The 58,445-nt window shown below is 50.2% G+C and overlaps 7 protein-coding genes across 10 annotated transcripts; 3 read left to right on the top strand and 4 right to left on the bottom strand.

The window, feature by feature from the left end:
• Nucleotides 1-249: 249 nt before the first annotated feature.
• Nucleotides 250-4,231, bottom strand: KLF1 (Kruppel like factor 1). 2 transcript variants are annotated; one of them, XM_045853289.1, is made up of 3 exons: nucleotides 4,037-4,231; nucleotides 2,608-3,433; nucleotides 250-930 (listed from the first exon to the last, which is right to left on the bottom strand). In XM_045853289.1, exons 1-3 carry the CDS (start codon nucleotides 4,121-4,123, stop codon nucleotides 755-757), a joined length of 1,089 nt encoding a protein of 362 aa, XP_045709245.1. In that variant the 5' UTR covers nucleotides 4,124-4,231; the 3' UTR covers nucleotides 250-754. The 2 variants fall into 2 exon arrangements, 1 of the variants encoding a protein (XP_045709245.1); XR_006787462.1 differs by lacking the exons at nucleotides 2,608-3,433; nucleotides 4,037-4,231 and adding an exon at nucleotides 2,030-2,168 and having other exon boundaries at nucleotides 796-930.
• Nucleotides 4,232-8,887: 4,656 nt separating this feature from the next.
• On the top strand, nucleotides 8,888-15,276 carry GCDH (glutaryl-CoA dehydrogenase). The gene is made up of 11 exons (XM_045853415.1): nucleotides 8,888-9,144; nucleotides 9,234-9,269; nucleotides 9,550-9,693; nucleotides 9,836-9,898; nucleotides 10,167-10,337; nucleotides 11,229-11,358; nucleotides 11,439-11,655; nucleotides 12,143-12,246; nucleotides 12,543-12,668; nucleotides 12,990-13,150; nucleotides 14,674-15,276. Exons 1-11 carry the CDS (start codon nucleotides 9,054-9,056, stop codon nucleotides 14,745-14,747), a joined length of 1,317 nt encoding a protein of 438 aa, XP_045709371.1. The 5' UTR covers nucleotides 8,888-9,053; the 3' UTR covers nucleotides 14,748-15,276.
• On the bottom strand, nucleotides 13,921-29,023 carry SYCE2 (synaptonemal complex central element protein 2). Of its 2 annotated transcripts, XM_045853416.1 has the most exons (5): nucleotides 28,919-29,023; nucleotides 28,228-28,343; nucleotides 17,204-17,414; nucleotides 15,725-15,913; nucleotides 13,921-14,589 (listed from the first exon to the last, which is right to left on the bottom strand). In XM_045853416.1, the coding sequence occupies exons 1-5, from the start codon at nucleotides 28,931-28,933 to the stop codon at nucleotides 14,545-14,547; spliced, it is 576 nt and encodes a 191-aa protein (XP_045709372.1). In that variant the 5' UTR covers nucleotides 28,934-29,023; the 3' UTR covers nucleotides 13,921-14,544. The 2 variants fall into 2 exon arrangements, with proteins under 2 accessions (XP_045709372.1, XP_045709373.1); XM_045853417.1 differs by lacking the exon at nucleotides 15,725-15,913 and having other exon boundaries at nucleotides 28,919-28,985.
• A 3,300-nt stretch (nucleotides 29,024-32,323) lies between these two features.
• FARSA (phenylalanyl-tRNA synthetase subunit alpha) lies at nucleotides 32,324-39,776 on the bottom strand. Its single transcript, XM_045852860.1, has 13 exons — nucleotides 39,568-39,776; nucleotides 37,514-37,651; nucleotides 37,326-37,424; nucleotides 37,119-37,237; nucleotides 35,719-35,811; nucleotides 35,510-35,638; nucleotides 35,320-35,435; nucleotides 33,974-34,058; nucleotides 33,784-33,883; nucleotides 33,522-33,690; nucleotides 33,364-33,441; nucleotides 33,101-33,215; nucleotides 32,324-32,717 (listed from the first exon to the last, which is right to left on the bottom strand). Exons 1-13 carry the CDS (start codon nucleotides 39,712-39,714, stop codon nucleotides 32,579-32,581), a joined length of 1,527 nt encoding a protein of 508 aa, XP_045708816.1. The 5' UTR covers nucleotides 39,715-39,776; the 3' UTR covers nucleotides 32,324-32,578.
• An 18-nt stretch (nucleotides 39,777-39,794) lies between these two features.
• CALR (calreticulin) lies at nucleotides 39,795-47,218 on the top strand. 2 transcript variants are annotated; one of them, XM_045852862.1, is made up of 10 exons: nucleotides 39,795-39,910; nucleotides 43,235-43,383; nucleotides 43,763-43,864; nucleotides 44,050-44,253; nucleotides 44,813-44,907; nucleotides 44,997-45,206; nucleotides 45,289-45,402; nucleotides 45,488-45,631; nucleotides 46,262-46,354; nucleotides 46,444-47,218. In XM_045852862.1, exons 2-10 carry the CDS (start codon nucleotides 43,293-43,295, stop codon nucleotides 46,645-46,647), a joined length of 1,257 nt encoding a protein of 418 aa, XP_045708818.1. In that variant the 5' UTR covers nucleotides 39,795-39,910; nucleotides 43,235-43,292; the 3' UTR covers nucleotides 46,648-47,218. The 2 variants fall into 2 exon arrangements, with proteins under 2 accessions (XP_045708818.1, XP_045708817.1); XM_045852861.1 differs by lacking the exon at nucleotides 39,795-39,910 and adding an exon at nucleotides 42,745-42,769.
• A 1,556-nt stretch (nucleotides 47,219-48,774) lies between these two features.
• RAD23A (RAD23 homolog A, nucleotide excision repair protein) lies at nucleotides 48,775-54,826 on the top strand. The gene is made up of 9 exons (XM_045853348.1): nucleotides 48,775-48,946; nucleotides 50,703-50,864; nucleotides 51,033-51,214; nucleotides 51,354-51,409; nucleotides 51,554-51,681; nucleotides 51,932-52,010; nucleotides 52,109-52,242; nucleotides 53,818-53,982; nucleotides 54,062-54,826. The coding sequence occupies exons 1-9, from the start codon at nucleotides 48,875-48,877 to the stop codon at nucleotides 54,173-54,175; spliced, it is 1,092 nt and encodes a 363-aa protein (XP_045709304.1). The 5' UTR covers nucleotides 48,775-48,874; the 3' UTR covers nucleotides 54,176-54,826.
• A 467-nt stretch (nucleotides 54,827-55,293) lies between these two features.
• GADD45GIP1 (GADD45G interacting protein 1) lies at nucleotides 55,294-57,721 on the bottom strand. The gene is made up of 2 exons (XM_045853349.1): nucleotides 57,344-57,721; nucleotides 55,294-55,646 (listed from the first exon to the last, which is right to left on the bottom strand). The coding sequence occupies exons 1-2, from the start codon at nucleotides 57,691-57,693 to the stop codon at nucleotides 55,328-55,330; spliced, it is 669 nt and encodes a 222-aa protein (XP_045709305.1). The 5' UTR covers nucleotides 57,694-57,721; the 3' UTR covers nucleotides 55,294-55,327.
• Nucleotides 57,722-58,445: the final 724 nt, after the last annotated feature.

The following is a 58,445-nucleotide window of genomic DNA, read 5'->3' as shown; positions in this document are numbered from 1 at the left end:
TCTGAGGCCGGGATGAGGGCTCTTAAATGGAGGGAGAGGATACCTGTGAATGTCCCTGAAGTTCAAGGTAGAAGGCAAGGGGTGTGTAGCCTGATTTTGGAGTAAGGGAGGAGAGGCAGGAAGGCCTGTAGTACCCGAGGGGGGCTCAATGAAGTTTAGGAGATGAGTGTGAGGGTATATGCCACCCACCCTTCAAATCACCTCTGTTACAGCTTCCTCCCATCTTTCAGCACCCAAAACTCACAAAAGTCATGCCACAGTTGAAGCTTTATCCAGGAGGGGCATTGTTATTATTACAGGACCCATAACCATTCACAGCCACTGTGCGGAGCTTCAGAAGTTTCCGTGTGAAGTCCCCCTTGTCTCTGAGAAGCCCCACCGCATAACCCCTTCCCGCTGTCCAGGGCCACCTGTGAGCTGGTCTGAGGGTCCAGCTTTCTAAGGGCGTGTCCCTGTCCGAAGTATCTGAGTGTCCAGCTGAGTCCATTTATTGGGAGGTCTGTCTCGCTGGGTCTGCATGACCCTAAGGAAGTCTCTGTGTGGCTCCCTGTGGCTGGGGACATGGGGGAGCTTCCGGCGGAGGCTCCCCCAGGTCTGTCTGTGGGCCAGCCCTTGATCTTTCAGGAGGTCTATGGGGCGGCGTGTCCGGGAGAGGGTCTGTCCGAGGGAAAATCGCCCTGTGTGGACCCTCTGTTGTTCCGTCCCCAGTCCCTGAGAAGGTCCAAATGGCAGGGGCAGGGGGCGTGGGGGTGGCTCAAAGGTGACGCTTCATGTGCAAGGCCAGGTGATCGGAGCGTGAAAAAGCGCGCGGACAGAGCTGGCAGCGGAAGGGGCGCTGTCCTGTGTGTTTCCGGTAGTGGCGGGTCAGCTCGTCCGAGCGCGCGAACCGCCAGCCGCAGCCGTCCCACGTACAGGCGTAAGGCTTCTCCCCTGGGAGGCGAGGAAACTGTGAGTGCCATTGTCCGCCCCACCCCCCTCCCAGGCCGCCTCTGCAGCCGTCGCACTCCCTTGCTCAGCTTTGACCGGTACTAGGGTGAGGCAAGCGAGGCACCTCAAGTGCGAAATTTAAGGAGGCACTCTCTCTCGGGGGAGTGCACCCAGGTCCCGCCCTATGCGGCCCCGACCCTTCCTGTTCTGTACTTGGCATTTGACGCCATACTTGTTTTCATTTTCTGGGCCCAACTCACATCCCCTACACCACTGGTCCAGGCTCCGTGCACTGGTACCATGCCCCTGCATCCTAAAGGAGTCCGACCTTTGTCCCTTGGCCCTGTCCCCTATGGTTCAGCCCCGCCTTTGCTCCAGGGGGCCCTCCAGCTGCTGCCCAACCCTGCCCCTCGCCTTGATCCTTACAGCCCCCAAGTCCACCTGTTGTCCCAGGCCCTGCCTGCTGTGACTACACTCTCCTCCTGCTACACCTGGCCTCACCCTCATGCAGACCCTTAAAGCAGCGATTTTCAACCCGCGTACTACAAGAATGTTTAAAACATGCAATTCCCCTATTTTAGTTAGGGGCACTGACTTCTTTTCCCTTAGATTGTCAAATACAAAAGAAAAAAAGAAAAAAATAACAACGGCCAAGACAGCAATAGCCGTTTGGGATGAATGCCCTGTCTTGAGCCATAAATATGTAGGTCATACAATGGAGTTGCTTCTTTTTGGTGGCATAGTAAGTTTGTGTCTGACTGGTTAATTCTTGGTACCAGAAATCCTTAAAAGTATGGGCATCTGATTTTTTAAAGTCATTTAGAAGCAAAAAGGGTAGGTTATTATTATTATTGTGTAAACCAATCCAAATTATACATATTTTGTCAGATCCGCAAAAATACATATTTTGGGGTGTGCTGCAGAATTTTAATTTGTGTGCCATGAGATGAAAAAGCTTGAAAATCGCTGCTCTTAATCATAGGCCTCAGTCGTCCTCCTCCCCAGCTCCATTCCACGGCCCCGCCTCGGTCTTCCTCTCCTTGAGACCCTGGAGTCTCCTTGAGACTCCTTGAGAATCGCTTTTCAGGCTATTTCCCCTTACCCTCCTGGAACCGACTCTGCATCTGGGCACATGAAACTGGTTCTGTCCTCATATCTTCCCTCCTGAGTTCCAGACGTGGCCCTTACAGTCTGGCTCTGCCTCTATGCAAACAACCTACTCTGTATATTCCTGGCTCGGGTCCCCGGGCCCCTAACTCCTCCCTGCTTGCAGCAAACCGGAACCCTGTGTCTTTGGCCAGGTCCCTGGCTTGCCTAGCTTGGCCCCTCCCGGCAGTCCCTCCTCTAGACCCGCCCCCTATGCCGCTTGCCAGGCTTTCTGCTACTCAGCCCAGGCCCAGATCTTACCCATCAGAATTTCCAGTTCTTCGTTGCCCCCACTTGCCTCCTACATCGCTACCTGTTCCCTAGCCCCTGCCTCTGGGTCCAGGTCCGCTCCCAGGTGTCTCTGTCCCGCCCCTTGCTCTGATACTCTGCTTTAGCCCCACCCTTTTGTCATTACGGGTCCGCCCCCGGGGCCGGGCCTTCGCTTCTAGCCCCTCCCCTCGCTCTCGTTTCTTGCTCCCCGGCCACTCTCTCCTCCTGAGGTCCCGCCTCCGAGCCTGAGCCTCGCTGCCGCACCTGTGTGCGTCCGTAGATGCGCCTTCAGGTGTGAGCTCTTGGTGTAGCTCTTGCCGCAGCCCGGGTGCGTGCACGTGTGCGCCGCCTGCCTCCTTCTGGCCCACGAGCGCCGGCTGCGCTTGGATGGCGCTATCTCCGCGGTCTCTCTTGAATCTCCTGTGGTTACCCCGAGTCCTGCACCCGCTGTTCCAGGTCCCAGACAATCCAGGAAGGAGTGGGGAGCGGCGGAGCTGGACGCAGGCGCTGGGAGCCCGCGGAAGAGCTGGAAGTGACCTTGGTACTGCTGGGCCGGGTACAGCGCTGGGTACCCGGACAGCAGCCCATAGGGGGAGCCAGGCGCCGCAGGCACTGAAAGCCCGGTTCGCGGAAAGTAGCTGCCGGAGGAGCTCACACCCGGCCCTGGGTACACGGGCTGCAGCGGCAGCGCCTTGGGCTCAGGGGCCGGGACCAGGGCTGGGCTCACGAAGGAGTCAGGGGCTGGGGCTCTTGGGGCCGGGCGCGCCCAGCCTGGGTGCTCCTCGGGACTTAAGAGCCCAGCCACCAGCCCCGGGCCACCCCCGTGCGCGCCCAGGGTCTCGGGCTGCGGTGGGAATTGTGTCCCAGCACCCTCGCCGGGTGCCAGAGAGCAGGTCTGAAGCATGCCGCCCGGCTCTGGGCCCGGCAGGTTGGTGAAGAAGAGATCCAGGTCCCAGGCAGTGGCCACGTCCCTATCATCGTCTTCTTTCTCCGCAGGTGCGTCCTCCAACTTTGGCCTCACATGGAGGAGCGGCCGAGTGGGGTCCGGGGGACCCGGGCCCAAGCCCTGCACCTCCTCAAAGCGCCACCACTGCGGGAGAGAGCCGGCAGCGTGAGGCTGCAGTGGTCGCCAGGGTACCCTGCACAGGGGCCCCTGAAAGGGGTCTTTTTGCTTGTCTGTGATGTCTGTCCCAGTCCCTTACACTGCCCTCTGTCCCCCCACCTCCCCTCCACAACTTCAGAGACAGAAGTCGATAGGGTCTGGCTGGCAACAGAAGATAAGACTTACATTATCTGGAGCTGAACTCAGGCATGGGGGACGGGGTGGCAAAGTCAAGAATGGAAGGCAGAGGGTGTGGGTGGGCAGCCTTGCCTCAATTTCCCCCCAGAACCTCCAACTCCTCCCCAGTCCTCCAACAAGATTAATTCTTGGGAGTCCCCTAGAAACCTTTGTTCTTCCTCCTGATACATTCCTGGGGTTGTCTCACTGAGCCCAGACCCCCCATGGTGTTCAGCTTTGAGCCTCGGTTTTCTGTGACAGAAATGGGCCTTTAGACCACGTTCAGACCCCTGGACCAGGCTGAGGATCCCCAGGTCTGGCCAGGTCTTTGGATTCCTGGGCAGATGCGGACCCTAAGCTCTGTGACTGCAGCCACAGACCCCAGCCAGCTACCTAGACCCTGCCTGGCCTCACCTTGAGGAAGTCTTCCGGTGTGTCTGGAAAAGGGCCTAGGGCGGTCAGCGTACTGATGGACGGCAAGGTGGTGTCAGCTGTGGCCATGGCTGGCTGGTGCCCACCCAAGGGCCTCAGGCCTCCTCTCCCTCTGTGGCCTCGTGGGTTCTGAGGCTCCAGTGGCCCCGTGGAGGGCTCCTCTTTGTCCTCAGCTGATTGGCTGCAGCCCCTGATAAGGGTCAGGCAAGGGGGGGGAGGGGGGTCACCATTTCTGGGGAACAGACCTTGCCTTGGCCTGTTTGGGGCAGAGCCTTGAAGACTGACCCTGTATCCAAAGTTCAGTCAATTGTTTGGGGGCTGGGGGTTCAGTGGTTTGGGGGTTCAGGTGTTGGATAAAGTGAAGCACTGGCTTCCCATAGAAGGAGAGATTTGGGGGCCTTCTCTAAATTATCCACCTGAAGAAGGGGTGACAGAATGGGGATTCTGAGAAGGGGCTTCTAGATCTCCCTCTCCCTCAACTGGGGCCCTTACCCCCCCAAAACAGAAACAACCCCCCCACCCCACCCCCCAAAACAGAAACAACCATGCTCATGGCGGGACTTGGCACAAGCTCCCTGCCAGGCCAAGCATTATCAGACACCCCAGACGTTAGAGGCTGCTATCAGGTGGGGGCCCAGAGCAGCTAAAGCTCTGTCTCTGGTGAGTGGCAGGGCTAGAAGTTGGGGCTTCACTTTAGCTTGGCTTGAAATTACCAGGGTTATGAACTCTCAGGGACTGACCCAAGTGGCAGGAAGGACCCTTGCTAATCAGCCTCCAGTGTCTACCATGGACCCCCCAGGGGTCACTGCAGAGAGTGGGGCTTTATGGAGGCTGAGGCCAGTTGCCACTGCAGCTGGGTCTGGGGAGAAGTTGGCCCCCTCACCTGGATGGAGTGGAACCATTGGATAGGACCAGAGGAAGTACCCGACCTGCAGGAGACCCACACTAGTGCTCCCTGGGCCTTGCTGCTGCCTGACTCCTGCCCCACATGGGGGCGGGATCCAAGTTGCTGCACCAGGGACCTCCACTGTGGTGCCCTGAGAGCTCAGGGTGGGGGCAACATGGACCCACATCACAGACATATAGTTCACACATACACATATACAATATGCAACTGCACAGTGACACACGTTCCTGGTCACCTCAGTCACACTGACCATGCCACCCCTGCACATAGAGTTGTGTCTGTGCATCACATAAACCATGCAGTCAGGAAGACACACCCATGTCCTATTTGGTTACACAATGTTGTAGTCACACAATCCCTTAGACATAGAACCCACAATCACACAGGTGCTGACACAATCATACACAGTTACCCAGTCACACACAATCATATAGCCACACTGACATGATTCAGCTACAACTAAACAGATACATGGGGATTCCTGGATATGTTGTCACAAAACTATAGAAGATGTAGTCACATAATCCTGCCAATCACATGCAGCTTCAGACACAAAGGAATAAAACCCAGCTGCACACAACCACTCACAAACACATGGTGATGTAGTCACGCACATAGCTAACACCAAACACAGACACAATCACGCACAGTGCCATATAAAATCTACACCATTTTGTAGTCCCTCCACCTGTCACTGTCACCGTAGGTTCCGTAATTATTTAGTCACCCAATTGCACAGATACCAATGTCCAACTATAGGGGGTGCACTCATACAAACAGACCACACCAACGTGGAAAATTAAACACCCTGATAGGGAAAGACACACAATCTTGCCCAGACACAGACACAATAAAAATTAGTATGCCAGAAATGAATCGCAAAAAACACAAAATTATCATTTACTACATGAGGGGTGTGGGCAAAAAGGAATGTAAAAAACAAAGATTATATTAAAAAAAGATAAAAGCTCTTCACACCAACTAGGATGATGATAAGGGGGGAAAATAGAATGTGACAATTGTTGGCAAGGATGTGGAGAAATTGGAACCCTAGTATACTGCTGGTTGGAATATAAAATGGTGTAGCTACTGTGGAAAACAGTTTGATGATCCTTCAAAAAGTTAAACTTAGAATATATGACCCAGCAGTCCCACTCCTAGGTACATGCTCAAAATCTGAAAACAGGGACTCAAACAAATACTTGTGCACCAATGTTTACAACAGCATTACGCACAATTGCCAAAAGGTAGAAACAACCCAAATGTCCATTCTCAGATGAGTGGATAAATAAAATGTGGTCAATTCATACAAAGGATATATTATTCAGCCACAAAAGGGATGAAGTTATAATTCATGTTACAATGTGGATGAACCTTCAAAACAAGTGAAAGAAGCCAGTCACAAAAGGCAAAAGTTACATATTACATGATTCTATTTATATGAAATACCTAGTATAGGAAAATCTATATATAGAGAAAGACTAGTGATTACCAGGGGCTGGGGGAGAGGGGAATGGGGAGTGACTGCTGATGGGTACAAGGTCTCCTTTTAGAATGATGGAAATGTTCTGGAACTAGATGGAGGTGGTGTTTGCACAACATTTTGATGGTGCCCAATGCCACTGAGCTGTACACTTTAAATGGCTCATTTCATGTTATGTGAGTTTTACTTCAATAAAACAAAATGGGCCTTGGCTGGTGTAGCTCAGTGGATTGAGCACCGGCTTGTCAATCAAAGGGTTGCTGGTTCATTTCCCAGTCAGGGCACATGCCTGGGTTGCAGGCCAAGTCTCTGGTAGGAGGTGCACAAGGGGCAACCACATATTGATGTTTCCCTCTCTCTTTTTCCCTCCCCCTTTGACTAAAAATACATAAATAAAATCTTTTAAAAAATGGCTGGAATTAAAGTGGTTTTCTGGTGAGGCAAGCAAAGTCTCTTTTAGGGTGAGATCTCTTTGGTTTAGGACAAAGCACTAAACAGGCATATTTGGCTCTGAAAGATGAGGCAAGAGAGTAGGTCCAGAGAGAAAGAGGCATTTGGCTAGGAGGTAAGGCCTCTTACCTGATGTGGCCAGTAGGAATTATCGACTGAAGGACAGCAAGGCCAGAGCCTATATTTGGGTTGCTCCCTGGGCATAGAGAAATCTAGCACTTACAACAGCTCCAGGGCAGGGAGTTTTGGAGGAAAGAAAGAAGTAGAAAGAGAGAGGTCCTGGCTCCTGGAAGAGAGAGATAAAGAATAAGAGCTATGCAGAATCCCAAATGTTTCAGGATGGTGATGGACTGCCTGCTGTGTGAGGAAGAAGATTCAAATAATTTTATTTTTATATTAAGGACATTAAGGGCCCAGAAAATGGGAGAGTCCAGGGACACCCAGACCCCAGGCACCCAGGGATTTGCAGGCCTGTGTAACATTCAGACACAATCCCACAGTTACTCCCATCACACTCAGAGGCAGAGCATGCAACACACTACACTACCCAGAGTGTCTCTGTGGGAAGAAGTAGTCCTAGGTGGGCAAGGGCTTGGCCTGGGGACTGGGAGGCCTGGACCCCAGTCCGGGCCCCCACTCTGCACCTGGCCTACTGTAACCAGATCGGTTTTGTTTTCTGCACCTTACTTTCTCCAAATGGCAACAGGCAGGACCCAAGATACAGATATGGTCAAGCATGTTGCACCCAGATAAATGCAAATTACACAAATGTTTTTCTTTCTTTACCCTCATCCGAGAACATTTTTCTCATTGCTTGTCGAGAGAGGAAGTGGGGCAGAGAGAGAGAAAGATGTGAGAAACATTGATTGGTTGTCTTCTCATGCATGCCCCAACTGGGGATCAAACCCATAATCTGGGTATGTGCTCTGATAGGGATTCGAACCTGAGACCTTTTGGTCTACAGGACAATGTTCCAACCAACTGAGCCACACCATCCAGGGGCACAAATGTTCTTAAAAGTGACCCAGCTAAGTAAGCCACTCTCAAGCACATGTCAAGTCAGGTACATAATTAAAACTGCTCACAGAGCAAAAGACATTGACACATATATACACAATCACAGACATGACATGTATTTAGGCATACCACAATGATAATAGACACGCCTAGAGAGATAACCACCAAGGCAGTCATACAGTAACACACAAACACACAATCACACAAAATACCATTATACAGGCTTACAGTTACCCAGACAAGAAACTACAGAAACATTCGGCCGCATAGACATGACACAGAGACAGTTACACAACCACCCACAGTCAACAGTTCCAAACATCACAGGCGTAGTGTCCCACTCACATACAGATACACAGTCACTCAGGCACAATAGCACAGATAGATGCACAGAATCACATAGGACCAGGAATCACCAATTCACACTCAGTCACATGCCGCTACACGTGCTTCTTGAGCCAGGCTAGCAGACAGGTTGGATTGACATGGCCCACCAGAGCCCACCTCCTTCTCCTCAAACACACAGCACTCCATTAGAGGAGACTTCCAGGTCTGGACTTATTTTTCTCCTGCCTCAGTTTTCTCATTTAACTCCAGAATCCCTTCGCACACGCCTCCTGCAACTGACCAACCAAAAGTGGGCCGAGCCCCCTTCTAGGGCCAATCAGAGCAGGAATACAGACCTCCCTCCCTCCCTCCCTCCCTCCCTCCCTCCCTCCCTCTCTCCCTCTCTCCCTCCTCCCCCCCGCCCCGCCCCCCCCGCCCCCCCCGCCCCCCCTCCACCGCCCCGCTCCCGATTTTCCCTGTTCTGCTCCTTTAAGGGCTAACATTTCTCCGCCCAGGTCCTGCAGCTTCCTCCCGCAAGCCTGCCATCGCCCTTTTAAAATGCAAACCCGCGAAGGAGCCGGGTTTAGGATGAACCAATGAGAGGCCTTGTTTGGCCCCCGCCCCTCCCACCCCGGCCAGAGGTCAAAAGCCTGTGTGTCGCGTCGCACGGTGGCTTGCAAGGGAAGCAGGAAGGCACCTGGAGGGAACCGGTGTGAGGGGAGCGAAGGGCTTGGGCTGCATGCGGGTAGGAGCCGCTCCACTCTGAGGCCCCAGCTCCTCCAGGTCGGCCTCGGTTGCTGTGTTCGCCCGCCCACATGGCCCTGAGAGGCGTCTCCTCGCGGCTGCTAAGTCGCGGACTTCCCCTGCTCTTCCTGCGCACTTGGGGCTCCGCAGCGGCGGTGACTGGTCAGTGCTGGGGCGGGGGTAGGGTGAGGAGGGTGGAAGTGGAGCCTCGGGGACTTTTCCTTGGTGATTTTCTCTTCCTGTGTTTGCAGAGAAGGGCGGGAAGACACAGAACCGACCCGCCAAATGTAAGGACCCCTCGTCACGCGTGCGTCTGAGGCCCTTGGCCTACTGTCTGCCGGCCCCGGGTGGGCTCTCTCTCATAGTCCGAGGGATGCCGGGGGAGGGAACAGGGCCGGAGGCGCTAAGTCAGCAGTAACTTTCCGGGAGAAAGGCCTCCTTGCCAGTCCTGTTTGCAGCCACATCAGCCTCGAGCCAGATGTGGGTGGAGGATTCTGGGAGAGGAGGGCGCGGTGGGCTGAGGGAGGTGTGGGCCGCGCTGAGTTGAGCCCCTGCTCCTTGTCCCAGCCTTGCGTCCCGAGTTTGACTGGAGGGATCCGCTGGTACTGGAGGAGCAGCTGACCGCTGATGAGATCCTCATCAGGGACACTTTTCGCACCTACTGCCAGGAGCGCCTCATGCCCCGCATCCTGCTGGCCAATCGCAACGAAGGTGCCCAGGCGGGCTAGTGGGTACCCTCCACCATACACACCACCTCTGGCTGCTTTAGTCAGGCCTCTGGACCTCTCTGTCCCTGGGGTGGGGGCTCCAGTGGGCTAGGACTGGGCCTGAACTTGGGCATCTGTCTTTGCAGTTTTTCACCGGGAGATCATCTCGGAGATGGGGGAGCTTGGTGTTCTGGGCCCCACTATCAAAGGTAGGGACACGTTTATATCCACTCTCTGCAGCCCCAGCTGTGTGCTTCATCTCTCTGAGCCTGGGTTTCCAGTCTGTAAAGTGAGACTGTTATCCCCCTGTCCAATTATAGGAATGAAATGAATAAACCCTTAAGCTAGGGTTAGCTTGGTGCCCCCTCCTTGGGCAGCCCCTGTGTATCTCTGTCTCTTGGGCCTCAGGAGTCACTGGTCTGCTGGGCAGGTTTTGTCCTCCTTTGCTCTAGCTCCCCACCCCCACTCCTCCACCAGGGTATGGCTGTGCTGGAGTCTCATCTGTGGCTTATGGGCTCCTGGCCCGGGAGCTGGAGCGGGTGGACAGTGGCTACAGGTCAGCGATGAGTGTCCAGTCTTCTCTTGTCATGCACCCCATCTATGCATATGGCAGCGAGGAGCAGAAGCAGAAGTACCTGCCCCGGCTGGGTGAGCAACTACCAGTGAAGCCTGGTGGAAGATAGTCACAGTGGTGTGGAACTCAGGAATGGGGCTGTCCCCTGAGCCTCCCTTCTGTCCCTCACTTCAAGGATAGCACCAATGGCTACCTGGACCCCCTGTCAGAGTCTGGTCTTCATCCCCTCCAAGCTCACTCTCAACTCTCTCTGGCCCTTTCTTTCTTTTTTTAAGATTTTATTTATTTATTTTTAGAGAGAGAGAGGAAGGGAGGGAGAAAGAGAGGGAGAGAAACATCAATGTGTGGTTGTATCTTACGTGCCCTGTACTGGGGACCTAGCCAACCGAAGCATGTGCCCTGACTGGGAATGGAACTAGTGACCCTTTGGTTCATAGGCCGGCACTCAGTCCACTGAGCCACACCAGCCAGGGCGTCTCTGGCTCTTTCTCAACACCATCACCTCCCCATCTCCCTCTTGATTTGCTTTCGTCTCCTCCATCCCAACCCAGAGTTTAAAGCCTTAACTTCCTGGTTGGGTCCGAGAAGCCTCTGGTGACCTTTCAACCTCATCTATGGTCACTCTCTTGACTGCTCTGCTCTAGTCAGACTCAGCTACTTGGAATTCTCTAGACGTACCACTAGGCCTTTGTACATCCTTTCCCACTGCCAGGACTGCTCTTCCCTACAACTCCCTCTTGTTTAGCTTTTACTGTCCTTCAAGGCAGTTTAGGTGACTCCTGTGGGTCTCCTTCCCCATCATGGCATTGTGACTATGGGGAGGAGGCATTGTCCCTTCACCACCTGCAAGTGCTGTGAGGGCAGGGCCAGATCTGCCTTGGCCTGGCTCAGTGGAGAAGTGACATTTTCATTTGAGGGTATAAATGAGTGACAGGTAGACTCATGACTCTGTCTCATGCTTGCAGCCAAAGGGGAGCTCCTGGGCTGCTTCGGGCTCACAGAGCCCAACCATGGGAGTGACCCTGGCAGCATGGAGACCAGAGCCCGCCATAACCCATCCAGCAGGAGCTACACTCTCAATGGGGCCAAAACTTGGTGAGGAGCCTGGTTACCTCAGATGGGTGGGCAGGGGTAGAGGGCTGTAGCTAGACCCTCACTGCCTGTCCCACCCCCAGGATCACCAACTCGCCTGTGGCCGACCTATTTGTAGTGTGGGCTCGGTGTGAAGATAACTGCATTCGGGGTTTCCTGCTGGAGAAGGGGATGCGGGGCCTCTCAGCCCCCAAGATTGAGGGCAAGTTCTCCCTGCGGGCCTCAGCCACTGGCATGATTATCATGGATGGTGTGGAGGTACCAGAGGAGAACGTGCTGCCCAATGCCTCTGGGCTGGCGGTGAGCAGAAGCCACTTTGGGAACTGGTGCTGGGTCATATGCTGCTTCACCTTTCTTGGGCAGGCTGTGTGCTGGGGACCCAGCTGGGACAAGACAGACAAGGTCCCTGTGCACTGTCCCTTTCTGGTGACTATCACTCATACTGGCTCTGCCCAGGACTCATGGGACTGAACCACCTTAATCGTTTGGTGCCCATACCTCTTCCTGCCTTATGTCAGCCCCTAGATCTGTCTGCCAATCCAGATCCCCGGCCGGGAGGAACTGTATGCAAACCAAGAGTGAGCAGGCACTGAGCCTGCCTTGCATGAGTTTTGGTGCCAGGTCCATGTGTGAGGCCATTTCAGTGGCCTCCCTGAGTTCCCCCTTTTATACTGACTCTGCATCTGGGTGTCTGAGGAGGAGGTGTCCCCCTACTGCAGAGCTGGTTCTGCACAGACCCTCTCAGCTCCTTCTGGATGGGGCTAAGGCCCTCCTCTCAATCCTACAGGGTCCCTTTGGCTGCCTAAACAATGCCCGGTATGGCATCTGCTGGGGTGCTCTTGGAGCTGCTGAGTTCTGTTTTCACATGGCCCGGCAGTACACTCTAGACAGGTGAGTGGAGGCTGCCTTGAGAGCCCCTGGGGGCACGGTAGGGCTCAGGTTCCACCCTTTAACCAATAGGTGACTCCCAAGATCCCACCCACCAGACTTAAGCTCCCTGCTCTGTGAAATGGCCAGGGAAGTCCTTCTGAGCAGTAATGGGCTGGATCAATGACAGGCCAGGGTGTGCTATGCAGGGGTTGAGGCAGCCTGGAAAGGCTTCCTGGGCCCATGGAGCCCTGGGAGAGGACTGGGGGTTGGGCCCCCTCACACACATACTTTAACTTATCCTCACTGTACCTGCCTAGGATGCAGTTTGGTGTCCCATTGGCCAGGAACCAGCTGATCCAGAAGAAGCTGGCGGACATGCTGACTGAGATCACGCTGGGCCTTCATGCCTGCCTGCAACTTGGACGCTTAAAGGATCAAGACAAGTAGGGGCCACTTGTAGGGGGAGGCAGAGGAGAACAGCTGTAGCAGAAGGACCCTGTGCTTCTGGGCATAATGGTTGCTGGCCCTGAGAAGAAAGGTCCTTTCTGCCTTGTGGCCCTTGGGGTCCCAGTCCCTTTTCTTTCTCTTGGCCTCAGTGGGCCAGGACCCATCCTGCTAGTCCCTCATTTTGAACCTGGGTATCTGCTGCTTTGGCTGTAACATGGGAAATCTTCCCCCTGGCTGGTTTGCCTAGGGTGCAGGGGTGCCTGGAGCAGGGTCAGTTCTTTGTAATCAACACTTGATACACATCTGTGCTGCTTCAGGGTCACCCCAGAAATGGTCTCCCTGCTGAAGAGGAATAACTGTGGGAAGGCTCTGGACATCGCCCGCCAGGCCCGAGACATGCTGGGGGGAAATGGGATTTCTGATGAGTATCATGTGATCCGACATGCTATGAACCTGGAGTCCGTGAACACCTATGAAGGTGGGGGCTGGGTCCTTCAGGGGATGGGGATGGTGGTTACAGTGGCCTCGCTGTCTGGAGAAGTAGGGCAGGGAGGAGGGTGGGGACAGCAGACTTGAGTCCTACTCCCAGCTGTTGCCACTGACAGCACAGCCAGAGGCAGGTCCCACCCTGCATCCCTCATCTGGAGTAGCTCACACTGGGGCCTACAGTGAGGTGCTCTGTGGCCTTTCCTTCATGATGCTAGGGAGAGGGATGTTCCCAAGGCTGCTGCTGGCTTCATCAGCAAGCCCCAGAGTGGGGCATGATGCCCAGTGAGCTGGCGATGCCATACAGGCCACCCCATGTGGAGAAAAAAAAAGAAAAAAATCATTTGCAGACTGCGGTGTTTGCAGCTGGCAACTGGCTGTGATGCAAATGGGGCCCAGAATCCATGGCCTTGTGGGAAAATAGATGTGGAAAAAGTGGGACTGAGTCCTTTGGAGTTCTAGGAGTTCCCTAGGCAGACGGTGAAATAGCTGCTGTGTGCTGTTCTGGATGGGACATTCCAGAAGCTACAAGAGGGGAGAGGTAGGAGGAATCCTACAGGTGTGGGAATGACCTCAAGGGTAAGAGGAGGGGGCCTTCAGATGGTTTTATGGAGAAGGAAGGGGTCAGGTATGCACTTTAGAAAGTCAACAGCCCTGGCTGGTGTGGCTCAGTGGACTGAGTGCCGGCCTGTGAACCAAAGGGTTGCTAGTTCCAGTCCCAGTCAGAGCACATGCCTGGGTTGCAGGTGAGGTCCCTAGTAGGGGGCGTGTGAGAGGCAACCACACATTGACGTTTCCCTCCTCTCCTTCACTTCCCCTTTCTCTAAAAATAAATAAATAAAATCTTTTTTAAAAAGTAAGTAAATAATTATTTTGCTCTATATAAGGGAGGCAGTAATCTCTGCCTTATGCCCCTGGAAGCTGGGGAAGAGCAAGTGAGAGCACTGAGGAACATAAAGTGTTGCCCAGACTCAAAGGCGTGGGGTGTGGGTGACAGCTTCAGGACAGGGTGGCTCAGGTGTACAAGCCAGTAAGAGGTGTTTGCCTACCCATCCCTCCTGTCGATGAGAAAGGGCCTGATGTGTTTCCAGAGCCCATCAGAGCTCTCCACCACTGTGGGAAGGAAGCTTGGCTCGGTTGAAAATCAAACATTTAATGAACTGTGCAGCACTGGGGTGGGATAAATTTGCCACATGTTGGGGACACCAAAGCTGGACCCATGATGGTGGCTGGACTTGCTGCCTTTGGGTATGGCCCAAGTTTGTTTGTTTTTGCTAAGATGCAATACAGAACTGTGAAAAACAATTTTCTCAGTGTGGCCAGAACAGTGGCCTCTGAGCCTTCTCTTGGTGGCTGTCACTAAGAGGTGACTGTCTCAGAAAGCTGTCAGCATTCACCATCTTTATGGGTATGTTCTTCCAAAGTAGTAGCCTGAGGAGAGACATGAAGATAAACTTTAAAGGGAAGTTGTGAGCTGTTAAGACTCCAAACTGACTTTGCATTTCTCTTGTCCAGGTACTCATGACATTCACGCTCTGATCCTCGGAAGGGCAATTACAGGGATCCAGGCATTCACGGCCAGCAAGTGAACACACTTCCCCCGGGGGGCTGGATGGTGCTAAACCCCTTCCCAGGGAGCTGCGCTGCTCTGAGCTTACTCAGGGAGGTGGCAGATGAAGCCAAATTTTATGGTGGGAGGTGAGACACTGATTTTTAAATTTCAAAATTTCTCTTTTGAAGTCACTAAAATGTACTCCTTTGGTTTGCGGCCCACACTCAATCCATTGAGCTACGCCAGCCAGGGCTAAAATGTACTCCTTAAAAAGAAGATGGGACTCTGTACCAGTTCCTCAATCTACTTTTAACCATGAATGGGAACAGACTCCACTTACCTTGGAACCGAAGCTTCTCTTCATGGGGAGCACGGAGAGGAAAGAGAGTAACACAGAAGCAACCTCTGTGAGACCTGACCTGGTGTCTGACCGAACCACCCCAGCTTGAGTTCCCTGTGTGCCCTCTGACCCTCCCATCTGGGGGATAAGTGCCTTATGCTGGACTTGGCGGCAGAATGAAGCGGGGAAAGAGGATTAAATAAAGAGTCTGCATGTCTGACCTTCAGTGTTGTGCCACATTTACTTATGACCACTTGGGTAGTCCTTTCAGTCACAGGGAAAACAACACATGTAGGGACTATGAGGTGCTCAGATGTGGTGAAGATTCCTCCCTCTCCCTGCAGTGATCTAGCCCATGTCTGTGTCTTTGACTCTGCTGTAATAAGTAAACCTGGTTAGGCATTGCCTAGGGCTGTGGGCAGAGGGGACTTTGTCCTTTATGTCACCACAGAGCTGGCCACACAGAAAATAACAATGGGCTGGATTCTCAGCTCCAATATACCGTGTTACAGGGGAGCATAGAGCCACAAGCGAGATGGCGGGAGCACCCGGGGCTTTGTGGTGATAGTGGCCCCTGCGGGGCACTAACACCCTTGGTTTCTGTTGACATTTACTTTCATCTTAGCTCCCACAACTCTCCTCACACAGTGCCCCCTGTGTGGGTTCAGTCATACCTCTGGCTGGACACATAGGTCTTTATACACAGTCTCCACAGTGTGGCACACTTGTTTGAGCTCTGTTTCCAAATGGCTGATCTTTGCCATTTTCTGAGTGAACTCTTGGAGCTTTTCCTGAATAATCTTGTTGTGGTGATTATAAAGCTGATACATCCTCTCCTCTAGTTTCTCTGTCAGGTCCGAAACCTTTTAAACAATAAAACATATTCTTGGAAAATCAAACTAGAGGCATCACAAGACATGTTTTAAGTGGCTCCCTAAGATTTCTGCAGTTTATCATACAAAAATGGTAAAAACAACTCCAATGACTGGGAGTGAAATTGCCTACACTAAAAAAATTTTTTTAAGCCAAGATCGAAAAATTATGTATACATTATATGCTCCACCAGGTTAGGAAGTAAGTGCATAACAGAGACTAGAAGAAAACATGCAACAAAGTAGCCTCTGGGTGGTGGGATCATAGGAATGTTTTTTACATTTTTTTCTGCTGTGTTATACTTTACTTGATTTTCTATGCTGTGTGTACTGGTAGGGATGGGAGGGAGGGAAAAAGGGAGGGGGGGAAGTCAGCCTGTTTTCAAGAGACGTCCCACTCATGGGATCCCTTGTGCATTCTGAAGAAGCATCAGGGACAATCATTAATACCAGACACAAACATAACATCAGGCTTTGTTAGACATAAGCCCCAGTCATGTCAAGGGACCCCTAATCTCCCAGCATAAACCATTCAACTTCTGGAGGACAAATGGCTGTGTTAATGTGGACTATGCTTCAACCCCCTACTCCCATAGCCATTAGTCCTGGTGTGTAATTAGGAGGCTGGGCTGTGGGTACAGATGGGCCTTGGTCCCTCATTCTGGCTCTCTCATTCAGGCAAATTATTTTTTTAAGATTTTATTTATTTATTTTTAGAGAGGGGAAGGGAGGGAGAAAGAGAGGGAGAGAAACATTCCTGTGTAGTTGCCTCTTGTGTGCCCCCTACTGGGGACCTGGCCCACAACCCAAGCATATGCCCTAGACTGGGAATCGAATTGGCAACCCTTTGGTTTGCAGGCGGGCACTCAATCAACTGAGCCACACTAGCCAGGGCTGTCAAATTATTAGTTTTTAATTGATTTTTAGGTAGAGAGAGAAACATTGATTTTCCTCCCACTTATTTATGTAGTCATTGGTGCTTCTTTTGTTGCCCTGACTGGAGACTGAACCCACAACCTTGGCTATTGGGATGATGCTCTAACAATTTGGGCTAACTGGCCAGGGCAAATTATTTCCAAACCTTACTTTTCCCATCTGTAAAATGGGTCCATTCTTTGCAGTACTGTTGGAAAGGTGAAATGAGGTACTATATGCAAATTGCCATGCTAGGAACATAACGGATGCTCAACAGTGGTTCATTGCCTATGCCCTTCACCTTTAACGTAAGGCCTTTCCCCACCCAACCACTGAGGCTTTCCAATGTGTATGCAGAAATGTCACCTTGATCTTGAGGCTGTCCCTGAAGTTGGTCATGAGTGCATGGTCCTTCTGCCTGCTCTCGTTAATATTTTCGATCAGCTCCTGGGCCCTCTTCTTCAGGATCTCGATGCTCGAGTCCAGAGAGGAAAAGTAGGGTCCTGACTTCCCTTCCAGCATCACCAGCTGGTGACTGGCACTGGAGGTGGCAACAGAGGAGCTAGAATCCTGACTTCTGAAAGTATAGGAAAACAAGGTCAGCACCAAACTTTCCCCAGAGTGGCTGATCTGAATTAGCTCAATGGTAGGAAGAGAACCAGTGTTGTATGTCTCCCATGGGTAATGCTTGGTTATTTCATGCACACACCTGCCCTGAGAGGCAGGGACAGCATCCCTATTTTATAACTGAGAAAACACACCCAAAGGCACACATCAAATCCACCCAAGTTTCCAGAACAAGGAAATATGCCTGATTCTGAAGCACATAGTCATTTTATGACATCAATTTGCTGCTTTGAAATGAGCATTATATTTATAAATAATTCTATTTATAAATAGTATACATGCTTTCTTAGATGGCTCTTCCTGTCACCAACCTGCTGCATCCTCTTCTAAACATTTTGGGAGATGTCCACAGCCTGTAGTCCACCTTCGTCTAGTGTACCTGCACGACTTTGCTCTCACTAGATGAGGCAGCCCGTCAAGAGTTAATTATATTAAAAGTTTTTTTTTAAAATCCTCTCCTGAGGATGTATTTATTGATTTTAGAGAGAGAGGATGGGAGAGCAAGAAAGAAACATTGATGTGAGAGAGAAACATCAATCATTTGCCTCCCAAATGCCCCCCGACCAGGGATCAAACTTGCAACCTAGGTATGTGCCCAGACCAGGAATTGAAGCCACGACTTTTGGTGTAGGGGAAAATGCTCCAACCAAGCCATCCAGGCAGGGCAAAGGATTTTTTACATGCGCAAAAAAAGAGTAAATGTTTGTCCCATACTGTACACATGACTATGATAATATAATTCAATTAAGGATGTTAGCCAGTGAAATGGTAAAAAAGTGACAGCTGTCTAATACAGCTAAATTAAATGAATAAAACTAGTAAGTCTAATTAAAAAAAAACTATTAAAATGGGTGGAGGAGACCATTTTAGATTGGTGCAAAGATCATAAAAATCTAGAAGGACACTGTGTAAAGATAATTTTGTCATGACCTGTAAGTTTCCACTTAAAAAAAAAAGATCTATATTCAGAGAGAGGGGAAGGGAGGTAGAAGGACTAGGAGAGAAATATTGCTCTGTTGCCTCTCACATGCCCCAACTGGGAACCTGGCCCACAGCCCAGGCATGAGCCTTGACCAGGAATTGAACTGGTGACCTTTTAGTTCATAAGCCAGTGCTTACTTCACTATGCCACACCAGCCAGGGTTTACTCTTCTTTAAAAACAAAACTAGGGCCCTGGCTGGTGTAGCTCAGTGGATTGAGCGCGGGCTGCGAACCAAAGTATCACAGGTTCGATTCCCAGTCAGGGCACATGCCTGGGTTGCAGGCCATGGCCCCTAGCAACCGCACATTGATGTTCTTCTCGCTCTCTCTCCCTCCCTTACCTTTCTAAAAATAAGTAAATAAAATCTTAAAAAAAAGAAATACAAACACTTAAAAAAAAAACAACCTAGGAACTGCAGGTAATGCATTATTAATGAGTATTAAAAAGTTGCAATCTGACTGGCAGACTTATTGCTGTTTTTCTTATAGTTTTTTTAAAGGTTTTATTTATTTTTTTTAAGAGAGGGGAAGAGAAGGAGAAAGAAAGGGAGAGAAACATCAATGTGTGGTTGCCTCTCATGCCCCGCTTGCTGGGGGCCTGGCCTGCAACCCAGGCATGTGCCCTAAACTGGGAATCAAACTGCTACCCTTTGGTTCCCAGGCCCATGCTCAATCCACCGAGCCACACCAGCCAGGGATGCTGTTTTAAATTAAGGTAAAATGTTTAAGGCTAGCTTTCTTTCTTTTTTTTATCTGTCAGCACTTTCAGTCTGCCGGGCACCATATCACTGCACCCTGACAATCAGGCATTGGGGCCTGTCTGCTCATCATCTTTACCTGATAGCTGAGGACACAGGCTCAGTCTGGTCACTTCCTCAGGGTCACCAGCCAGTCTGTGGCAGAACTGGGTGTGGCACACAGGTTGCCTGTCTCACAGCCTGTGTTCTGCTTCCTCTTGGGCCTTCCATTTCTCTCTTGCCCTCTGAAGTCCTTCCAACTCTGAGACTAGAAGTGCCAGCCACCACAGCAGTCCCTGAACACACCAGTTCACACATAACTATAAAGGCAATGACTGGAAGCCAGTCAGTCATTGCTTACTTAGAAAACCACATCTTGATTTCCTGATGCTTTCTTCACAATACTATTTTTCTTGGCTTTTTCTAAGTTTTTCCTTTTGGCTGAGAACAGAAGTATAGTTAAACCCCAGTAAATCCCAGTAAAAGAGAGGTTGGGTGGACAGAGTCACATGCATCTACACAAAAGTTCTCAGGCCCAAGGATACCTCTGTGTCCTGGTCCTCGTGTATTCCTTGCCAGATTGCTTCTTGCCTCTGTGTCTTTGCACCTGCTCTCTGACTCGACCCACGAGACCTAGCCAGACCACTAACTCCTTTGAGAAGCTGTCCAGGACCTCTATGCCTACCACTGCATGAGCTTGTCTGCTCATGCCCCTATCTTCCCAGAGGGCTGGGTCCCATTTATCTCTGCATTCCTAGCATCCAGCACACAGTAAGTCTTCCACTGTTTGTTGAATGAATAAAGGACACTTTCTTCTGTCACATCTGGTCCTCCTTCCTCTGGCTTCCCACACAGCAGGTAAGTTCACCAGCCTCCAGGACAAGATGCTATGTCCACTGCATTTTAAGATGGGAAGGTGTCTCCAGCTGAGGCAGATATTTCTACAGCAAACATTTACATCAGCTAGAAAAACAACACACCAATTAAAGGCTCTGTGAGCATTCTTGTCTTGTTTGCTAAGGAATTTATGACCTCTGAGCATGCATTTACTCTTCTCCCTTAAGGGGAGGTGAGGCAGGACAGGAGTGCAGACCTGTGAGTGACACAATGCATTTTAACATTCAGACTTTTGTAATATCTGGACGTATGTGGAGAACACAGAGTGCTTCTAAAAGGATAGACGTACTTTGCACCATGGTGAGGGAGCTGGGGGCACAGGTGCAGAAACCCCTGGCTTTTCACTTCCCTGAGACCTCAAGCACTAACTGCCCTCCTGTTCTAAACCCAAGGCTCTATCACTTCACTCTCTGGCTGGTGGCCTCAACCCGTCTTTCCTTCAATTCTGTGTCACACCCACCCACTGAAACCCTACTCTGGCTATCTACAACCAAGTGCTGCCTCTTTTCTTATACTCAGGAACCTGAGTGACACTGGAGAAAAGCACAACCCACTAAACGGTCACTACAGAGTCCTGCTCTCCAGTCTCAGGGGGGCCTCAGAGCTACAGAGTATCCTCTCTGTGCTCTGGTCATTGCTCCCATCAGCCATCCCAAAACATCATTCTCCCATTCCTGACCCCACACTTGCCTCCCTCCCACTGAGCAATACAGAACCTTGTGGGCCAATAACCCCCTCCACTGTCCCCATAAATGTATTCACACTGCCCTTCCTCTTTCCAAACTCCCAACAGGGTGGGAGGGTGAGGTATTCTGGGCTCCCAAATCCATTCCCTGTACCTCACTCTCTTGTATATTTGACCTCTCCCTTTGGTTGGCCGCCCTCTACCGCCGCCCCCCCCACCCCCCCCAGGGTATGTTCATCTTACATTTAAAAAACACAACACACCACTCACACACACCTCCCCTTCTCTCAGCATCAGTCCCCTTCTGACAGTCACTTCCCTCTATTCCCCATCACCACCAAGATTCCCGAAAGAGATGCCGACACTTTCTGAGCACATTTTCCCACCTCCCGCTTGCTTCCTAGCCCATTGCAATCAGTTCTAAAATGAAGCAGCAACCGCCAAGGTCCCTGGTGACACCTGGCAAACACCTCCCTTGACTAAAGGCAGCAGCTGGTGCTGTTGACCACCCTCCCTGCCATTCCTGACACTCGGTATCCCTAGGCTCTGTCCTTGGTCTCACTCTCTTCCCTTTACACCTTTGTGCACACCCTTGCTCCACAGCCAGCCCCATATATCTTCCCCGCTGACCTCTCTTGCCAACCCCTCAACACTCCACCCCTCCTCTAATAATGCACAACCTGTCATTCTCCAAAGGCCCACTTGTAGCCAGGAATGTGCCAGTATTCCCTTTCCCTGAGTCCTGCCTCTTCTAGAAACTCTTCTCTGGCTAGGTTATATGCGCACAGCACCTACAGTGTCACTGCCTGAACTCAGCCTTCTTCTGGCCTTCAGAAGGACCCAGCCAGGCTTCATTCATCTTCATAAACCCATACCTACTCATCATGGTAGGAGTAATAAAGGTGTGTCCAATAAAATGAATGACTAGAAGGGGCTTTCATTACCATCCACACCTCCATGTCTCCCTTACTTATAGTCCCCAGCCCACACCTCTTTCCTAAGCTCCCAATGATGACGTACCAACTACCTCCCAGCCCTCTCCACTTGGCTGACCCAGAAGCAAGCATCTCAAACTCCTCCACATTTGCATACCAAAATAATTTTCCTTCCTTTACCAAAGCCACCTGGTTCCCAAGCTTCTTCCAGTCCTTCCATATCCTGTCATGAAACCCTCTCATTTCCACCTCCTTAACCTCTCTCCAATCTATCATTTTTACATCTAATCATTTGCAACCCTGTACCTGTCATTTCTCACCTGGGCCCCAGCGACCTTAGAACTGAAACCTGAGCCCTGTCTGGTGTGGTTCAGTGGATTGAGCACAGGCCTGCAAACCCAAAGGGTCTCTGGTCGGATTACGCGTCAGGGCACGTGCCTGGGTTGTGGGCCAGGTTCCCAGTTGGGGGTGTGCAATGTAGCTCTCACACATCAATGTTTCTCTCCCTCTTTCTCCCTCTCTTCCCCTCTCTCTAAAAATAAATTAAAAAAAGAAAAAAAAAGAACTACAACTTGATGTCCCACCCACTCCTGCTCCCACAGCCTATAAAAGCCCTCCCCCCAGCCACAGGAGCAAATCTAAATTTCCCAGCACAGCACCCAAGGCCTTCCTGGGCCCTGGGCCTCTTTTTCTTTCTGCCCTTCACTCCCAGCAATTTGGAACTTTCTACAATTTCACCAAATCTATCAGCCTTTGCCTGAAATGACTTTCCCTTTCTGCCAACTTTACAAGGTAACATTCAGAGCTTCTACTCATGCACCCACACAGCATCTTTGCTTCTGGATCACAACACTCCCCGTCTGTTCAGAAAGGTTACTTCCAGGGTGCTTTGCAGGCTGGGTGTGGGGGGATTGCTGAATACCTAAATGAATGAACTACAGTATGAGAGGAGCCTGGTGTAACATTCCTGTGGGAAAGTCTCCTTGTACCTACAGTTGTCGACTCAGCAGTGTAAGAATCCTGAAATTAAAATCAATGATAACACCAGGTGCTTCTTTTTATGGAATTGCTCACAACCTGCCTAAGCTGCTAATGGCTCAAAGTCCCTGCAATGATGAGGCTGAAACCAGTCTTCAAGGTGCTATGCAAACGTGAAAAATCACTTGAATTCGACTCATTCAAATGTCACTGTGAGACAAAAGCCTGCATCAGATGTCTGCAAAAAGCCTCTTTTTTCCAACCTCTCCTTTGGGATTCACTCCTCTCCATTTCATTTTTCTTAATACTCAGCAGCGGCATATTAATCAGAATGTTAATGAATCAGAGTCTTTCCTGGGCCCGCATTCACCAATTAACTTTCATAAACAAAATGCATGGTGCCCTCTCCATTGGCTTCCCCCTTCCCAGGCCTGCCTCTGTTGCCTAACCCTGGACAGAAGCCAGGGAATGGAAGTGGGCCCAACACAGCAGGGATGGTGGTGAGGAATTGAAGTGGGGGCTGTGAACACACCTCCATGCTCATGCATTATGGCCTGTCCTTCTAAGGAGTCCCTCATTCAGCTGGGAGGATGATGATAGTTCCTGAGCAGGGCCCAGTCTGGTAGGGGGCACTGGAATAGTACAGGAAAACAGGTCTAAGACACAGGCGGCAAACACAAGCCTGCAGGCCAAATCTGGCCCGGCACCTTGTTTCTACCCAGAGGCAGCACTGAGCTCCTTGCCCCTAGTTGAGGAGTAGTTACATTTATGCAGTCCTAAAATTACATTTGGCCCTTTGAAGGCAACCGTGAGGCTGATGTGGACCCCAGTGAAAATCAGTTTGACACCCCTGGTCTAAGAGAAGAGACCATCTGTTCATTTCAAGTAAACCTTGATTGGCTGGCATGTGAGCCAGAGCTGCCCGCTGGTTGCATGTTCCTTGATGGCCTTTAACAGACATATACAAGTAAACAATCCACCAGTTACTTATGACCACAAGTGGCAATCCCAGGAGGGGAGGTCACCTAATCAAATATTCAAGGAGGAACACAACAGAATCTCTGGAGCTTAGGCAAAATGAGGTTTTGCTGAAATATAGCCAGGAAGAGGGAAGGTCTAAATAGAAGCCGCTGAGCTTGTTCCTCATCCCCTGCTTTTGTTTCCTGAAATATGTTTACATTTCAATCATGTTGCCAAGTGTCTGCTGCTGGACCTATTAAATGACTTGCACTGGTTCTCATACATCTATTTTTCTACCCAAAGCTCCTATGGAACACCTTAAAGTCTCACAATGCTTTGCAATTACCTGTGTCTCTTCACCACTTAGATCAGGTCTAAACATGTTATTTGCAGGAAGACGTTATCAAACAAACGGCTGCAGTCATTTCCTTCTTTTTCCTTGTCTCCATGTGACAGCACACACCTAGAAGCCATCCTACCCTGTAGCCAGCTTTACAACCTGCAATCTGGGAGGTGGGGGAAGCTAGCTTCAGACCTGGAGTCCTCAGAGTCCTGTCCTGAGCCTGGACTCCTCTCACTCTCTCCCTGGGTGATGAGCTCATGCACCCCACAGCTGCCACTAAAACAGTGAGTCCCACAGTGCCATCTCCTGCCCCTGGCCCTCCTGAGTTGTGGGTCAGAAAGTCTAAGTGTATCTGGACACATTCATGTGCATGTCCCTGGCCACCTCAAACTCAGCAAGGGCAAATGAAACTTGTGTTTTTGCCTGTGTCAGTGAAACCTCCACCTACTGGAAACTACCCCAAGCCAGAGAGCGGGGAGCCAGTGGTGTGCTGGTAAGCATTTAGCAACTGGTTCTCTGGGTGGGCAGAGGGGAGAATAAAGCCCTGATTTGTAGTGTTTGACAATTTCCATGGTACAAAAACTCTCACTATAGCCAATTTCAAGCTACCAATATGAAGTTGCTAAATGCCAGGTTGGGAAGAGATGAATGGAACTGATCTTGTCAGCTGGTAGGAACCAGCTCCAGCACACTACAACATACCAGGATCCAGGTATCTCTGCTGCCAATCACTTCACCTGACATGCCAGTCTTCCCACTGTTTTCTGAGCACGCAAGTGGGGAAACATCCTGGGCTCATCCCCTTCCTCATGCCCTCACAAAAGACCCTGCCCCCCCGAGCTTCTCTCCATCTGCTCTGCTACATGCCACCCCCACAGGAGCCTCCCACCTGATCTCCTCACATCCCCTCACATCCTTGCCCAACCATCCTCCACAAAGCTGCCCATGTTTATAACAGGAACCTGAGCATGTTCTTCTCTGCCCCAGAAATCTGTATCTTAGATATCTACCCAAGAGAAATGAAAACTTATGTATATGCCAAAACGTGTTCATGGACGTTCACAGCAGCATTATTCACAAGAGCCAAAGAGCGGAAATAATCCAAATGTCCATCAACCAATGAATGAATGAATAGATAAAATGTAGTAGATCCACAATACAGAATGTTATTCAGCCTGACATGCTGGCCTCCTCACTGTTTTATGAGCATACTCAGCTTATTTCTACCTCAGGGACTAAGTACTCTGCTAGCATGTTTGGGCCCCCAGATGCTTCCTGACTGGCTGCTTCTCATGTGACCTCCTTATATGTCTTCTCCAACTACTCTTAATTTCCTATCACTTTAGTCACTCCTTACTCTGCTTTGTTTCTTCAAAACACTTACCACCAGCTGAAATCACATTCTTTTTTAAAAATAATCTATTTCTCTTTTAGAAAGCCAGCTTGCCAATAGACTCAGAATAGCCAACACAATATTGGAGAACAAAGTCAAAGGACTGATGCTTCATATAGATTTACCACACAGCTACAATGATCCAGATAGTGTGGTACTGGTGAAAGAATAAACTATAAATCAATGGAACAGAATACAGAGCCTACACATATATAGTAACTTGATTTTTGCAAAGAAGCAAATAAAATTCAATGGATAAAGGAGAGTCTTTGTAATAAATGGTGCTGGAACAACTGGACATCCACATGCAAAAAACCTTAAAATGGATCATAGATCTAAATATAACAAACAAAACTGTAAGACTCCTAGAAGACAAAAGAAGAAAATCTAGGTAACCTTGGGTTTGATGGTGATTTCCTGGATACGACACCCCCCAAAATTGATTAATTTGACTGCATTAGAATTAATCCTTTCTGCCCTACAAAGGACACTGTTAAGAGAATGAAAAGACAAGCCACAGACTAGGAGAAAGCCTTTGTAAAACATAGATCTGATAAAGGACTCATATCTAAAATATACTAGGAGCCCTGGCTGGTGTGGTTCACTTGGTTGGGCATTGTCCTGCAAACTGAAAGGTCACAGGTTCAATTCCCAGGCAGAGCATGTGCCTGGGTTGTGGGTTCAGTCCCCTGGTCGGGGTGTGTTCGGAAGGCAACCAATCGATGTTTCTCTCCCTTTCTTCATCCCTCCCATTCCCTCTCTCCAAAATTAATAAGCATGTCCTCAGGTGAATATTAAAAAATAAATAAAATATACAAAGAACTATTAAAACTCAACAGACAATAGCCCCATTAAAAAATGGGTTGAACAGACACTCCACCAAAAAAGATATGCAGATGGCAAAAAAAGCATATGAAAATATATTCAACTTTATACCTCATCCAGAAACTGCAAATCAACAAACCAATGAGATACCACTACACACCCAGTTAGAATGGTGAAAATCCAAAACACTGAGAAATGCTGGTGAGGATGTGGAGCAATAGGAACTCTCATTCATTGATGATGGGAATATAAAATGGTACAGCCACTTTGGAAGACAGTTTGGCGGTTTTTTACAAAACAAACATACTCTTACCATATGATCTAGCAATCATGCTTCTTGGTAAATACCCACAGGGGTTGAAAACTTAGATCCACAAGAATGTTTATGGAAGCTTTATTCATAACTTCCAAAACTAGGAAGCCACCAAGATGTCCTTCAATAGGTAAACAGATAAATAAACTGTAGTACATCTACATAATGGAATACTACTCAGTGCTAAAAAGAAATGAGCTATTAAGAAATGGGCCCTGGCAGGGTAGTTCAGTTGGTTAGAGCATTATCTCAATACATCAAGATTGCAGGTTCGATCCCCAGCACATACAAGAAGCAACCAATAGATGTTTCTCTCTCTCGCTCAAATCAATTTTAAGAAATGTCTTTGAAAGAAATAAAAAGACATAGAGGAATGTTAAATGCACACATATTACTTAGTGAAAGAAAATCAGGTTCAAGAGAGCAGAGATTCTGATTTGTTCACCGCTGTATCCCCAGTCTGGTCTAGCCAAAGCTAACCTTCAATAAATATTTGGTGAATTAATAAATGAATTAATAAATGTGCAAGACAAAATCTTTTTTGTCATACCTGACACTGCTCTTTCTTTTACTCCAACATCTAATTCATTAACATTTTCTTTCAGTTTTAGCTTTTTAAATTGATTTTTATTTTTTATCGATTTTAGAGAGACAGAGAAAATTGTCATTCCATTTATTTATGCATTCACTGATTGATTCTTAATTAATTTTTTTTGAGAGAGAAACATTGACTTGTTCCACACATTTATGCATTCATTGGTTGAGTCTAGCATGTGCTCTGACTGGGGATCAAACCCACAACCTTGGCGTACCAGGATGATGCTCTAACCAACTGAGTTACCCACCCAGGGCTTTCTAGCTTCTTAAATATATCCAGAATCTGACCACTTTTCATCACCTCCATAGATCCACCAGGGGCCAAGTCAGAGTTATCTTGCACCAAGATTATTCCAATTGCCTCCTTACTGGTTTCCCAGTTTCCACTCCTGCCCTAACAGTCAGTCTATTCTCTACATGGCAGCCAGAGGGAGTCTTTTAATACTTTAGTCCAGAGGACTGCAAATTTCTATGAAAGTCCAGATAGTAAATCTTTCAGCTCCGTGCCCATTTAGTACCAGTTGCAACAATTCAGCTCTGCAGAGGCATCCACATGTGTTCCAACACAAATTCATTAACATTAGTCCGCACCCTGCTACAGTCACTTCACATCACTCCTTTATTCCAAAACTTTTCATGGGTAATTAACACCCAAATTCCCATCACCTGTCTGACTGTATCTCATACTATTCCCTTCTATGCTGCTCCAGCACAGTCATCCTTCCAGGCCCTTGCAGCTGTTGTTTCCCTGTCTGAAACATAGTTCTCCCTACCTGGGTAGTTCTCCCTACCTACTTGTCACCTCTTCCACGAAGGAGGGGCCCTGACCCTCTTCGGATCTAAATAGGCTACCTGTCACTCTCTTCCTATTTTTTCCCCATAGCACTTAGCATCCACTGACTACTGTATATTCCTGAGTTTACAATCTATCTCCTGCTCTAGAGAGTGTCAGCTCACTGCTCTGTGCCCAGCAATTAGCCCCATGCCAGGCACATGAGAGATGCGCAACCAGTACGTGGAACAAATGCACCAAGAGCAGGCACTGGGTCTTGGGGTAGAAATGGGTGAAGAAGGCCCCAGGGCACTGTTTGGACTCACTGGGCCAGGGGCTTCCTCACCTAGCTGGCCCCCGACCAGCTTCCTCTTCGTGGCTCTCCTCACCCTGCTGCTGCTCCTTGCTGTCTCCCAAAGGCTGTGGCTCCTGGTCCTTGCACTCTGCGTGGGGTATGTCCACCTGTGAGCACAGTCAGCACTTGAGTAGCTGAAGGAGGGAGGTGGCAAGTGGTGGTGAGCCCTTCCTCCTGCCCCTTTGGCCCTGGGCATCTGCTTGCAACGTGGTGGGGACCCACAGAAGAGATGGGAGGAGCTGGGGCGCACACCATGAGGTCCGGGGCTTGAGGTGGGGGAACCCTGCGCCTGGAGGACAGAGGCAGGGAAACCTGGAGGGGCTGGGGTGAGGGCAGGGGCTTCAGGGTGTCTGGACTCCTAATTGGTTGGGTCGAGTTCTTCGAGGAAGGACAAGAGGGAAGATAAAAAGGGTAGGTGCGGCACATGGGTGTCTGAGCCGCTCTTTAAACTGCTTCTGCCACACAGGTATGACTTTCTGGCTTCGCTGTCAGCGCGTCAGTCACATCGTCCATCAGTCAGGGCCTGGTCAGTCAGTCAGGAAATCGGAGTCCGGCAGGACGAAGGTGACCGGGATGTCAGAAGACAAGTGGCCGGACTCAGGTCCGAAGTAGAAGCCCGAGATCGCCGCCGCTCCCTGCCTGTCCGCCCACCGCCCGCGCGAAGGAAACAAGCGTCGCGTACTGCCTGTCGCTCCATCTTGTCTTTTCCCGCCTGTCCTCTAAGCCTTCTGCGCACGCGCCGGCCCCGCCCCAGGCCCCTTGGATTCGCAGCGCTCCTCTATCGCGGTTTCTCTCTGGGAATGTGCGCGCGCACGTTAACGGCCCCGCGCACTGTTGACGACGGTTGAGCCGTTGGGCGATTTCCGGGCTGCGCGCGCAGCGGGAGCTACTGTGAACGGGCGGGGGGGGTGGAGTCTGCGCGCGCACGCGTACTTCTGAGGTTGCGGGCCGACGTGAATAGCGGAAATCGAGTGGACCCTTCGTTCATTCATTACGTTTCAGTTCATCTACTCTACCCAAAGGCATCTTTTCAAGAAATTGACCCCCCTGACGGGCGTAGCTCAGTGGATTGAGCGCGGGCTGGGAACCAAAGTGTCCCAGGTTCGATTCCCAGCCAGGGTACATTCCTGGGTTGCAGGCCATAACCCCCAGCAACCGCACATTGATGTTTCTCTCTCTCTCTCTCCCCTCCCTTCCCTCCCTAAAAATAAATAAATAAAATCTTGAAAAAAAAAAAGAAAAGACTTTATTTAAAAAAAAAAAAAAGAAATTGACCCTTGTTCCCTGATTTAGATTTACCGCCTCCAGTGCAAGTTTATGCAGTCACCTCCTTGAATCAGGTACCTGTGCGCTTGAGAGCATGAAGCTCCTCAAAAGCATGGTGGGTCTGGCCCTTAGAGTTGTACCCATTTCCTTTGATAATAATAATAACAATAACGCCTGAATCGTAACAATATTATTGTTGGCACACGAGGAGCCACAGACTGGGAGAAAATATTTGCAAAATATAAATCTAAGAACTTGTACTAGCATCTAAAAAGAACTCTTGCAACTCAATAAAACAAACCCAAATAAAAAACCTGGGCAAAAGATTTGAATACGTGTGTGCAAATGCCCTGAGGTGGAAGCAAGCTCAGTGAGATTGCAGAGCAGTCATAAGGCCTGTTGAAGGGAAACAGCAAGGATTATGGGAGGCTGTGGTTGGGTAGAGGCAGGGTTAGGGGGAAAGGTAAAGGGTTGGAATTTTATCTCAATTCATCGGGCAAAAGGTGTAGTTTTCTCTGGGACACATGCCAGTGTCCATGTGAAGGAGGCAGTGGGAAGCTGTTCACATTGCTCAGCCCTTGTGGGAGTCTCTGTCCTAGGCCACACACACCTAGAACACACATCTGACACCTACATTCTGGAAAACATGGATTTGAATCTGAGTTCTATCTCTTACCCACAACAATGATCATAAAACTGCCACTCACCTGAAAACCTATTGTCTTCTACTACCAAGGTTAATAAAACCTAAAACACCTGGGTATTAGACCCTGGCCAAGTAGCTCAGTTGGTTAGAGGATCATCCTGATACCCCAAGGTTGTGGGTTCGACCCCAGGTCAGGGAACACACTAATGAATGCATAAATAAGTAGAACAATAAATTGATGCTTCCTTCTCCCTAAGATCAATTTTTAAAAAATAAATAAAACATCCAGCTATTGTAAGGGTTACAGGGATGAAACATCTGGAACATACCAAGAGTTTAATAAACAGTAGCTGACATTAGTATTTTGTGGTAAAGCCATGAGTTAAAATACATCTTCCCTCATCATCAGACTTGAACAGTGGAGGATTAATCTACCAAGGAAAATCTCAAAGGCTTACTGTTAAGCATGCACACACAAACACAAGCACATGGAACCCAAACCAAAGCAACACACAAGATGCAGGATGATTTTTTAAAATTTATTTTTCATTTAATTTTTTTGGAAAAATTTATTTATTTTTAGAGAGGGGAATGGAGGGAGAAAAGAGAGGGAGAAACATCGATGTGCGGGTGCCTCTCACATGCCCTCCACTGGGGACATGGCCCGCAACCCAGGCATGTGGCCAGACTGGGAATCAACTAGCAACCCTTTGGTTCACAGGCCAGCACTCAATCCACTGAGCCACACCAGCCAGGGCAGGATGATTTTTATGGTGCATCATTTGTATAATTTTTAAAAACATGCAGAAATGAAACCATGTCTTGGAAAGTAATACATAAAAATAGGAAAAAGATTCAAACATGAGAATGGTAAACACCCAATTTCAGGAGGGAGCAATAACCTCAGCAGGGTGGGGATGAAAGGAACTAGGACAAGCCCATAGGGTCTTCAAACCCATTGGTCACATAGGTCCAAAGCAAATACTATAGTCAATGATCAGATTTGATCCAAGCAAGGGTGGGGTGGAGTGATTCTTCGTTGTTGTTAAATTATGGTTTATATTATACATGTTCTTCACCCTCAGCTATTTTTCAGTAAGGCCTTTACCTTTCTCCACTTCTGTATTTACTTATCACATCTCCAGAGCACCTTCCCCTCATGTCAGCTCCCAAGGACAGGGACCTGAGTCTACTTTGCCCACTACCAAGGCTTCAGCTCATGAACAGTGCTGGAACTTAGGAAGTATGCATTTACTCCACAAATCAGTATTTTTCTGTATGGCTGAATTATTTAATATGAAATAGAGAAAAAGATTTAACTGAGGAGCTATCAGGAGCTTGGTACCCACAGGGTCCTGGGACCAGTGATGCCCACAGCCTCAAGTGACCCCTAACTTCACTGGGTGCACCAGTGGCCTTGTGATTGCCCAAGAAACTCTGTATTTTCAAAAGTGCACTGCCCCTAAAGATGTGAGGTGAGCAACATGGCAGCTGGGATTTGCTTTAAACACTGTACGATGGGAGCAAAGGTACAAAACTGTATCTTCTCTCTATTCTGGGCTTATGAGATTTTTAAAGCAGTTTTGGGGAGGCTAGAGGGATGAACAGGTGGAGCACAGACGACCTGGGTAGTCAGGGTAGTAAAAATACTGTGTGTGATACCGTAATAGTGGATACATGTCATCATCCCTTTGTCCAAACCCACAGAAGGTACAACAGAGTGAACCATTCATTGTTCATGTGCCAATACAGGTTCATCAGTTGTAACAACAGCACGGTTCTAGTGCGGATGTTGATAACGGGGGAGGCTGTGCAGGTGGGAGGGCAGAGGATTATATGGGAAATCTCTGTACCTTCCACTCAATTTTGCTGTGAACCTAAAACTGATCTAAAAATGTGTTTAAAAGAAGGGCGGGGCAGCTTTTAAAAGCTTAGCTTGCTTGCTTGCCCTCCCAAAGAAGAGGGCCTGGTACCAACAGGTGATTGGTAAATGCTTGAAAGAGCTCATCTTTTCCAGGGAAGACTGGATGAGACTGGATGACTGGGAAGCTCTGAGGATCCAAGACCCCATTCCAACATCCCTCCCACTAGTACCCAGGTTTCCCTTCCATCAAGCAGCACTCTGAACTGGGGAGAGCCGACAGAACCCCACCACCCTTAAGGAAAGGCACCATATGAGGACAAATGCCCACTTTATTAGCCAACCTGCAGGGGTCCCTAGGGCCCACCCTCATAGATGGACAGCAGAACAAATGAGCTACCTGCTCCCCTGCCCCTGGGACCCTGAGGCAGGTAGGGAAGAGGAGATACCAGGAGTAGGGCGAGAGCCTCACAGAGGCCTCATAAATACAAGGGGGTCCACTGGCCAGGGATGCAAAGGGATTGGGCAGCAGGGGCTCAGGGTGGACAGCCTGTTCAGGGCGGCCCATGTCACGCAGCCTCCTGTGTCTGTGGGGACGCCTGTTCAGCATCCAGGCGGCACAGGGGGCTGTCGTACACCATCTGCAGGTTCACTTTGTGGCCTACCAGCTCACGGATATTGTTGATGCCGTATTTGATCATCGTTGGACTTAAGAGAGAGAGGGAACACTAGGTCAGGTCCTGTTCTACTTTCACCAGAACCTCTGAGAATTCCTGCCTTCCTCAGAGCAGAAGCTCAAGTCCTCTCTGTGGTCCACAGGGCCCTGATCAATTGCCCTATCACTTCCCTACCTTCTCACTTTCTCCCTGCAGCCAGAAAGGCCTCCAAACACAGCATGCTCCTTCTTCCATGAGGACCCCAGAAGAAGAAAGGGTGTGTGCTACTTATTCACAGCAGAGAACACAGCCCAGAGCAGGTGCTCACTGAAGTTTCTCAATGAATGGATAGTGCTGATGGTCTGCGGGTCCCCACACCTGGAGAGTCATCTAGGCAAAGCAGCCAAGTATGCACTAAGTGGTCTGGGTACTCACCGCTCCAGGGAGAGGCCCCAGGCAATGACTGACACATTCTCAGGGAGCCCCATGGGCAGCAGCATTTCAGGACGGAAGAGCCCAGAGTTCCCAACCTCCACCCACTTCTTCAAGCCTGTGAGGGCAGAAAAAGGATTTGGGTGATGTTGGGCTAGGCAGTGAGTTTGGAAAGCAGGGTGTGGGCTTGGCAGTGAGCGAATCTGGGATAAGAGAAGGCAGCCTCAGACATCCCTCCCTACCATAGTACCAAGTCCCACCCTGACCTTGGTGGTAGCTAAACACTTCCATGCTTGGCTCGGTATAGGGGTTGTAGGCCGGCTTGAAACGCAACTGGGTGATACCTGGGTGGAAGACAAGGCTGGTGACCCAAATATCCTCCTGCAGCCTCACCAACACCACCTGCCCTGGCCTGCCTGCTTACCCAGCTTGGTGAAAAACTCCCGAAGGACGCCCATGAGGTGGCCCAGAGTGAGGCCATGGTCAGCCACAACCCCCTCAATCTGGTGGAATTCGGCCAGGTGTGTGGCATCCAGGGTCTCGTTCCGGAACACCCGGTCAATGGAGAAGTATTTGGCTGGCGTAAAGGGTTTCTGGGGGTGACAGGCAGGCCAAGCCAAGTCATGGGTCAGAAGGTAAGTATGAAGTCCCCTCCCTGTCCCCACACTACCCAGGTGTAGACATACCTTCTGGGCCAGACGGTAGAGGGCACGGGCACTGGCTGCTGTGGTGTGTGTACGCAGCAGATTTTTCCGGGCCTCATCCAGCTTCCAATTGTACTTGTACCTTCAGGGGGAAATCCGGAAGTTCATACTGATGTCCTCAGGTCCCCAACTTCCTTCCCCACAACACCCTGAAGTCCTGGTCCTGCCTCACCCTTGTGAGCCATAGCCACCCTGGGAATGGGTCCGCTTGACCCGATGCACGTAGTCCATGGGGAGCTGCAGGGCCTCAGCTGGATCTGGGAAGGACAGAGCATCACCCAGTCAGTCATGTAGGATTTCTTAAACAGCCACTGCAAGAGGACAGACAGTAACAGGTGCAGCTCCCACCCTCACCTGCCACTGCAGCGAGAGGGCATCCAGGAATCCCTGAGTCAATCATACGCCTGTCTGCTTAGAACCTTCCATAGCTCCCATCTTACTGCGAGAAAAAGCCAAAGTCTCCTCTGTGGCCCTGAGTCAACTCCCTGCCCTTGTCCCTCCCAATCCTAATTCATCACTTCCTCCAGTCATAGAGCCTCCCAGCTGATCTGTGAGCATACCAGGGGCAGGAAGTGATGCCTCAGGGCCTTTGCACTCGCCATTCCCTCTTCCTGGAACTTCCCTTCCCCAGATATAGGTCATTCTCAGCCTCCTTTGGTCTTTGCTTAAGCAAAAACTTGAAAACAAACAAACAAACAAAACCCCTGACAGCTCCTCTTCCATGCCGATTTCGCCCACTGCATTTACTGCCATCCTGCGTAACTGCAGTTTCAACTTATTCAGGATTTATCACATGTCTCCCCTACCAGGATGCAGGTCTCACCAGGTCAAAGACTTCTGTCTCATTCATGTCAACCCAGGTGTTGAAAAGAAACCTTGGCACACAGGAGGAGCTCAGCAACCATTTGTTGTGGGATGTGTAAATTCTTAAGATCCCCTTTTAGAGATGCAATTTTGGTGTGCCAGAAAAGCTCCACCACTTACAAGCTGTGGGATCCTGAGCAATGTAGTTCCCTCTCTGAGCCCTAGCGTCCTTATAAGGAAGAGGGGCTGAGAGTATTACTTTCTGTAGTTGGCAGGAAGATTAGAAGAGCAATTAGCGTATAGGAAGTGCTTAGTAAGTTTGGGGTGCTGTGACAATAACAATGGCAATGATGCTGTTGATCCTAGCCAGAGAATGGGGATTTACTGGTCTCACCGGACCTCCTCCTCCTGGTGGGAGAGACAACCACTGTGGAAAGCCATTCAATTTCAAACAGCACTAAGAACTGTTAAAAAAAAGAAATGAATGGGGGACAAGGCGTGTCAGGAATGTTTCTCTAAGGTGACACGTGAACATTTGACGTCAGAGCCCACTATGAAGTTCCAGGAGAAAATGGTGGTCAGCAGAAGGCACAGCAGAGGCAGTGCCCTGAAGTGGTCAGGAGGACAGGTGTAGTTTATTCTGTAAAAGGGTACACCAACCCCAAAGGCTCTGCCCAGGCCCAACACCTCTGATGACATGGCGGGCCCACCCACCTTTGAGGAAGAAAGTGTCATGCTGGTCTCGTGCTGGGTGCTGCTGGGGCTGGAAAAGTGCATCAAAATTCCAGAAGGAGCTTTCAATGAAGTTGTCAGTTGGCATCTCAGTGAACCTGGTGGGAGATGTGGCCTGACTACCCTGCCTGTACCCAGGGCTGGCCCAGCCCCACCCCAGCCCCATGCTCACCCCATCTCCAGAAATATCTGGCGGAACTGGGTACGGACTTTTAGCAGGGGGTGCAAGTGGCCGCTGTCAAGGAGGATGCCGTGGGCTGAGAAATTGTAGGGCTTGAAGGTCCGGTCCCGCCAGGAGCCGCTGTGGATGGGGACACAGGGTACATAGTCCTGGTGGGCACTATCCACCCCATTAACTCTTGACCCTGGGGCTGCCCGTACCTGGAGATCATCTCTGGACTCAGATCTGTCTCCTGCTTGGAGACGCTGGTGCTGAAGGCACTGCCTTTGCTCACCCAGTAGGTCTTCAGGGTCCTGAGGCCAGAGGAAGGAAGGGGACATCACTGTCAACTTCTTCACTCAATCTTCCAAATGATGCTGACCCCAACACCACCCACCAAGTCACTCTGCTTTCTCTTCTTTTTCTTTGTTGATTTTAGAGGAGGGTAGGGGGGAGAGAGAGGAAAAGGGACTGAGAAACATCATTTGGTTGCCTCCCATATGTGCCCTGACTGGGGACTGAATCCATAACCTAAGTATGTACCCTGACTGGGAATTGAACTGTGACCTTTAGGTGTACGGGACAACGTTCCAACCAAGGCACACCAGCCAAGGCTGCTTTATTTTTTCCCTGATATTTAATGGCACCCGGAAATTCTTTTATTTGGCCCCCACCTATATCCTGAGTTCATTAACTTATTCATTCAACAAGCACTTATTGAGAACTTAGTGTTCAAGGCACTAAGCCTGTTCAAGGCACTAAGCACACAGCTGGTATCTGACTGGCATGGCTCAGTGGGTTAAACATTGTCCTGAAAACCAAAAGATCGCAGGTTCAATTCCTGGTCAGGGCAGGTGCCTGGGTTGTGGGCCAGGTCCCTTGTTAGGGGTGTGCAGGAGGCAACCAACCTGTTTCTCTTCCTCTTTTTCTCCTTCCCTTCCCCTCTCTCTATAAAGTATATAAATAAGTAAAATCTTTACAAAAAGAAAAGCATACAGTTAGGAGTGATAATAACAGGTAAAGCTTACATAGATAAACGTATCCTATTCCAGTTCTGTTCCACTGAAGTCACCCCACAATCTTGTGAAAAGGGGCCATTTTACAGATGAAAAAACTGAATCCTAGAAAGATTAAGTGCTTAGCCAAGGTCACAGAGCTAGGAAGTGGCAGAGCTGGGACTTGGATTGGGCAGCCCACCTCCATTCAGTATCTGCTGAAAGGGGACTCAACCCTGTGAGAGCAGAGAACCTAGCTGTCCAGGTCCCAGAATTCAATCAATTTCAGACAGTGTTTACGACTGTGAAAGAAATAAACAGAGACTAGGAGTGACTGGCTTTTGTGGAACTTGCAGGGAGAAAAGGTAGCTCCTGTGACACGAGTAGGGGCTGAATGCTGGAACCTGCCTTGAAGATCAGCAGGAATATCATTCTTGACAGAAGGCAGAGCAAATGCCAAGGCCCTGAGGTGGCATGGGCCTGACCTGTGTGCTTGACAACTATAATGTGAAGAGGGGCTGACAAAATCATGGCCAAGTGTGGTCAGAATAGCTCTCCCTCCCCTTCTCTTATCCCAGGGCCACACAGGTGACATAGGTTAGAGCGTGGAGGTGGTCACCACTCACACTTCAGTCAGCAGCTTCCTCTTCTTGAGCTCACTCTTTTCCTTTTCGCTCAGTTTCTCAGCCTGCCCGCTCCGGACCAGCTGGAGCCGCCGCTGCACCTCATCTTCCACACTGTTCACCTGCCGCCATGATGAGATGGATAATGGGATGATGGTTGTGAGTGGCTGTGAGGGTCAGAGGTCTACCTGCTCACCTATAGAGACTCACCACTCGGAACACCCGGGGCCCATCAGCAGCACTCTTGTCCACACGGATCCATTTGCTGGACATGGCCTTGCTGAAGCCCACCTTGCCACTGGGCAGTCGCTGGGGGAGCAAGGCTGCAGTGAGGGGGCACAAGGGCCACCTTCACCCCATCACCTCCCTAGGCTCTGCCCGCCCACCCATGGCCCTACCATGAGCTCACTCTGGGCCAGGCCCTCGGGGGGCACACTGTGAAACACACGGGCCTCATGGCTGCCCTCTCGGGCAATCTCCTCGCCCTCAGCAGTAAGCTCCCAGCGCTTGGTGGAGCGTAGCTCAGCCTCGATGATCTGCAGGAAAAAGAAGGCAGGGGCAGGGTTAGTGCCAGGTGCCCTCTTGTCACAGCACTGGAGCCAAGGTCAAAGCATAACCCCTAAGGCTGGCTTCACATCCCAGCTGCCCCTCTTCCCAGCCAAGTTATCTCCCCTTGCTGAGCCTCAGTTTCCCTTCTATGACACAGGGATAACAATAAATATGATTCATACTTCCCAGGGTGAAGTAAAGTACTAAGAGTGTTGCCTGGCAGAAGAGAAATTCTATCCTTTTTGAATGTAGGGAAGATTTTTTTTCTAAACTTGGGGAAGACTTTTAAGGTCTCAGATGAACTGACTTGTCTTCATGTTTATGTGTGCCTATCGGGCCTGAAGAGTCAGAGGAAGGTCCTGGAGGTCCACATTATACATAGGAACTTGAGGCCCCACGATGAGAATGGGGTTCAGGTCATACAGGCAGGGGCAAGGCTGTGTGGGGCCCACATGTCCTAGCTCCCCCTTCAATCTAATTTTCAGCTCTGCTCCTCACTTGCTATGTGACCTCAGGAAAGGTGCTCAACTTCCATGAACAAGTTTTCTTATCCATGAGAGCAGGGTGTGGTGGTTCAACCTCACTGGGTTGTTCTAAAGAGCAACAGAACTAATACAGAAAGCAATACAGAACTAATACACTTAGCAAGCAGAGTGTTTAGCATGCAGCAATTACTGCATAAATTCTATTGCTATTATTATCACAATTGTTGTTAAACTGAACCATATTAAACCTTGCATTATTCAATCCTCTGTGACTTACACAAATGCCAATTTCACATCAGTCAAGATACTGTCACCCCACACACCATAGCTTCAATCCCTTCTCTGAACTGACAGACCTGGGCACTGCGGCCTGAGCTCCTAATTTCAAATCCAGGTTTGACTGTCCCTTCTAGTGACACTGATCAAATTACTGACCAGTATTTAGGAGTGGTCACATCTGCAAAATGGATAACAACACTACCATCAACCTACGGAAATGGCAAGGATTGAATGACAAATAAAGCTGAAACCAGAGTGGGGCACAAAACATAAGTTTGATGAATGAACAGCCCAGATATGTTTTCCGTGTCTTCCCTTCATGGATCCAGCCTCCAGGATGGCCCACAGGCCCCTCCTGTGAATGCTCCATAACCCTTCACTTATATAAGTGGGAAAGCTGGGCTTCATTCGTGCTCCCCTTGCCTTGCCATGAATCTCGCTTCATTCCCTCTCCTAAATCACCTCTCCATTCCAGCTGCCACCCTACAATCAGACACCATGCCCTCTAGTTTGGGGATGTGCCAGTCTCTGCCCTCATCTTGGATCCTGCCCCTACCAGTCCTTCCCAAGAGTGATGCAGGCAGCACACACATCTGACTACCCAGCTTCTGTCCTGGTTCCCTACCAACCTGTGAGAGACCTGAAAGCCTTTGCAAATTCTAGCTCTGTGGTCTCTCTCACCTCTCACCCTCTGACACCCCCCCCCCCCACCACTGCCAACTCCATATTGACCTCTAAAGTGCCATGGCTTTCCTCCTCGATGCAGAGATCCAACTCAGCTGCCATTTCCTCTGGGATTCCGTCCCTTCCCCCAGACTGGGTCATCTGCTACCTCTGGGTTCCCTGTGACTCCTCCATTATTCAGGTTGCGTGAGTACTTACCCCGTTAGACCGCAGTCTCCGTGAGGGCAGCGACTGCGTCTTCCTTGTCCACCATAGTAACCACCCCCGCCCCAACGTGGATAGTGCTCTCAACAGACGTTTCCTGCTTGAGGAACGTCGGTGTGCCCGGACCCTCACTTCGGAAGTTCCCGACTCCCTGCCCTCGCATCCCGAATTGAATTCATAAAGTTATCCCTAACCAGGCCAAAGGGAGTTTGCTCTGGAGGCAGGTGCTCAAGTGAGGAGGCCCGGCTCACCTCGCCCAGCGCCTGCAGGCTCTTCACTGCGCCCACCACGGCCTGGTGCTCCACGCCCAGCTCGGCCGCCAGATCCGCGCTATCCAGGCCGCCATCGGCCGCCTCCAGCCGCTTCAGCAACACTTCCGCCACCGGACCATCCGCCATGGCTGTTGCCGGGTCGCTCAGCGTGTGAGGCCCCGGGCCAGAAACACCGGAACCGGAACCGGCTCCAGAACGACGGGAACCGGAACCAGCGCCGAAGCGTGCACGGCCATCTTGAATGTGGCTGGTCGTGTTGCAGGTCCCAGGGCCTCGCCATCTTGAGTGTGTCAATTGAACGTTAAAGCGTGGAAGAAGCTCGGTGAGTCCTTACCTTGGCCTTAGGTGGCCTTGTAGTATTTGCTTGACTCGAGAGGTCAAATTGATTGACCTCAAGGAGAGGATCAGAGCGTTGTTTTAAGTTTCATTCAACCCCAACTGCAGCGGGCTGTATGACCTTGGACTTCCTCCTTCTCTTTGCCTTGGAACCTTTAATCCTTCTGGGATTGTCTTGCACTCTAGAGCTGATCATTCTGCTGTTGTCAACTACTTTTAAATTTCCAAAGGGAGGCTCGGTAGGGACCATCCCCATTTATAGAGGGGAGAAGGACTCACCTAATAATAGCCCAGATAGCAGCTAACCTGCATGGACATCCAACTGTGTGCCCAACCCAGTGTTAACTGCTTCTGGTGTTGGATTCCATTTCCTCCAAAACTTTATGATGTAGACACTGATACAAGCCCCATTTCACAGATGCAAAAGCTGATGCTCAGAGGGAGCTGTGATTTGCACATGGCTCTACAAGGAGCTGGCAGAGATGGAAGTCAGAAATTGTAAACACTCCAGATTCCACCCAACCCCCTACCTCATGCTCTGCAATCAATGCCAGGGCAATAATGCATGGTCTAAATCAGCACTGGCCTAAAGATATGTAATAAGAGACACAAATGCAATTTTAAATTTTCTAGCAGCAACGTTAAAAACAAAATGGGTAAAATTAATTTGAAGAACTGCTATGTTCATTTATGACTTGAACACTTAATATAACATTACTAATGAAATAGTTTACAATTTTCCGTACTAAGCCTTAACAATCTGATGTGTATTTTAATTTTTAAAATGCTTTTAATTATTTAAAATTGATTTGAGAGAAAGAAACATTGATTTACTGTTCCACTTATTCATTCATTGGTTGACTTTTGCATGTGCCCTGACTGGGTATTGAACCAGCTCCCTTAGCATATGGGTATGATGCTCTAACCAAATGAGCTACCTATCCAGTCCAATATGATGTGTATTTTATTTTATTAAGATTTTATTTATTTTTAGAGAGAGGGGAAGGGAGAGAAGCATCAATGTGCAAGAGAAATATCAATTGGTTGCCTCTCACATGCCCCCAGTTGGGAACCTGGCCCACAACCCAGGTATATGCCTTGACTGGGAATCAAACCAGTAACCTTTTTGGTCCACAGGCCTGCACTCAATCCACTGAGTCACAGCAGCCAGGGTTGATGTGTATTTTACACTTATATTACATTTCAGTTTGAATTAGTCACATTTCAAATGGTTATATGTGGCCAGCGGATGCTATTTAGACAGCCCAAGTAATTCTAATCCCAGATCTGCCACTTAATGTCATTCAAATCTCTTAATCTTGCTGCACTTCAGTTTCCTCACTTGGATGGAGATAATATGAGCCCAGGTTATTGTGAGAACTGTGAAAGTGCTCACACATTATGCAGTATTTGTTAATACTAAATTGAATGTGCATTGTATGTCAGGCACTATGCTAAGCAGTATCCCTTTAGTCATTTAGCCATCACAATTGTTATTTGAACCTAGAAAATGGGGTTACTAATATCCCCCAACCCTGACCCTACAGTGAAGTCCTGATTTAAAAAGAATTCAGAATTCATTTCTCAAAGTCCCTTCTTTCCTTCAAAGCGCTTTCCCCATTTTAAAAAAAATTTAATTTCTTCAAGCATCCTTCCTTCTGCCACAGATCAAATAGGTTTTAAGCCTGTTCTGTCAGGTGCTGCAGGGGACACTGGGGGATGGTGAAGTCAACAAGACAAGCACAGTGTCTACCTTTATGCGGGAAGCACCAAATCCATGTGTCCATTGCACTTGGTGAAAGGGAGGGAAGACAGGGTCAGTGGCAGGCCTGGAGTGATCACCCCGGACTTGGGGCTTCTCCTAAGGTGGTGCCAGGTTGGGCCATACTGGACACTGCATGGGGGAGGGAGCAGAATCCCAATTTCTCCAAAACCCCTCATTTCTCCCTTTTCTGAGTCTCCACTACTAGTGGGAAAGCACCCCTTCCTCATCGCTTTTGCGAAGATTCCCCAGCTCCTCCTTTTCCGCGGTCCACTCCCCGGTTTCTAGGCCCAGCACCTCTTTGTTCAGAGTTTGGGAAACCCCCTAGCCCTTCTTCCTCCTTCCTGAAGACTGCCCCAAGCTGGCACTAACGAGGTTCTGGCTTCAGAAGACTCTAGACTCAGGGGACCTGCGCCTCTCCCTTAGACCTTATCTACTCTACCATCTGTCTCTTTTTTCCTCCCCAACGGAACCCCCTGCCCTCTCAACTTTAGCCGTTTAATTGCAAAAGCCAGGCCGTTTGTGGGAGACCACAAAGAGCGACCCCTTTCATTTACCGGCGGGGGTGGAGGGGGTTGAGGGAGGGGTGGTAAAGGAGAAGCAGGTTGCAACTAAAGGACTGCCCTAACCCGGCCCTAGGAATTACAGCCTAGAGTCATATCTTCGAGTTTTCTGGGCTTCCTTCCCTCTGTCCCAGGATATTCTTGAAAACTTTGAAAGCACTTCTGGTGGGCAGCAGCTGCCGAGGGTCACTCCTTCTGGCCTTTCAAGAGCTCCTGTGACATTAGAGGCTAAGTGACTTGCCCCAGGTCATACAGCAGCAGTCTGCCAGGGTAGCAGGCACTAGGAGCCGCATGTCAGAGACAGCTGGCACTCTCTCTGCCGGCCTGCATGACTTTGACGCCATGGTGAAGTGTTAAGTGAAGCCCCAGAGCCTAAGCACCTGGTGGTCTCTGCCTCATCCTGGGGCGCAAGCGGTAGGAGAGAGAGGGAAAGCCCGAAACAGAGAGCGCGTCGTAATGAGTCCCCCAAATGCGGGTAGAAAACGTTGCCTACATCTCTCCGCAGAATGGATTCGAGGAGGTGAGGCTGGGGCTGGGGCTGGGGCTGGGGCGGGGGCGGGGGCGGGGGCCGGGGCGGGGGCACGGCCCTACTTGTGTAGAGTCACACCTGCGCTCGCGCGAGTTCTTTAAATTTCCAGATCCCGAGCTACGCGCGCAGGCGAGGTAGAGGTTGGGCCGACGTCTGGTCACATGACCTGGCCTGAGGGGCTCGAGGCCCCTACTTCACCAGTGGGTGTCTCCCACAACGCGTGGTCGACACTCATTGGCCAGTAGTGAGGCCAATAGAAATCGGCCATCTGGGAACCCTGCGTTCCTAGGCACAGCCTAACTTGCTTAGCTGAGGAGAGCCCAATGGAAAGTCAGAGTCGTGGCCATTGACCAATGAAAGGCATGGAGGGCGGGCCAAGAGGGAGGGCCAGGTTGGTTTGAGGGGCGGTCGTGTATAAAAACTCACGGCCAGCTCCAACATCCGTCCCTACTGCAGAGCCGCTGTTGGGGAAGTGAGTTGCAGGGTCCACGCGCCGCCGCCCCCTCGGCCCGCCATGCTGCTACCCGTGTCGCTGCTGCTTGGCCTTCTCAGCCTGGCTGCCGCCGAACCCATTGTCTACTTCAAGGAGCAGTTTCTGGACGGAGGTAACTCCTGGCCCCTCTTCGAGGCCGCCCCGACAACGCGACCGGCCCCCCAGCCCAGATCTGCGTAGTCGCCTCTAATTACTGCTCAGAGGGCCAACACGGTGGCCCCAAGGACTAGAGCTTCAGGCGATCCTTCTTTTCACGTCCCGGGGGAACAAGGAGGGTGCAGCGGCCTCCCGCAGCAGCATTTAGGATTCGTCCGAGGATTTCTTAAGCCACCGGAGGTGTCAAACTGGAGATTGGGGTGGGGGCACTCAGGGATTTCCTTCTTGACTACAACAGTTTGTGGCTCCTGGAAGATGTGTTTGAGCTGCGGTGGAGTTGGTGGGTGGGGGAGGAATCAGCACGGTCGCGCTGACCTGCTCCTCTGATCCCTCAGACGGGTGGACCAACCGCTGGGTCGAATCCAAGCACAAGTCGGATTTTGGCAAATTCGTCCTCAGTGCCGGAAAGTTCTATGGTGACCTGGAGAAAGATAAAGGTAAGAGCCTGAGGCTGGGTGCTGAAGTCCAGGAGGACTTCCTGGAGGAAGCCCTAAGTCACTGACAGCCTGGGCATCCCCAGGAGTAGGGCAAGCAGAGGAAGGGGAATGGTTGTCTGAATCTTTGAACCTTACGGTTCCTGGGGATTGGGGCCAGCTGTGACCTCAATACTATTCTCCGCTAGGGCTGCAGACGAGCCAGGATGCCCGCTTTTACGCCCTGTCCACCAGATTTGAACCTTTCAGCAACAAAGACCAGACGTTGGTGGTGCAGTTTACTGTGAAACATGAACAGAATATCGACTGTGGGGGCGGCTATGTGAAGCTATTTCCAAAGAGTTTGGACCAGGCCGACATGCACGGCGACTCTGAATACAACATTATGTTTGGTGAGTGGCCCGCCGTGGTGCTGACCTCTGATTAGAGGGAGACTGAGACCCATCCATGGTTCCTTATAGCCCATGAAAGGTAGTTTTGAGAGCCTGGGAAACACATTGTCAGGCTTTCCTTTGAAGGGGAAATTGAGAGGGTAGTCACAGCAGCAATAGTTGCATGGTTATTGTTGGTCTAAAGCTGTTAATTTGTGTGACTTTAGGTAGGTATTTTTCAGTTTTACAAGTGAGGATACTGAGTTCTATGGCTTGCGTGTTTTTTTTCAATTTTGCACACATTACCCCTTAGAGATAGTGAGGTAGTCAAGGTCTGAATCCTGTCTTTCGAGTCTTAATGGATTTGAATTTAAAAACCAGGTTTTTTTGACTTGGAGTGGTGAACACATAATACAATATATAGATGGTTTTTAATAGAATTGTATACCTGAAACCTACATAATTTTATTAACCAATGTCACCCCAATTCAGTTTCCTTAAAAAAGAAGTCTTCCTGTTGAAAATAGGATTTGGGGGGTGGGGTGCCTCTGGCCCTTAACTGGAACTGCTTCTCACCTAGGCCCTGATATCTGTGGTCCTGGCACCAAGAAGGTTCATGTCATCTTCAACTACAAGGGCAAAAACGTGTTAATCAACAAGGATATCCGTTGCAAGGTGCGCCTGGGTTTGGTGACAAATGGCTGTCTGGGGTAGGCTCAGTGGCCAGTCTAGTGGGCGGGGCCATTCACTTCTGCCTTCTTCAGGATGATGAATTCACACACCTGTACACACTGATTGTGCGGCCTGATAACACCTATGAGGTGAAAATTGACAATAGCCAGGTGGAATCGGGCTCCCTGGAAGATGATTGGGACTTTCTGCCACCCAAGAAGATAAAGGATCCTGATGCTTCAAAGCCCGAAGACTGGGATGAGCGGGCCAAAATTGATGACCCCACAGACTCTAAACCTGAGGTTGGTATTTGGACAGGGGCTCCCCACCACAGAGGGGGTGGTGGATAGCTAGGCCAAATCTTACCTTTTCCTGTACTCTCAGGACTGGGACAAGCCTGAGCACATCCCTGACCCCGATGCTAAGAAGCCTGAGGACTGGGATGAAGAGATGGATGGAGAGTGGGAACCACCAGTGATTCAGAACCCAGAATACAAGGTTATCCTGGGGCTTCAGGCAGAATGGGGGTGCATAGAGGGGAGCATGCTGACTTCCACTCATCTCCAGCCCCCTTCTTCTGTAGGGCGAGTGGAAGCCCCGGCAGATCGACAACCCAGATTACAAGGGCACTTGGATCCACCCAGAGATCGACAACCCCGAGTACTCTCCTGATAGCAGTATCTATGCCTATGAAAACTTCGCCGTGCTGGGCCTAGACCTCTGGCAGGTGCGATGTGGAGGAAACAGGAGGATTGCTAGGGGATCTCAAATGCTTGGGATCACCTGGTAGGAAAGGGACAGGAGTAGAAGTCAATCCTAGGCAGTTACAAGCCTAAAATGGTGATTTTTCAGAAGAATTTCCTGGTCATTGTGGAGTTTTCACAGTACTCCCTTTGAGGTTCTGTATACTTTGTGCTATGCACTCCCTGAAGAACCTTTGTCTGAACCAGCTCATTAAATTCCTCCTAGAAGGTGATTAGATAGCCCCATTAGGGACCAAAATTTCTTTTGGTGGGCGGGGGACACACCAGATTTTTGTCTGTTCTGTTCACTGATGTACCTTCTGTACCTAGAACTTGGCACATAGTAGGTACTGGAAAGACAGTTGTATATGGGGGTAAAGTGAGACCTCATGTAGATGAAGAAACTGAGGTGCATAGAAGTCACCAATCCAAAGAAATATAGGCAGGAAATAGCAGGTTTGAACCAAGGTTTGGTTCAAACCTCAAACCTTTGGTTTGAAACAAGTCAGCCTGTTTCTCAAATCATAATTTAAACTGTGGCATTGTGTAGTGGTTATGGAACCCAAGGCTGGGGCCATGGGGTGATCCCCTCTGACCATACATTTCTACCCCAGGTTAAGTCTGGCACCATCTTCGACAACTTCCTCATCACAAACGATGAAGCATATGCTGAAAAGTTTGGCAACGAGACATGGGGTGCCACAAAGGTGGGATTAGGGTCCACTTGTGGGCTGGGGTGAGGGCAGGCAGGGCTGGTAGATGGGGGCCAGGCCCTGAGTGTGTGGTCTGTGTGCAGGCAGCAGAAAAGCAAATGAAGGACAAGCAGGATGAGGAACAGAGGCTGAGAGAGGAGGAGGAGGACAAGAAGCGCAAGGAGGAGGAGGAGGCGGACAAGGATGATGACGAAGAGGACAAAGATGAAGATGAGGAGGAAGAGGACGATAAAGAGGAGGAGGAAGAGGAAGATGCTGCTGCTGGCCAGGCCAAGGATGAGCTGTAGGGGCCACGCCACTGCTTCCAGGGCTGGACTGAGGCCTGAGCGTGCCCGCCACAGAGCCAGTTGCGCCAAATAATGTCTCTATGAGACTGGAGAACTTTCCTTTTTTTTCCAGGCGGGTTCCAATTTGGGGTGGATTTGGTATTGTTCCCCCCACCTTGTTTTTTTTTTTTTTTCTCCCCCAATTGGTGTTTTGTCTCTGATTCTCCTTCGGCCCTTATCTTTCTTGACATCTTTGCCTTCCTTTGTCCCCTGCTTTCCCCTGATCCCTTAATTCCCCCTCCAACCTGGGGGTATGGGGGTTGTGGAGGAGAAGCCCCAGGCCCAAGATTCCATCTGTTCTTTCTGGAGCCCAGAGGGGAAGCAGGAGATGAGGATGGTGCCCCCAGCCCCCCAGCACTGAGGAAGAATGGGGCTCCTAAGTCCTGAGCTCTGATACCCCCCAACTCCTCCCTTCTTCCTCTGCCTCCAGGACTGGGCCACTTCTGGGTGGGGCATTGGGTTCCAGCTCAGCTCACACTGAGAATGTAAGAACTACAAACAAAATTTCTATTAAATTAAGTTTTGTGTCTTCTTCCTGTGTCTTCTTCTGGGGGAAGACAGACATCAGGAAACCAAAGATGGCTTTTTTTTTTCCGGGGTTGACTTCGGTAAGACTAATTTCTCAGCCACTAAAGAATTAGCTGAATGTCCCACAGGGTTACAGGGGCCTTCATTTACCCCCACAAAGCACTGGGAGAAGGGAACTAAGAGCCATTACAAATATTCCAGGTATTAACTCACTGAGTCCTTGCACCAAACTGGTGAATTTCTAGTACCAGTTTGGTCTGATGAGAGGATAGGTCCAGAATATAGTAAGTTGGGGCAGGGATTTAACCCCACACCTTAAGACACTCTCATACCATCTATTTTATACAATCATATGTACCTCTTAACCTATTATGGAGTAAGACTACATAGAGTCGGATGGTGGTGAAAGCCATTCCTCTTACAATCTGGAAGACTGGGCTTCTGAGACTGGCTTAGGCCTGCTCTGTTGGGGTCCACAAGGCTGCCACTAAAGTCCAGTAGGTAGCTGGCAGCTGATGACCTTGTTGCAGGAGAGGTAAGAAACCCTGAAATGGGCCCAACCTGCTCTGGTGGAATCTTCTAAGCTCAGGTCTCGAAGTGAAGGGAGAAACAGCAGGACTTGGTTACCTTGGTTACAGTTGGGCAGGTGAGGTTCTTTGTGACTGCCTGGTTCCAGGCTAGGGTGTTTGGATGTGACCTGTGAAACGAGCAGGTTCAGAGAGAGGTAAGGGACAGTTCAGGATGGGGGCATTTCCACCCAGTAGCTGGGAGATAAGCCCAGCCTCACCTTTAACCGGCCCCCAAAACACCATCTTCAGCTTTGGCTAAGCAGCCAGCCCCTCAAGTCTATTACTTGGATGGGCCTCCAAGCTTCCCTCCTGGGCCCTGTGGCTGAGCCCCACCCCTTTGAGAAGCCTCCCGGGATTGGTAATATCCAGGGCAAGTTTATGAAGAGACCTGTATTTGATGTAGGGAGTGGCTTGAAAATTAACATCTTCCTTGAATACTTTTGGGGTCAGACTTGGAGACAGTGGAGTGAGCAAAGTGGTTGGGGAAGCAGCAGAGGTGGCCAAATGCATTTTTGAATTTTTATTTAATTGGTGACCTTTCAAGTATCCAGTCCTAAGTACTGCTTTCAGGGCCTAATGAGGTTTCTGTTAGGGTGCCCGAACCAGAATAAAACTCAATGGGAACATGCAAAAAAACTGAACAAAAACTATGGAGAAATACAAGTATCTATGACAAGTACATGAAAATTTTTGTTCAATGTCAAAAAAATGAAACTCCTAAGGGTCAAAAGTAGGGTCTTGGGAGCCATTTTGAGGCCTTATGACGTCACTGCTAAGGACATGACGTCACTCGCAAGAAGCCACAGGACCTGTGTGCGGTCCGAATGAGAGTGCTCCGCACTCCCGCCCCACCCCCGCCCAGCCTCGTCCTGCTGAGCCGAGTTTAGTGTGCGCATGCTTGTGCATGCCCACAAAAGTCAATGGAGGGGCGGAGAGAGCGTGCTTGCAGGTCACGTGCTTTGATCGTCGGCGCGCGCAGCACCTGCCCCGGAAGCTGTCTGCTAACAGCGCGGCTGGGCGCTAAGATGGCGGCGGCGTGAATTGCATGTTGTGTGAAGATCCCGGGGCCGCGGCATCGCTCGGGCCCCGCCATGGCCGTCACCATCACGCTCAAAACGCTGCAGCAGCAGACTTTTAAGATCCGCATGGAGCCTGAGGAGACGGTGCGAGCCAGACTGGAGCCCGGGGGCGGGAATGACGGGATATGGGGGTGGGGTGGGGGCAGGGAGTCAGAGATCCTGGCAGGAGGGGCAGGGAGGATGGCGCGGCACGAGTCCAGCTCACCTTTTCCAACTTGCCTGACTGTTCCGAACCATCCTTTCTCCCACCTCACGCTGGTCTGCTGCCTAGACCGTAGCGGCTTTGTCGGCGTTCACGGGCTAGTCTCCTGATGGCCCCACCCCCGGGCGCCTGCCAGGTCCCGGCTCTAATGTCAGCGCTCTCGCGGGGCACGGGAGCCATGCTCTGATGTCCGGCTGGACTGCGCTCTCCGGGACGTGGGTTCTGAGTTCTCAGCTTTGCAGTCGTCTCCTCGGCGACGTTGGTGGCCGAATCTGGGAGTAGTGGCCAGGAGATGCCAACTGATGACGGCATTGACGTTGATAATGATAATGATAATAAACGGTCTAAACTTCAGTTGTCCATGTTTGTGGGCCGTTTGTTACTTGCTAGTTGATGAGTTTCTACTGTTATTATCGTACTAAATATGCGAAACAGGCTTGTCATTTGGGGACTCGGACTCCTCGCTTTACAGACGTGTAAACCTAGGGTTAAGGAACTTTGCCACAGTCATATCAGCGAGTAATGGCAGAGCAAGGATTCGAATTCGGTTCTACTTTATGTCAGGTCCCACAGTCTAAACATTGTTCTGCTTTTTTAGCTGAAAAGGGAATTTAGGACCTAACAAACATGGAGTATAACTATGTATTTAGCACTTTTCACACTACTACCCCACAAGGGAGACATTCACATCTCTTTTTTGTAGATTTTTTTTAAAAAAGACTATTTATTCTTGAGGGAGAGGGAGAAAGAAAGGGAGAGAAACATTGCACACGGCAGTTGCCTCTTGCAAGTCCCTAGTCAGGGATCTAGCCTGCAACCCAGGCAAGTGCCCTGACCAGGAATAGAACTGGCGGCCTTATGGTTAGCAGGCCACAGCTCACTCTGCTGAGCCACAACAGCTAGGGCAGAAACCCACAGATTTTTGTGAACTGTCCAATTGTTTAACTTTGGGAAAGTTACTTAACATCTGTGTTCCTTTTTTTTTTTTTTTTTATGAAATGAGGCTAATGGTATCTATTTCATAGTTATTTTGAGGCTCTAAAAATGTGGTACAGCCCTGGCCAGTGTGGCTCAGTTGGTTGGGTGTTGTTCTACCAACCAGAAGGTCAACAGTTGGATTCCTGGGCAGGACACATGCCTTGGTTTTGGGTTTAGTCCCCAGTTAGCCACCTTTGAGATGCAACTGATTGAAGTTTCTCTCTCACATCAGTGTTCCTCTCCCTCTCTTCTTCCCTTCCTCTCTCTCTAAAAATAAATCTTTTTTTTAAATGTACATACATATTTATGATAGCCTTATTAACTTAGATACTCTCAATAAAAACAAACTGACCACTGTCTGCAGTATGGAATGAGATACTCTATTGTCTCCCATAGGTTATGTTTTATTTTTCATCATACTTTACACCATCTGAAATACTTGTTTTTCTTTTCCACACATGAATGTCATCTCTATGAGAACAAAGATTTGTTTGCTGATTTCATACCTAGTACATTATAAGTGTTCAATAAATATTCTCAAATCTCCATGCTTGACTGTGAAGCTTAACTGTCATTAGGGCTTTCAGCCTCTCCCCGCCAGACTAGAAGGGAAGAGAGAATCTTGGGGTTTGCAATGACTGTTTGTACCATTCTCTCCAGGTGAAGGTGCTAAAGGAAAAGATAGAAGCTGAAAAGGGTCGTGATGCCTTCCCTGTGGCTGGACAGAAACTTATCTATGCTGGCAAGATCTTGAGCGATGACGTTCCCATCAGGGACTATCGCATAGATGAGAAGAACTTTGTGGTTGTCATGGTGACCAAGGTGGGTGAAGTGTACTGGTTGTGAGGATTACATGGATTACCTAGGGAGTTGGCAAGAGCCTGTGTGCCCATAAGAGATTAGCCATGAATAGGGCGGGGCCAGGAGGTGGCTGGATGTTGAGGCTTGATAGGGATACTGATGCCTGCTCCCTTTTTCTGGGTGTGACAGGCCAAAAACAGCCCAGGCACCTCAGTACCCCCAGAGGCCTCTTCCACTGCTGCCCCTGAGTCCTCCACATCCTCCCCGCCGGCCCCTGCCTCAGGCATGTCCCATCCCCCACCTACCGTCAGAGAGGACAAGAGCCCATCGGAGGAATCAGTCCCCACAACATCCCCGGAGTCTTTGTCAGGGTAAGGCAGGGAGCAGCAGCCCCAGTTTGGGCCCTGTCCTCCCAGCACATTCCAGCATCCACATACGTGGTCTTGTGCACCCCGGGAGAGGGCAAGATGCCAGAAGCCAGGGTCCAATTTCTCTCTCTTGAATTTGCAGCTCTGTTCCTTCTTCAGGTAGCAGCGGGAGAGAGGAAGACGCAGCCTCCACGCTAGGTGGGTGAGTGGGTGAGCAGTACTTGGGGCAGAAGTGACTAGGAGTCCCAGCCATCAGCTGGGCCTTGTTGTGTGGGTTTGGGAGGGTCTGAGGGCTGCCTATCCCTCTCTCTGGTGACCTAGACCTTGCTGCTCCCTCCATAGTGACTGGCTCTGAATATGAGACGATGCTGACGGAGATCATGTCTATGGGCTATGAGCGGGAACGGGTCGTGGCAGCCCTGAGAGCCAGCTACAACAACCCCCACCGGGCCGTGGAGTATCTACTCACGGTGAGGTGGGGGCACTGCCTTCAGGGGAGGCTTCCAGGGAATACATGTGCTTAGTGCCCTGATGGGTCATCAGGGAGGCAAAACCTGATCCTAAAAGCCTTTGGGTCGTGGTTCCAGCCAGGAAAGGCTTTCTATAGAAGGCTGGACATGAGCAGAGGGGTGGCCCTCACCTGTTTCCTGCCGGGGCTGAGCACATAGGAGGGAGGCAGCGGGTGGTCTGTGCTTTAGAACTAAATAGGACCCCTGACAGGGAATTCCTGGGAGTCCCGAGCCAGAACACGGTTCTGTCCAGGAGAGCCAGGTATCTGAGCAGCCGGCCACAGAAGCAGGTGAGTGGGTTGGGAGGTGTGCATGTGGGGTGTCTGCTGTCAAGATACATTTCTGGGAGCCCAGCCTAGGGTCTGACCACATGCCTCCCTCCTGCCAGTGGGAGAGAACCCTCTGGAGTTCCTGCGGGACCAGCCCCAGTTCCAGAATATGCGGCAAGTGATTCAGCAGAACCCAGCGCTGCTGCCTGCCCTGCTTCAGCAGCTGGGCCAGGAGAATCCCCAGCTTCTGCAGGTGTGGACCTGGGGGCTCGGCGGGAGCCAGTATAGCCAACACCTCCCTCTCCTTCCCTGTGGGAACCACAGCTGGAAAGAGTGAGCCTGGCCCAGCACCCTTAGTGGGTGTTCCTCTGTACTTGGAAAGCGGGACTAACAGTTCCCTGCTGCTCCTGTAGAATTGGTGATCTATGCTGTTTCATGTACTCCTCCCAATCACCCTGTGAGGGTGTGGGTACTGTCATCCTTGCCCTCATGGAAGAAGACATCAGAGGCTTGGAGTAGCATGGCAGCTGGTGGAGTGTATGTGTATCTGCCTCCAGCTTCTGGGTCCTGTGCTCTGCCTTCAGTGTCTGTGGCTCTGACTGTGTCTCAGCCCCACATACAGCTGTTGCTTCATACTTGTCATGTCAGTTGCCTTGCAGTGCCCAGGATCGCTGTGCCCCAGTTGGCTCTGGGTCCTCCCTGAAGGCCTGCCTCTCCTGTTCAGGCTCGGTCATCTGCTGCTCCCCGCCCCCATCTGTCTTATGCTGCCTCCTCTTGCACACCTCTTCCAGATGTTGTAGAGCCCAGGCTGCACACATTTTCTTTATCTGCACTCAGTCCTCCCCATGAATCGTTCTGGGGCATTCAGTCTGTGGTGACCAAAATACGTGTAACCAGCCCAGATGCCATGCTTGTCTGTGGCTGACTTTATGCCTCCAAGAAAGTGTTTTCCAGATGTCTGAGGTTTCAGAACAGACCCTCCTCCTATCCCACTGTCCCCACAGGGACTAGCCTGGGGTTGCTCGAGCCGCAAGCCCTTGGGCCTGGTGGGGTTGCCTTGTCACCTGTCACCTCTGCTGTACTTCCAGAACATCTCAGTCAGCCCAACCCTGCATTCTATCTCAATGGCTGATACCTTATCTCCCATGTGGTTGCCTGGCAGCCAGGCCTGTTTTCTGCACAGCCCTTAGGGTCCATTCTCCACCAGAAGCCAGCATCCTGAAAAAGCACTTCATTGATGTGAAAATTGTCAGATGTACATAAAAAGAGTTGTATCAGAACCCCCAGATAGACAACATCCAGATGAACTGATGTTTCGAAAAGGTACCCAGATTTACCCATCACCGTTGTGGTGTCCCATAACACTAGAAGGCAATAGAAGAAAGTAGGTCTGGTCCCTGCTTTCCTCTCATTTTGTTTTTTCTCTCCTTTCTTACTGGTTTTGTCACAGGGATCTTGTTTTTGGCATTTGCCAAGTGCATCCCCATGCCCCAACCTTTGCAATTGGTTTGCCCTACCTGGAGGAAACTTCCTTCCCTCCTGGACCAACATGTTTTTTCTAGCCCAGTGTCTGCTATACTGTATGCCAGGCCCAGTTTTTACATTGTAAACTATTGGCTATTTACTTGCTTGTTTGTGGCCTGTTTCCCCACCCTAGAATGTCAGCTCCACCACAGTGGAGTCTGTTCATCACTGTGTTGCTGTTTGGTCAGAATAGGCACCTTCTAGATAATTACTGAGTGAATGAAAAGGCAAGGTATGTGATAGGCACATGGGGAGGTTAGCCAAGTGCTGTGGGTTACCATCCCTTGCCCTCTGTCTCCCACAGCAAATCAGCCGGCACCAGGAGCAGTTCATCCAGATGCTGAATGAACCCCCTGGGGAGCTGGCGGACATCTCTGATGTTGAGGGTGAGGTGGGTGCCATAGGCGAGGAAGCCCCACAGATGAACTACATCCAGGTGACGCCACAGGAGAAGGAAGCGATAGAGAGGGTAAGAGGCATGGCTGAGGCATGACCCTACTGGTGGGTAAGCCCCCATGCCCTGCTCATACTTGCCCATCTTCCCACAGTTGAAAGCCTTGGGCTTCCCAGAGAGCCTGGTGATCCAGGCCTACTTCGCCTGTGAAAAAAACGAGAACTTGGCTGCCAACTTCCTCCTGAGTCAGAACTTTGATGACGAGTAATACCAGGAGGCCAGGCTGCCTACTGCCCTCACCCTATCCCAAATCCAAAAAAGTTTTATAAAAGAAAAAGATATATATATATATATATATATATATATTCATGTTTATTTAAGAAGTGGAAAGTCAAAAACCTTAAAAAAAAACAAACCTCAACTTCCCACCCTCCTGAAGTGGCTCCCATTTCCATCTTGGCCTGAGAAGACCTGGGCTAGACAGCTGTCCTCCTATCCCCCGCCCTAGCCTAGCCTGCTCCAAGGAGCTGGCAGGGCTGGAGGTGACAGATGGGCCCCTCTTGGCCTCTGTCCCAGCTCCTTGCAGCCAGATGGAGAGGGCTGCTGATTTTCCCATCCCCCAAAGAACCCCTAAGACCTCCTCACCCTTTGAGGGTGAAAGGAAGCTGGATCCCCAAACTTTGATCTTCCATTGGAATGGCCCAAATCTTCCCTTCTGGGGTGAGCACTGAGGCCCAAAGCCCCCTCTGCAATCTCGCCTTGGTCTCCAGCCTGCATCCCTTCACTGGGGAGGCGGCCAGGCTTCTCCTGTCTGGGGAAGGGGTAACAGCTGCTGTGGAGGTCAATGCCACCCCTCCACCCCAGTACAGAACCGTATCTCTGATAAAGGTTTTGAAGTGAATAAAGTTTTAAAAGCCCATCCTGTGGTCTGTGCCTGCTGGGGCTTCCCACTCCAGCTCATCTGGCTCTGGGAGCTAGCTGGGCATAGGCTATGTGGGAATGCCAAGAAGGGGCAGAGAGGTCTGTCAGCTTCTGCAGATGGGGGTTCACAATATATCCTCCCTCAGAAGCTGTCTTATTTCCCCACAGTGGGCCACAGCCCCAGCTTGGTCTTGGAAGAGCTGTTTCTTCCTGCCCAACCCCCCCCATCATCACTAGTCTGTTTTTTGGCTACACTTCCCCCCTGATAATTAATAGAGATTAATGTTGGTAAACAGAAGCCTTCTCCTTTGCCATCTGCTCCATTATTTCCCCATTGCATCTCCATTCTGCAGCACGGCCTAGAGTCCCTCAGTGGGCAGCACTAGGGAAGGGTGGGGTAATCCCTGGCCCCAGGTGTTGAGGAGGGGTACAGTAAGAGGATGAAGAACTCTCAGCGGGTGGGGCTGTTGGGCAGCAGGTTTTATTGAGAAAGAAAATCTCATGAGCTGGGTTCTACAGAGGCTGCTGGGTCTGGGACTGCAGTGGTGGCCAGTGCAGCAGCTCGTGCCTCCTTCTTCTGTCTTTGTTTTTCCTCCTTGAGGCGCTTGCGCTGCTGCTTCTCTAGGTCCTGCAGCAGCTCTTGAAAGCGGGCACTCCTTGGGTCCACATGGTAGCCCAGGCGCTCCTGGGCCTCTGCCTGTAGCCGGGCACGCCGTTCCTTGTCTGCCTTCTCCTTCTCCCTGCGCTCCTGCTGCTGCTGCCGCCAGTTCTCAATCATCTGTGGCATCTTGGCCATGCGCTCTGCAATGAGCTGCTCCCTGCAGGGGAAGGAGGGTGGGTGGTGAAGGCAGTGACACCCAGCCAGAGCAGCACCTATCTATCCACATCCCATCATCAAGCCTTTGCCCACATCTTGCTTCCCAGCTCCTCCATGGAGATGAAAAACTGGGAAGACTTTCGGCCATTAACAGGAAAAGTTCTGAATAAATGAAGAAACAGGAAGGAGATATGAATATATGACAGAGCAGCAGTCCCCAACCTTTGTGGCACCAGGCAACAGTTTTATGGAAGAGAGGGGCCCTCAAGCTTGCCTGCTGTGAATGGTGGGGGTTGGGGGGGTGGAGGGGTGGTATAGGAGGTAGAGCTCAGGCATTCCTAACAAGCCTAGGTTGCACATCAGCACCCGTCCAGCGCCAGCCCCAGGGTTGGGGACCCCTGACCTAGAGCTTGAGAGGGCCAAGCCCCAATAACTCCCAGGAGCAGACCCCAACTTAATATTCCACTGAGCTGTATACTGAGCCATCTACACACATCATGCCAGGCCATTTCCATGGACATCACTGACCACCTACTGTATGTCAGGCCCAGCTCTAGGCACAGCAGTGAAGGCAATGCATGCATTAGACCTTTCCATGCAATCCTATGAATTTGTAGGTGCCAGTTACAGCCCTATTTTAAGAATTAGAAACGTAGCCCTGGCTGGCGTAGCTCAGTGGATTGAGCGCGGGCTGCGAACCAAAGTGTTGCAGGTTTGATTCCCAGTCAGGGTACATGCCTGGGTTGCAGGCTATGACCCCCAGCAACTGCACATTGATGTTTCTCTCTCCTCCCTCCCTCTCTAAAAATAAATAAAATCTTAAAAAAAAAAAAAACCTCAAAGCTAGAAGAACTAAGGCCTCATGATGGGGTTATCCAGCTGGGGTGGGGCAGAGACAGGAGACTGAGGTTCACATCTCATCTTTACAGCTCACTGGATGACTGGATAGGTGACTCCACCTTCCCAGGGCTTAGAGTGATCCCTACTTCCGCTTAGAGCTGTTGTGAGGATGAGAACAATTAGACAGGAACACAATTGGCCTGATTGTGCAGCTAGTCTGCTTTGGCTGGCTCTTCCCTCCTCCCTCCAGGAAGTGGCACCATCCTGATACCCTTGGTCTTACCTACATATTTTGGGTGAAGTCTAACCCTTTAAGACCTGCTTCTGAGTCTGTCCTCTGCCCTTGATTCCAGACCCCATCACTTTCCACTCACTGGACACAGTCACACTGATGGCCTGGCTGCTTCTTAAAGCCTGTCCCTACCTCAGGGCCTTTCCACTAGTCATTCCCCCTACTGGAACACTTTCCCTGAGATATTCCCATGGCTATGCCTAGTCATTCAAGTGTCTGCTTAAATATCAAGTTTAAGTCTCAAACCAAAGCCACTCTCTCTCCACTCTTCACCAAATTCTATCTTCCTAATGGTTTTCTATCGCCAGCTGAAACATTTTTGCTGTGTTCCCCATATTTTTAAGCCTTGGGACAAGGCTTGGGACACCTGGGCCAAAGCCTTGCACACAGTAGGCGCTCACTAAAGACTGGCTGATGATAAAGTATGTTTGGCAGCTATGTGAGCATGCGCATAAATCTACAGCATGCAAACCCTGTGATAAGCACCTGCTGGCGTACTAGTTCACCCACCCGGCCGCGGAAAACGCGGCCTGCAGCCCAGCGACTCTCCGACCGCACGCACGTACCTGGCCTTACGCTTCTGCTCTTCCGCCAGCTGCTGCACCCTCACTGACTCCTGCATGGCCGCCAGGCTAGGGTACCATTCACTCTCCTCTGACTCCAGCTCGCGCAGCTGTTCCTGCGACGGCCACAGCAAACCAGCGGCCACCCCCGAGGCTGCGCCGTGCCGCGCGAACTGCTTGGCCGCGTAGCGCGGCCCCAGCTGCCAGCGCGGAGTCAGTGGGTCTTCTGGGTCCGGCCACCAGGGCCCAGGCGAGCGGTGCGGGGGCGGCGGCGCCCGGTAGCCACGGAAGCCTCGGCCCAGGGTAGCCGTCAGCCCGAGCAGGCTATATACCTGCCGCACGGGCGCCGCCATTTCAGCTGTGCGGGGGCCTAGAGGGCCGGCGGAGCTGGCCACGGCTCTGCCTGCGCGCGAGGTCCCAAGGGGGCCGCTTGGAGTATGTCGATGTTACCTCAGTTCAGGGCACGGGGGAGAAGGGTGTAAAAATTTTTTATACTTCTTCAGGTCTAACTTAAAAATTTATTTTAGTAGTTATTTATTAAAATGGTATTTAAGTTTCAATTTCATATGTTTAAAATAGCATTTAATTTTTAATATTAAATTATAATTAAAATATTTTAAACAATAATTTGAATATTTATTTAAAACGTTTAAATATTTCAACTTCAAATCAATCTACGTAATTTAAATTTTATTTTAAACATTTAAATATTGTTCATAACATTACATATTTATGCATTTTAATTTGATTTTTAATATAATTAACACTTAAGTTATTTAAAATCTCACCTAGACATTTATTTTAGTATATATCTAGTCAAAACATTGAATGTTGTATATGATTATTAAGATATTGATTTAATTTCTTATATTTTAAAATGTTTGATCATACCCTGGCTGGTGTGGCTCAGTGGACTGAGTGCCAGCCTGTGAACCAAAGGGTCGCTGGTTCGATTCCCAGGCAGGGCACATGCCTGGGTTTCCAGGCCAGGTCCCCAGTGGGGGGGGTGAGAGAGGCAACCACACATCAGTGTTTCTCTCCCTTTCTTCTCCCTCCCTTCCTCTCTCTCTAAAAATAAATAAATAGAATCTTTTAAAAAGTGTTT

This window comes from Phyllostomus hastatus, unplaced genomic scaffold (assembly GCF_019186645.2).
Source record: "Phyllostomus hastatus isolate PE091 unplaced genomic scaffold, TTU_PhHast_1.1 phas_contig_98, whole genome shotgun sequence".
NCBI lineage: Eukaryota > Metazoa > Chordata > Mammalia > Chiroptera > Phyllostomidae > Phyllostomus > Phyllostomus hastatus.
The sequence above is the reverse complement of the archived record's forward strand: the minus strand, read 5'-3'. Positions and strand labels throughout refer to the sequence as shown.

Bases quoted from the DNA above. Each gene is read 5' to 3' on its own strand.
- GADD45GIP1 (XM_045853349.1), bottom strand. From the start codon at position 57,693: ATGGCGGCGCCCGTGCGGCAGGTATATAGCCTGCTCGGGCTGACGGCT. The intron at 55,647-57,343 runs GTACGTGCGTGC...CTTCCCCTGCAG, and splicing joins GAGCAGAAGCGTAAGGCCAG to GGAGCAGCTCATTGCAGAGC.
- RAD23A (XM_045853348.1), top strand. From the start codon at position 48,875: ATGGCCGTCACCATCACGCTCAAAACGCTGCAGCAGCAGACTTTTAAG. The intron at 52,011-52,108 runs GTGAGTGGGTTG...CCCTCCTGCCAG, and splicing joins GCAGCCGGCCACAGAAGCAG to TGGGAGAGAACCCTCTGGAG. The intron at 52,243-53,817 runs GTGTGGACCTGG...TGTCTCCCACAG, and splicing joins AGAATCCCCAGCTTCTGCAG to CAAATCAGCCGGCACCAGGA.
- KLF1 (XM_045853289.1), bottom strand. From the start codon at position 4,123: ATGGCCACAGCTGACACCACCTTGCCGTCCATCAGTACGCTGACCGCC. The intron at 3,434-4,036 runs GTGAGGCCAGGC...TCTCTCCCGCAG, and splicing joins CACCGGAAGACTTCCTCAAG to TGGTGGCGCTTTGAGGAGGT. The intron at 931-2,607 runs GTGCGGCAGCGA...CTCGCCTCCCAG, and splicing joins GCATCTACGGACGCACACAG to GGGAGAAGCCTTACGCCTGT.
- CALR (XM_045852861.1), top strand. The intron at 44,908-44,996 runs GTGCGCCTGGGT...TGCCTTCTTCAG, and splicing joins ACAAGGATATCCGTTGCAAG to GATGATGAATTCACACACCT. The intron at 46,355-46,443 runs GTGGGATTAGGG...GTCTGTGTGCAG, and splicing joins AGACATGGGGTGCCACAAAG to GCAGCAGAAAAGCAAATGAA.
- SYCE2 (XM_045853416.1), bottom strand. The intron at 15,914-17,203 runs GTGACATTTCTG...ATTGTTTAAAAG, and splicing joins GGGACAGCCTCAAGATCAAG to GTTTCGGACCTGACAGAGAA. The intron at 14,590-15,724 runs GTATGACTGAAC...GTCTCTCCTCAG, and splicing joins ACCTATGTGTCCAGCCAGAG to GCTACTACTTTGGAAGAACA.
- FARSA (XM_045852860.1), bottom strand. From the start codon at position 39,714: ATGGCGGATGGTCCGGTGGCGGAAGTGTTGCTGAAGCGGCTGGAGGCG. The intron at 35,812-37,118 runs GTGAGTGGTGAC...CTCTGGCCTCAG, and splicing joins AGGAAGCTGCTGACTGAAGT to GACCCTGAAGACCTACTGGG. The intron at 33,442-33,521 runs GTAAGCAGGCAG...TCTTCCACCCAG, and splicing joins GGAGTTTTTCACCAAGCTGG to GTATCACCCAGTTGCGTTTC.
- GCDH (XM_045853415.1), top strand. From the start codon at position 9,054: ATGGCCCTGAGAGGCGTCTCCTCGCGGCTGCTAAGTCGCGGACTTCCC. The intron at 9,270-9,549 runs GTAAGGACCCCT...TCCTTGTCCCAG, and splicing joins ACAGAACCGACCCGCCAAAT to CCTTGCGTCCCGAGTTTGAC. The intron at 11,656-12,142 runs GTGAGCAGAAGC...TCAATCCTACAG, and splicing joins CCAATGCCTCTGGGCTGGCG to GGTCCCTTTGGCTGCCTAAA.